Source organism: Ylistrum balloti, unplaced genomic scaffold (assembly GCF_031769215.1).
Source record: "Ylistrum balloti isolate Yb309-2 unplaced genomic scaffold, AGI_CSIRO_Ybal_v1 Utg370882, whole genome shotgun sequence".
Taxonomy (NCBI): domain Eukaryota; kingdom Metazoa; phylum Mollusca; class Bivalvia; order Pectinida; family Pectinidae; genus Ylistrum; species Ylistrum balloti.
Genome location: NW_026782502.1, coordinates 788,723 through 860,811, shown reverse-complemented (window position 1 = coordinate 860,811; position 72,089 = coordinate 788,723). Strand labels below are relative to the sequence as shown.

Below are 72,089 nucleotides of genomic sequence, written 5' to 3'. Positions count from 1 at the left end.
ATCCTGTATTATAGATACTACAGACCGGTAGTGATCCTGTATTATAGATACCACAGACCGGTAGTGATCCTGTATTATAGATACTACAGACCGGTAGTGATCCTGTATTATAGATACTACAGACCGGTAGTGATCCCGTATTATAGATACCTGTATTATAGATACTACAGACCAGTAGTGATCCTGTATTATACATACTACAGACCGGTAGTGATCCTGCATTATAGTGATCCTGTATTATATATACTACAGACCGGTAGTGATCCTGTATTATAGATACTACAGACCAGAAGTGATCCTGTATTATAGTTACTACAGACCAGAAGTAATCCTGTATTATAGATACTACAGACCGGTAGTGATCCTGTATTATAGATACTACAAACCGGTAGTGATCCTGTATTATAGATACTACAGACCGGTAGTGATCCTGTATTATAGATACTACAGACCAGTAGTGATCCTGTATCATATATACTACAGACCAGTAGTGATCCTGTATTATACATACTACAGACCTAAAAATGGCAACAAGATAGTGATCCTGTATTATAGATACCATAGACCGGTACTGATCCTGTATTATAGATACCACAGACCGGTAGTGATCCTGTATCATACATACTACAGACCAGTAGTGATCCTGTATCATAGATACCACAGACCAGTAGTGATCCTGTATCATACATACTACAGACCGGTAGTGATCCTGTATTATACATACTACAGACCAGTAGTGATCCTGTATCATACATACTACAGACCAGTAGTGATCCTGTATTATAGATACTACAGACCAGTAGTGATCCTGTATTATAGATACCACATACCAGTAGTGATCCTGTATCATAGATACCACAGACCAGTAGTGATCCTGTATCATACATACTACAGACCGGTAGTGATCCTGTATTATACATACTACAGACCAGTAGTGATCCTGTATCATACATACTACAGACCAGTAGTGATCCTGTATTATAGATACTACAGACCGGTAGTGATCCTGTATCATAGATACTACAGACCAGTAGTGATCCTGTATTATAGATACTACAGACCAGTAGTGATCCTGTATTATAGATACCACAGACCAGTAGTGATCCTGTATTATAGATATACAGACCAGTACTGATCCTGTATTATAGATACTACAGACCAGTAGTGATCCTGTATCATAGATACTACAGACCAGTAGTGATCCTGTATTATAGATACTACAGACAAGTAGTGATCCTGTATTATAGATACTACATACCAGTAGTGATCCTGTATCATAGATACCACAGACCAGTAGTGATCCTGTATCATACATACTACAGACCGGTAGTGATCCTGTATTATACATACTACAGACCAGTAGTGATCCTGTATCATACATACTACAGACCAGTAGTGATCCTGTATTATAGATACTACAGACCGGTAGTGATCCTGTATCATAGATACTACAGACAAGTAGTGATCCTGTATTATAGATACTACAGACAAGTAGTGATCCTGTATTATAGATACCACATACCAGTAGTGATCCTGTATTATAGATACTACAGACCGGTACTAATCCTGTATTATAGATACTACAGACCAGTAGTGATCCTGTATCATAGATACTACAGACCAGTAGTGATCCTGTATTATAGATACTACAGACAAGTAGTGATCCTGTATTATAGATACTACATACCAGTAGTGATCCTGTATCATAGATACCACAGACCAGTAGTGATCCTGTATTATAGATACCACAGACCAGTAGTGATCCTGTATTATAGATACCACATACCAGTAGTGATCCTGTATTATAGATACTACAGACCGGTAGTGATCCTGTATTATAGATACTACAGACCGGTAGTGATCCTGTATTATAGATACTACACACCGGTAGTGATCCTGTATTATAGATACTACAGACCGGTAGTGATCCTGTATTATAGATACTACAGACCAGTAGTGATCCTATATTATACATACTACAGACCGGTAGTGATCCTGTATCATACATACTACAGACCAGCAGTGATCCTGTATCATAGATACTACAGACCGGTAGTGATCCTGTATTATACATACTACAGACCAGTAGTGATCCTGTATTATAGATACTACAGACCAGTAGTGATCCTGTATTATAGATACTACAGACCAGTAGTGATCCTGTATTATAGATACCACAGACCGGTAGTGATCCTGTATTATACATACTACAGACCGGTAGTGATCCTGTATTATAGATACTACAGACCGGAAGTGATCCTGTATTATAGATACTACAGACCAGTAGTGATCCTGTATTATAGATACTACAGACCAGTAGTGATCCTGTATTATAGATACCACAGACCAGTAGTGATCCTGTATTATAGATACTACAGACCAGTAGTGATGCTGTATTATAGATACCACAGACCAGTAGTGATCCTGTATTATAGATACTACAGACCGGTAGTGATCCTGTATTATAGATACTACAGACCAGAAGTGATCCTGTATTATAGATACTACAGACCAGAAGTAATCCTGTATTATAGATACTACAGACCGGTAGTGATCCTGTATTATAGATACTACAAACCGGTAGTGATCCTGTATCATACATACTACAGACCGGTAGTGATCCTGTGTTATACATACCACAGACCGGTAGTGATCCTGTATTATAGATACCACAGACCGGTAGTGATCCTGTATTATAGATACTACAGACCGGTAGTGATCCTGTATTATAGATACTACAGACCGGTAGTGATCCCGTATTATAGATACTACAGACCGGTAGTGATCCTGTATTATAGATACTACAGACCAGTACTAATCCTGTATTATACATACTACAGACCGGTAGTGATCCTGCATTATAGATACTACAGACCAGTAGTGATCCTGTATTATATATACTACAGACCGGTAGTGATCCTGTATTATAGATACTACAGACCAGAAGTGATCCTGTATTATAGATACTACAGACCAGAAGTAATCCTGTATTATAGATACTACAGACCGGTAGTGATCCTGTATTATAGATACTACAAACCGGTAGTGATCCTGTATTATAGATACTACAGACCGGTAGTGATCCTGTATTATAGATACTACAGACCAGTAGTGATCCTGTATCATATATACTACAGACCAGTAGTGATCCTGTATCATACATACTACAGACCGGTAGTGATCCTGTATTATAGATACCATAGACCGGTACTGATCCTGTATTATAGATACCACAGACCGGTAGTGATCCTGTATCATACATACTACAGACCAGTAGTGATCCTGTTTTATAGATACTACAGACCGGTAGTGATCCTGTATTATGGATACTACAGACCGGTAGTGATCCTGTATTATGGATACTACAGACCGGTAGTGATCCTGTATTATGGATACTACAGACCGGTAGTGATCCTGTATTATACATACTACAGACCAGTAGTGATCCTGTAATATAGGTACTACAGACCGGTAGTGATCCTGTATTATAGATACTACAGACCGGTAGTGATCCTGTTTTATAGATACTACAGACCGGTACTAATCCTGTATTATAGATACTACAGACCGGTAGTGATCCTGTATTATAGATACTACAGACCGGTAGTGATCCTGTATTATAGATACTACAGACCGGTAGTGATCCTGTTTTATCGATACTACAGACCGGTAGTGATCCTGTATTATAGATACTACAGACCGGTAGTGATCCTGTATTATAGATACTACAGACCGGTAGTGATCCGGTATTATAGATACTACAGACCGGTAGTGATCCTGTATTATAGATACTACAGCCCGGTAGTGATCCTGCATTATAGATACTACAGACCAGTAGTGATCCTGTATTATAGATACTACAGACCGGTAGTGATCCTGCATTATAGATACTACAGACCGGTAGTGATCCTGTATTATAGATACTACAGACCGGTAGTGATCCGGTATTATAGATACTACAGACCGGTAGTGATCCGGTATTATAGATACTACAGCCCGGTAGTGATCCTGTATTATAGAGACTACAGACCAGTACTAATCCTGTATTATAGATACTACAGACCGGTAGTGATCCTGTATTATAGATACCACAGACCGGTAGTGATCCTGTATCATAGATACTACATACCAGTAGTGATCCTGTATCATACATACTACAGACCAGTAGTGATCCTGTATTATACATACTACAGACCGGTAGTGATCCTGTATCATAGATACTACATACCAGTAGCGATCCTGTATTATAGATACTACAGACCAGTAGTGATCCTGTATTAGATTATAGTTCACACATGGTTATTAAACCTGTGGTTTTGTCGCTCTTAGTGACCACGTGATCATTCTTTGGGTGTATCCTTGGTTGCCTATATTTATTCACGTATTTATTCAGCTTTAGGAGATGCCTGACACAGACTGCTATTCATATTTGACAAAAGCGAACTCTCCATAATAGTTCAATTATTCACATAATATTGAAGTAGGCGAACCAACGTACACAAATACTAGCTCGGCGTAGACTATGTTTTACAAACCTTCAAGTGATACTGTTTGGTATTGATTTTTTTCTGTGCTAATGTTTCTTCAATGGATGAAGGTCTTTACTTCTTTGTCCTGACATTATAGGTGGTAGACCTTGTTGGTGACGACCGAGGTTTGTCGTTATCAACATGACACGTTTTAATTCATTCTGTTAGTGACACGGTTCTTGTAATGTCCTAAAAAAACGCATGCCATGATTTTTTCGCTCCATTTTATTTTTTTTCCGTCCATTGTATAATTATTATACCAATTCGCCTCAAGTTCATTTCACCCTATGGGAATTAAACAAAACGGTTGTATAAGAATAACCAATTACCGCTCTATCTTAAATTCGCTTTCCTTGATAATTGAAGAAAAAAATGAAAATATCCCGTATACAATAAATGACATGACAACATTAATGGAACTATGGGGCTAGTACACCATCCCATTTAGGTATTGACATCTCTTTCGACCAGTTCTAGCTTTGAATATTGTTTATCTGATTTTTCGAATAAGTACAGAAATGAGTAATTAATCTAGTGTCTTTCGTCAGGATATTCTCATTCATCTCACGGTCATCCTCTACATCCGGATATTCTCATCTGGATGATATTTAACCTCTACATCCGGATATTCTCATCTGAATGATATTTAACCTCTACATCCGGATATTCTCATCCGGATGATATTTAACCTCTACATCCGGATATTCTCATCCGGATGATATTTAACCTCTACATCCGGATATTCTCATCCGGATGATATTTAACCTCTACATCCGGATATTCTCATCCGGATGATATTTAACCTCTACATCCGGGTATTCTCATCCGGATGATATTTAACCTCTACATCCGGATATTCTCATCCGGATGATAATTAACCTCTACATCCGGATATTCTCATCCGGATGATATTTAACCTCTATATCCGGATATTCTCATCCGGATGATATTTAACCTCTATATCCGAATATTGTTATTCAGATATTTTGAATCAATTTCGATGTATTATTTTCATTTTTGTTTAAAATTCTTTATATTAATTTAACCTTGTTATTAATGAGATATAAAATCAGGATTGAACATGTAAACATGATTTTGAGAAAATCATTGTAGATCATTATTTGTAACATTTAATATAAAATTCTCTCTGGTGTTATAAACTCACTTATAGGGTTAATTGATAGTTCAAAAACACACTGTCACTAACTAACCCGTTCATACACTTATTATTTATATGGACCTAAATATATACACACACTACAGATTAATCTATCATTTCAAAAACATTTCATTGAAATAGAGACACGATCCTCTTCTCATATTGTACTGTTTTTTATATACATAGTTCATTGAAATATACATTCATATCTTTAACGGAATTCTATTATTCTACATAGGAACAAGTTAAAGAATATCTTTCAAAGGTAACATGATATCTTGTTAAAGGGAGAGAACTTCCCCTCGCCTATAGATTCTGTCATGTTTGTGACGTGCCTTGAACGCCGACATACTTCACCTCCTTCGGCGTTCCCAACACGTGACTTTACTTACTTGGGTTTACCAAGATCTACATGGCAGGTGTCGTCGATGAAGCAGAAGTCACTTCCGAATTCCCTGATTTTATTCTCCCGGTACCTCTTAACGAGGCTTCATGTAAATCTTTCTTTAATTCATATATTGTCCTAGTTTTATTGAATTTGAATTTGGATAAAGATTATGTCAATATGTTGGTATTTTCATGATGTTTGTTGTTTAATAATTTCGTTGATGAAGCAGAAGGTGCTTGCCCTTTCGGAACACTTGGTCTTTTCGCATTGTAATTTTTAGGGATTTCTTTGTAAGTCTCATTTTCTGATTCTATCCCGTTTTTATTGACAAACTGCTGCTTCATAATTATTAACTATTGTCATTGGTATTTAATTTAAGTGAACTTTAATGCCTAGTTTAAAGTTAAATGTTTTTTCTTATTGTTGAAAAATACATACTTTAACACCAACGTCAGGTACTGAGTTGTTTTCTATCTCGAAATCAAGAATTTGAATGACGAGTTTATGCCAACAGTACTAAAATTGGGCTGGGACTGGGGAGGGGGATATTCTGAACGATTAAGGTATTTTTGCTTCCTCAACGGCATCCGCCATCTTAATCTAAATTAATACAAGTAATATGACGTTCTAAAAATAAGGACCTGGTTACAAATGATAAAAACATTACATCTGTATCGATCATTAGCCCCTTCTATTGTCATAGTGAGTATAATAAAAGAGTCAACTCCGGGCAATCCGGAACGCTTCGATCCTCTTTCCAGTAAGATTCGTCTGCGGTGTTCCAAACGGATCTATGTGCATATGTTTAAACAGGAATTACTGACTGAAATTTGATATCACATTTTTCTTTCCATTACCATCTCAATCAGAACCAAATGCAGCTAGAATAACCACTCATACCGATGAGATATGTTGCTTTAAGGCGAATTTGTGTTATACAGTCTTGTTTGAAATATAAGAATATTTGTAAAAATCAATGTAACAAATACCATGCAGTAAGATGTATTGATAACTATTGATTTTTTGTCGTTTCCATTGCCTTTCTGATCAGAGCGCAACATTGATGACTAAACAAATACGCATCCGTTTCTTAACGCGAAAGTCCTTTTGTCATTTAACTGATATGTGACGATATGGGCCTGGAGCTTCATTGTAAACAGATCTAATGACATTGCTAGGCAAGTAATGTGCATCAGTTTGACCTGTTGATGTGTTTCTATATATAGCAGAGTATAATAACACAATGAAGCCACATTACCCAGAGAGACCATACAGTTTATAACACTGTCCAGCACTATATCATCGATTTGGAGCCAGGTTACGGTGGTTTAATCAGTACGACAGGTGGGTTAGTTCACAAAGATAGAGTATTACAGTACCTCTATAAACAATACAATAAGATAATGAAATACCGGTTATACCGACCGGGTATGGATTCCACATGGTCACAGATTGCCAGGAACAATATTGCGATTTCTGAAATGTTAAAAATAATTTTACTTACCAAAATTAAAAAGAACTAAATAAGAGCTCGCAATATGTAACGGTTACGTGATGTTTTTGAAAGGGACAATACTAATGAAAATATATGTTTTAGTTAATCCATAGGTAATGATTAAATACCACGTAACAAATGTCCATTATGATCAGTGTAAAACTTGTGAAAGTCAAAAAATACAGTAGCTGACAGCCCACGCCTAAAATACAGTAGCTGACAGCCCGCGTCTAAAATACAGTAGCTGAAAGCCTTCGCCTAAAATACAGTAGCTGAAAGCCCGCGTCAAAAATGCAGTGGATTGAAGCCCAGTTCTATTTGTTGGATAAGAAATCGTTCAAAACCATGAAGCATATAATTTTAACATTATTGTTGAACTGTTTATTCCTCAAATTTTCTTCTTGCGTGAGAATCGTTTTCATCGCTGTGCTGATTTTTTTAGTTCCCTTGACCTGAAAGAATTTTTTTAATAATCAGGGGAACCTGAAGCATTCATCCAAACACTCGCCTACAAGTAAATAGATTACTTGTACACCCCGACTATACACACTGAATTAACTATTTCTATGTGTTCATTGTGTTGTTGTCATTCCCAATGATGGTATCTAAGTACCATATTGGACGTTTAATAATTTGATTATAAACTTTCTCAAGGTACATAAATACTGATCATTTGAATTAAAAAGAATGAACAGCTTGCCTATATTGGAAATATTTAATCACTACATCACATAGTGTGATATTTTGTAATTATAAAATTCATGTTTTTCAATATTTGAGGAGGAATTAGTTGAATAAACATCATTTCCAGTAGGACAGTGGGTCTATGCCTAAACTTGTCATTAATGATACAAAAAGTATAAGCATGTCTTGAATATATTATTAACAACTGACTAAACGTATCAACTCCCTTTACTGTAAGAGCGAGTCAGAAATTAACACTGAACAATTGATGTTATAACCTGGCAAAAAAACAATTAAAAAAAAACAAAACAATGCTACAATAACAACAAAAAACTTACATTCATTGATAAAATGGCGAAATAGGAGCCAAAGACAGATTTATACAGGGACACTTGAAAAAAGTACAAGAAGAATAATACCAGGTGTTTCGGAAAAGTAAGCGTCTTGTGCTTTATCGACGACATCCGCCGTATAAATCTATCGTGGTAAGTAATGTAACTTTCCCAAAATAAAAAAAAAAAAGTTTACAATTAAAGGGACCGACAGTCATACTAACGAGCATCAAATACAGCTAGCATCATGATGGAAAAAGTACAACTTAAACCTCATCAGCTGTCTCTCAACATTACGTCATACGTTACAATACTATAACACAGCTGAAATGTAAATAACATTACATTGTCAGCAATACTCGTCATTTATAATTAATAAAGTTGATTAAAATTGACGAGCTATATTCTTTTTACAATATACAGCTGTAAAGGAGAGCTTACCTGACACGGAAAAATTATCTTATTTTCTTTGCCTTTTCCAAAGACATCATAGTACGTATTTTAACCCAGATTTCTGGATTTAGAGTAAACAAGTCTTTCCCTTTAAATAATACGTTACTGTCTGGACATGCTTTTGGAAATTAATTTCCCATTTTCAATAAAAGGTTATAGAATGATTCTTGGATAAGAAGAAAACAGTAATGTGAAACTTTATAACATTCCTTTGACTTAAATAGCTAAAGGAATACATACTCAAAGAAAATCTCGAACAAGGGTTTCAATCGTTTATTTTACCATTGTCTATTCAACATTTGATTTATGATTTATTTTTCACAATTTTCGCCCAAATAATTATTTTTTCCAGAATCAACAAAAACGTTGAAATATTTTTTTTCGGTTTTTAATTCAAGAACATTTAGAAAATACGGATACGTGATCATCACCATTATCCTTACTTCAATTGACCAAGCTTCACATTATTGTTGATGAAGCAGAAAATGTTTACTATTAAGAAACACCTGGTATTTTTGCTTGTACTTTTTCAATACTCTCCGTGTGCATGTTTCTTTTGATGAAATATTGCCCTAGTTGTACTGTATTTCTTGGTTTTATTTTGTAGAACCAAGGAAAGGATCAAAAGCGTCACCAATATCCATCTTTTTTTTTTGTAACTTTTATTTTTTCCAATTTTCAAACAATGCATAAATATAATATACAACAGATATTACCATGTATAACTTGCATACTATACCACTCATTCATCAAACTTAGCGTTAGCATGTATACATTTTGTAATTTCATTTAAGGGGGGGGGGGGAAACTAGTGCATTGTTTATTATCAGAAAGAGAAGAAAGAAGAAAACAACAAGAAAATGGAGGAGAAAGAGAGAAAAAGAGAGCAAGAAAAGAATGTGGAAATAAATTACCAGAAGCATGGAGATGGTTTAAGCTATTAACATACAATAAAAGATTTCTAAAACAAAGATAAAGGTGATACAATGTAACTTTTTTCCTGACAAGACGAAAATGTCAAGGTTATGTAGATGTAAGTAGTCTGTCCCATTTTTTCCACTCATTATTAAGTTTATGTACAAAAGTGTCTCCCTTCCCTATCGCTGAATATCTCTGAGAAAAGTAAGTATCTTTAATTAGATTTTTCATTGCTGTTACAGAAAGTGTTGTTTGCAAACATCTTGATCTATATATATATAGTATTTCATTAACAGAATGATAGTATTATCTACTTTGCTACTACAACTATTTTGATTAAAAAGCCCAAAAATGAAGGTTTCATTATTAAATGCAAATGGGATGAACAGTGCATCTAGTAGAAATTCAAAGTTTTGTAAGAAGTTTTGGATTTCAGTACAATCCCATAATGTATGAACTATTGTTTCTCTTTCAGTTTTACAGAAGTGGCAAGAAGGGTTGTCAACAAGGCCTAATTTAAATAGATGTGAATTTGTGGTCAATATGTTATGATTAATTCTGTATTGCAGCCATAGTAATTTTGTGTCTGTAGTAGCTTGAAAAGGACTTATGTATATTGATTTCCAGGTTTCATCATTTAATTCAAAAAGTTCATTCCACTTGTTTCTCCCTGTGGCTGTAGAGCTATTTTTACAGAGTATGTTATAAAAATCTTTCATACCCCTTTTATGCTTAAAAAAAATTTTCTAAGATTTTCGGTATATATGGGTAATTTATCACTACATTCCGGATGTCACGTGGCATATATTTTTTATAACAGACACAACACCTTGTTATGTTATGAAATCTGTATTAATTTGGAATTTTTGCAAAAATTCATTATAGGAGTAAAGAGTGTTAGAATCATGTTCTTTTATTAAGTCATTAATAATTACAACACCTTTACAAAACCAATCTCTATAAAAAAAAAATAGTCTTGTTACCTATCTTAAGATGTTCGTTGTACCAAATAGGTGTTTTTAGCATATCAACCGTTTCATTTAACATACATTGCTTACTAATTAAAGTTCTCCAAGACTGAAATACGTCTTTCCAGAATAAATTTTTACACCTCTGTTGTACAGTTGCTAAATATTCCAAACCACAGTTTATCAGGACATTCCTATCTACATAAGTGTTAAACAATATTTGCCATTTGCCTTCTGAAGTGAAAAGTCTACGAACCCATGTGAGTTTCAATGAAGTTATAAAAGACTTTAGATGAACCATTTTGAGACCCCCCTCAATATAGTTTTTAATTACAATATCTCTTTTTATTTTGTCCACTTTACTTTTCCAGAGGAAGCTGTATAATTCTGAGTTCAATTTTGAGATAAAACTATCATCAGGATTTGGTAATGAAATAAACAAGTGGTTTAACTGGGATATCAGTAAAGACTTGATGACATGTATTCTCCCAATTGGTGTTAAAATTATTCTACTCCAGTTCTGTAATATTGCCTTCAGCTTCACTAACTTTTTGTCATAGTTTAATTTGGGTATCAAATGTAAATCAACATGAAAATCTAGACCTAATAGAACAAATTTACATCTTCCCCACTGCAAGTTCATTTCAGGAAAAAATCTCTCCTCACTATATTTATTGTCCCCTATCCATATCACTTGTGTCTTACTTTTATTTATTTTCAGGCCTGAAATTTTGCAAATTTTTCTAGTTCAACTAAAGATTCTTTTAAAGATTTTTTGGTTCCATCTAAGATAAGTGTAGTATCATCAGCATATTGTGATAGCAAAAGTGGAGAGCTATCTACCTTTATACCTTTGTTATTTCTAAATTTGATTGCCAGTATCTCAGCACGTAGTATGAAAATATATTGGGTTCCCTTGACGACAGCCCCTCTTAATTTCGAAGAAAGATGAAAGATTGCCCCCTTGATTAACTGCAGACATAGACTCGTTATGAAATATTTTGACCCAACTTCTAATATCATGACCAAAGTTAAAATAAATCAGAACTTTATCAATAAAACTCCAACTAACAGAATCAAATGCCTTTTCAAAATCAATAATTAGAAGCATCCCTGGTATATTACTTTCTTCTGCATATTGCATGATATCATATATTAATCATGAATTTTCACCTATAAATCTGCCCGAAATAAATCCTGTCTGGTCTGTATTGATTAATTTTTCTAAAACTGTTTTAACTCTATTAGCAATGGTACCCGATGCAATTTTGTAAATAATATTTAAAAGACAAATGGGTCTCCAATTTTTCAAAAACTGCCTTGGTTTATCCCCTTTTTGTAGACATGTAATTATCCCCTGTCTTTGAGTAACAGATAATATCCCATGTGTATATGCATAATTCATAGACCTAACAACAAAGTTCCCTAATTGTTTCCAGAAAAACTTAAAAAATTCAACTGTATATCCATCAGATCCTGGACTTTTATTATTTTGCATTTGTTTAAAAGTGTCTGATGCTTCAAAGTATGAAATACTTCCCTCTAAAGATAATGATTCAACATCTGTTAACTTTGGAACATTATAGTTTAGCAAAAGGTTATTTAGATCTACATCTTCAATATTACAGTTACTAGAATAAAGTTGCTCATAAAATAATTTTATCTCATGTAAAATGTCTTCTTGCTTCCTTATAACCTCTCCATTTTCTTTTTCAACCATTGGAATGATCTTAGACGTAAAATTTCGGTTTTCAAGATTCAAAAAATATTTAGTTGGTTTCTCACCTTCAATCCATTTTGACTTTGACCTTAAAATCTTTCCTTTCATCTTGGACTGTCTGATCTTTTCTAGTTCTTTCTTTTTCCTGTCTAGTTCATTAAAATCAATGTTTTGGTAATTTTCTAGTGTTTGTATATTCTCAATAAGTATGGATTCTTTCTTATTCTGACACTTCTTTTTGTAGGAAGAATATGAAATAGTTTTGCCTCTTATTTCGAAAAGTAATGTCTCTAGAAATAATTGGTCATTTATCTGAAGTTCAATTTCTTTATTTGGAATAGTATCAATAGAGTTTGGATCATACACTAGAACGGCATATTGTTTTTTAATATCTAAAATAAGATTCTTTATAACTTCGACATAGTCTGCATCATGTAGTAACGAGTTATTAAATTTCCAGAGGCCTCTACCCCTTTTAAATTCAGTAAATGTTATTGTAATAGTCGGAGCAGAATGATCTGACCTATAACTAGATCCTATATCAGATTTCTGAACATTACCTAACATATTTTCGGAAACAAGAAAGAAGTCTAAACGGGCTTGTTTAATAGGATTACATCTTCTCCAGGTATATCTCTTACAGTGTTGTTCTCTATATATATCTACTAAATTCAATTCATCTATTATTTCTATAACTCTATCCCTCGCCTTAGGGTTATTTATTTGCTTATATGATTTATCATAGTCAAAATCTGGGTTTAATACTAAATTAAAATCACCACATACTATACAAAACTCATTGTCAAATTCTGCTACTACATCTACTACTTGCTGATAGAAACCAGGTGTGTCTAAGTTTGGACCATAAAGTGTTATTAAAGTTACTTTTTTATCATCTAACAATATATCTAAAGCAATGAAATTACCTTCATTATCTTTCCTTTCACGTAGAATTTTAATCTCAAAATTATTGTTTATTAAAATTGCAACACCTCTACAGTTTGACCTAACAGAGCTACAATAACATTTAAATCCCCATTCGGACCTTACAATATTTTCTATATCTTCAGTGAAATGAGTGTCTTGAAGACAACATACATTATTTTTCTGACTTCTAAAATATGAAAAAACGTCTTTTCGCTTAACTTTATCTCGGAGACCTTGACAGTTCGCCGATATTATCTTAATGGGTTCTATGATAGTATTAAATTATAATCAACAAAATAGCTTTTGACCATCTCCATGCACCGACTACAAAATTTTGCAGAAGAAAAGAATCTGGTGGTAAGTTTAAAGGTAAAGTAGAGAAGTAAGGAGTCCAGAAACAGATGAGAAAGAAACGAAGCCGAGGTGTAGGATCTGCTAGCGAGGAAGCTGAGTAGGGGAGAGATAGACAGAGAGAAGAGCACATACCATACACATAGGGACATATTTGAATATTAATATAGAAATACTGGCACACTATCACCTATACACAACTATCAAACTATTCAAGGACCTGCACTATAAGCAACGTACGTCAATCAGTTCACACACACGTGTGCGATGCCTGCCTTTCAGACATTAATTAGCGGAAGCGGGAGTCAACTTCAAGCATCCTGAACATCCAGAAAAAAAAACTAAGGAAAACGAAATCGGAATTCACAAAGCAACCCAAATACCGTTCTCAGAACATAGATAATTATTAAAAGCACTGCTAAAATTTAACTTACTTTTATTTACCTTTTAATCAGCTGTCAGTTTGTGAATTGTGAATTAGCAAGTGATAAAATGATCTCTATCAATATAATGCTTGAAATTTTCCTAACTTCCTGTTAAGTGTCTGAAAGACCAAGATGACAACACTAATGTAAACAAATAATGGTCGGCGATGGACGGGTTCATCAACAATAATTTCATTTTGTGTTACATACCGTTTCCAGGGGAAAAGAAAGTCAATCAATATCCGATCCATCAAAATGCACAAAAAAATTTTAGTATTTTTCCGTATAGTCATAAAGGTCCACTGTTTTTGTACATATAAGAGTCACAGATTTCACAGATATGATTCATTTGCGTGAGAAATTTTCGTCATTCATTAAGAAATCATCAGACAGAATGCAGTCTGGGAAAAGTGGTTTACCTCTCTGGAAAGCTCCTAATCTATGGGCAATGTCAATATTTCCTTTACAGATTCCAACTTTCAATTTGTCTTTCACAAAATTCACAATTTTTCCCACACAGTCTTCAGCGCTTTCATTTTTATCCACGTCTTCAAGATCCCTATTTTCTCTAATAATTTCCTCTCGAAGGCCTTTCATCTGTAGACCAATATCCTCCTTCAATGTGGAGAGAATGGTAAATATGTTGTCCAGCTTTTCATCTGTAGACATTTTTCCTGATCTGTTTATAATATCACTCAATCGTCCAGACTGGAATCCTTTGGATTTGTCTTTGTTAGAACTGGTACTGGAACTTCTGGTGGAGGCCATCTTATATTAATGTACATACAAGTAAAGTCCAATCCAAACAAAGAAAAACAGCTATACAGCACAGTCTATAGAAGTATAAGCAGGAGCGCACACTGGTGTATACACAGGTAAAATTACCTATGTCACTGAGCAGAGTACAGGTGATAGTGGCCACTAGAGTGTTCACCGAACCATGATGAGTTCTGGTCTAGCTTCAAAAGTTTGTCTTCTTCAAAAGTCACCAAAGACAGAAAATTGTGTTCCAAAAGTCCACCTTTGCAGTCTAAGGTGCCTTAAGCATCATCTGTGCAAATATCATTCTGTTTGAATCAGTATTTACGCTATGAAAACACTTTCAAGAGGGACCACAAAAACACCTCTGGTCAGTTCTCTGTCTTGACCTTCACCCCCACCAATATCCATCTTGTTAGGGTTAGGTACAAGTGTGGGAAAAGTTAATCAATTCATATAGTGTATATTGGATAAGTAATTCCATCACATTTATATCATGTAGATTAGACAATGACAAGCCGGTGAATAGCGTCTTTTCATAGATACAGTCTAGACAAACAGTAAATAAAACTGCATTATACAGATATTTTGTCCTTCAAGTACTCATCAGTGATGCTGCGGGCCTGATGTTGAAACTTGGAAAGCAACTGAGGAAAGTCCACACTAATCTAAGACATGTTGAAATTTATACAAAATAGCCCCAAAATATGATAAAGGTGAAGAATATAGATTGACCTTTCTTTTGTGTTAAATGTTTTCAGCAAAAGGGTGTGAGGTGTCTCGAACACAATGTACGTTATGTTCCAGTCAGCATTAGAATTATAAATACGAAAGTAAGCATGACATACTTCCAAGAAAAGTATCAAATCTCGCCTCACATAGTTTATCACTGAATCTAACACTAGCATAAAGGGGTAGATCTATTGATATTTAAAGAGGAATTAAGGTCTTTCAACACTGTTAACATATACTTGATATGGGTGACTTCTGTGATCGGGGTTCAATTCCTTGTTTCACAATTGTTTTGAAATAAATAAAAGTTCATGAATACTTGACATTACATTTCATTAGATTAGATTCGACACAAAATGTCAAAGCAAAAACACGTTTAAAATGCAGACTTTTAAAAAAAATAAAATTGATAAAGACTCTCGAAAGTAATTAATTACACCCACAGAAAGCCTCAAATCAAACATCAGCATTAGGAGTTCACTGATGCTAAACATGAAACATCAATTTTACTGTTAGTGTTATAGTGATCTCATTTTCAGATGTTTTCTCTTTTCTGCGATATAGAAATGGACGTAGGTTCCGTAGTTGTATACCCTGTTCTCATTCGAGAACGTCACATTATTTACTTCGATTGACCAAGATTTACAAAACGTATGTCGTCGTTGAAGTAAAAATGCTTACTCTTGCGGAGTGCCTGGTCTTATTCTCCTTGTACCTTTTCAAACCTCTTCAGTAAATATTTCGTTTGTTCATACTTTGCCATAGTTTTATCGAATTTGAGAGTTTACTATGATAAAAGAGGTTTTTGTCAAGCCTCTCAATGCTTTCATCTAAAACGTGGTGACAGCACACACTCCCCTCTCTTCGAGAGACGAGATAAGAAATTAAATTAATTGACAAAAGCAATAATTGAAAATGCTAGCTTTTAAAAAAGTTCATTATAACAGTTTTATTCACACGATTGTTTGTTTTTATGACCTTGACCTACAATGTCATTGGTCAAAATCTAGAAATAAAAATAATAATAAACGTTCTGTCTGTAGGCGGGTATATCGAATCTCTGTAGATGTGTTGATTACATAACTACTTTCAGTATTTTTACAGATATCACAGATATGCCAGTACAGCTATTCTAGTTAAAAATACACTTACTCACTCATTGCTTTATTTAACTGAGATCTATTTCGACTGCAGTTCACATAAGCTTTTCAATTAAAAACATAAATTCGACAGAATGTTCTTATTTCTTTTTCCAATTGATAACATAGTTAACCAAAGGAAGAAAAACACCCCTAACTGGAAGATTTCATTACTCTTTAATATTTGTCAAATCGAACTCGACCAATTAACAATCGGTCCACATTGTTTCTGTATTTAATTCCAAATACGGATGAATCTTTTCCCCTACACACTGGTCGTTCCAAAGTTTGAAAAGAAGATCAGGTGATACACGGTGTGCCGTTCTGAAGTTTAAACTTTTGAATAATTTACTATTGATAGGAGACACCATCCCACTATTAAATCCTTCTATCAAATGAAGACTTTTACCAATCCTTTCAACACATAATGAAACAAACACATCTTCCAGGAAGAAAAATGGTATATGTTTTGATACCTTGAAGACCTCTTTTACCATGTTCATACTTGTAACATAACCCGTTCCTGCACAGTAGCCAGGGTAATACTCTCTCCCATAATATTCGTAGGTAACACACCATTTCGAACTCTTATCTCTCACAGGGCGTTCTATTTGCATACACTTGCCTCCTATGGCCGTTTTAAGCTGTTCAGAATTATCATTGAGAGCCTTTCTGACACCAGGTATATTGACATACATGTCGTCATCTGTTTTCATGAAAAATTGAGCATGAGGGCAATGCGTAGACGCCCATTTAAATGCCATAATAGTTTTTAGAGTAAGATTTACATACGATTCTTGAAAATCCTCTTGGATGATATCATTGTAGATTTTACTCTCCTCTAACAATGCCGCATTTGCTTCAGTATCATTAATGTTACCAAATATGAAGGCATATCTGAATTCCGACGTATTGTTTTTGGAATGTGTCAGCCAAGTTTTCCGATACATGTCTCTTTTCGCTCGGTTTCTATGGATACTGGTTATAAGTACCAACACATGAATCACAGGAGAACCAGATTTTAATGCACAAACTTTATCACTGTTGATGAGAAGCGGGAAGTCATGACGGTTACAGTTGTAACATTTCTCGGGACGATGTCGCAAGGCCTCAACGATGCTGCACATTACCTTGGTATTTCCACGTGCTGATCGGTTCAGAATGTGAATAAAGAATAACATAAAGCTTAATATACAAATTAGAACAAACAGCTGTCGGGGTCTTGCCTTCCTTTGTATCTGTGAAAAGATCACCATCCCTCCACTCTTTACAATAGCCTTGATGTCGGCCATGTTGGATTGTCTTTCTTAACCTTGAGCTTTCAGTGTTTTTACCAATGTCTGAGACTGCTTCCAACACAGAGTAGATAGTTCTCTGGTTATGGCCTTGAGACGTTCTTTTTAAGTCGGAGTGGAATGGCACCCATTAACGTTTCAGATAATCATGACGTACCTGAAGAATACAAAGAAACAGCGTTCAAAAAGTTCCATAATTACATAATTGTATAATTAGTTGAGTGTTGGAGACACGGAGGTAATATATCGTGTGTAAATCAACCAGGTTGATCTTCAATCATCAGATATGATCTACATTCATTTCTGGACTGGTCAAATCGTTAAATATGAACTGATACAAAAACACACATCAGTAATATCATTTTTCATTCACAGTGGTATACTGACATTTAAAACTAGATATACACACAGAAATATATATATAGAGATAGTGTGTTAATCATTATTTCATTCTTTATAATATCATTTGTCAATCACAATGATATATTGACATGTAAAACTAGATATACACACAGAAATTTATAAAGAAATAAAAAAGTGTGTTTATCAGTATTTCATTCCCTACTATATTATTTTCTTTTTTCAAAAGATATTATGAATTTTCCCTTATTCCACGTGTTGTAATTCTTATATCATACCCAAGCTACCATTAACATCAATATATACATTTTCTCTTCAGTAAAACTATGCTAAATATTGTTTAAAAGCATACAGCTATTTTATCATTCTTGGACTCCTAAATGATAACAGTGACTTTATGTGTAAATATATAGATGAAGATCAAGTAGATACCATACCGACTACAACTAATGATAAAACAGATGTGAGCTATATCCTTTTGCTTTCCTAAACTATTACCATTAATCGATATAAAAATGACTACACGACCACAGCGTATTGACCATGCTGATTTAAATCAAGTACCAAGCTATCTAAATACATTACGAACAACACATACTGTACGGGATTGGCTGTATCCAGGATCACAAACATGTCCCTGGAACTTTGTTTTAACAGTGATTATAGTCTATATCATTAATGTTAGTTCGCTTTACATGTGTTTTACCTGTTTTTCTCACCTGTACATGTATAAGAAATCAGTCAAAAAAAGGAAATAAAATAAAATAATTAAAGACATGATATAATAAAAAAAGTATATGGTGACATAATGTACATGCAATTATTATGCCGTGTATGGTGACATAATGTACATGTAATTATTATGCCGTGTATGGTGACATAATGTACATGTAATTATTATGCCGTGTATGGTGACATAATGTACATGTAATTATTATGCCGTGTATGGTGACATAATGTACATGTAATTATTATGCCGTGTATGGTGACATAATGTACATGTAATTATTATGCCGTGTATGGTGACATAATGTACATGTAATTATTGTGCCGTGTATGGTGACATAATGTACATGTAATTATTGTGCCGTGTATGGTGACATAATGTACATGTAATTATTATGCCGTGTATGGTGACATAATGTACATGTAATTATTATGCCGTGTATGGTGACATAATGTACATGTAATTATTATGCCGTGTATGGTGACATAATGTACATGTAATTATTATGCCGTGTATGGTGACATAATGTACATGTAATTATTGTGCCGTGTATGGTGACATAATGTACATGTAATTATTATGCCGTGTATGGTGACATAATGTACATGTAATTATTATGCCGTGTATGGTGACATAATGTACATGTAATTATTATGCCGTGTATGGTGACATAATGTACATGTAATTATTATGCCATGTTTAATGATGTTATATTATTTTTGTTGTATATTCCAAAATAATATAAACTATTGTGATATCATTTCCAATATATGTTATTTAATTACAATATTCTTGGGTTCAGATGATATTTTTCCAGTGAAATTAGGGACCGCTTCTTACAGATTGATGATGGTTGCCAATGTAGGATCCTCGTCTTTGCTACATCAGAGAACTTCGCTGGCACCGCTGCAGCCGAAAAGATATACTGCGATGGAACCTTCTATACCTGCCCCAGCCTCTTCCTTCAGATATACATCACCCACATCGAGTTAGACGGATCCGTGTACCCAGTTGTATACGCCCTTCTACCCGGGAAAAGCCAACACATCTACACCAGAGTCTTCACACTTCTACAGACGTTTATGACAGACAACAACACACATATGATGTCATCAACTGTATTCGTCAACTTTGAAACAGCTGTCCACAACGCCGTACGCACCGTCTTCCCTGGAACCAGCATCAAAGGATTTTTTTTTCATTTACACAAGGAATATGGCGAAAGGCACAGGTGACTGTTCAGGAAACACCCCACGGTATTAATTTCACAATTGTTTGTATAACTATGTCAACATTTCGATCAAACTTCGTGTAAAATCACCGTGTTCTTACACAGCCGTTAATGTGCTTGCACAAGTCACTGCTACAGCGTCATTGGTTAAACAAACATTCAATGGTACAATATTTGCGTGTCCAAAGCAAACTTAACTACAAAGAAAGAGATGTTTTATGGTTATCTGAACTTATGTGCAAACCGATCCGTGTATAAAAAAAACTGGTACGGTATTTTTCACTGGTATGTAATGTTAATTGAGATGATATAATTAAATACAGACGACTGAACCTTCTGTTCTCATACCACAAAAACAGACAACAATAAAAACACACAACAACAAAAATTCAAGCTACCGGAATTACCGGTGCATATCGTCCATTGGTATATCTCTTTTATATCTAATGCAGCGATGTCTAGTGTTCCGTGGTATACATACTACATCTACAATATTGCGTTAGTATGTGTTGGCATTGTAATACTGTGTGTCTGTTGACGCTGTGACGTGTCATATTGGTATGTGTTGGCATTGTAGTATTGTGTGTCTCTTTGTTAACGCTTTGACGTGTCATATTAGTATGTGTTGGCATTGTAATACTGTGTGTCTGTGTCTGTTTGTTAACGCTGTGACGTGTCATATTGGTATGTGTTGGCATTGTAATACTGTGTGTCTGTTGACACTGTGACGTGTCATATTGGTATGTGTTGGCATTGTAGTATTGTGTGTCTGTTTGTTAAGACCGTGATATGTCATATTAGTATGTGTTGGCATTGCAGTATTGTGTGTTTGTTGACGCTGTGACGTGTCATATTAGTATGTGTTGACATTGCAGTATTTTGTGTTTGTTGACACCGTGACGTGTCATATTGGTATGTGTTGGCATTGTAATACTGTGTGTCTGTTGACGCTGTGACGTGTCATATTGGTATGTGATGGTATTGTAATACTGTGTGTCTGTTTGTTAAGACCGTGATATGTCATATTTGTATGTGTTGGCATTGTAATACTGTGTCTCTGTGTCTGTTTGTTAACGCTGTGACGTGTCATATTGGTATGTGTTGGCATTGTAGAATTGTGTGTCTCTTTGTTGACGGTGTGACGTGTCATATTGGGATATGTTGGCATTGCAGTATTTTGTATTTGTTGACACCGTGACGTGTCATATTCTTATGTGTTGGCATTGTAATACTGTGTGTCTGTGTCTGTTTGTTGACGCTGTGACGTGTCATATCGGTATGTGTTGGCATTGTAATACTGTGTGTTTGTTGACGCTGTGACGTGTCATATTGGTATGTGTTGGCATTGTAGTATTGTGTGTTTGTAAATTTGCGCTTATGTGCTGACTCTATTGTAAATTTAACAGATATATACGCCAACACACTCAAAGTTATATTGAAGCCTCCAAATACGCAAGATCATACAAGTGAACCTTGTGTGATTTTTTGTTCAAACGAGGGTACACATATACATGTTGGTAGCGTATTTTTACGTTAGAAATTTATACCTGACTGCCATGTCATGTTCTTACCACCAATACTTACATGATTAAAGAGACGTTACTATCAAGTTATATAATTTTTAAACACAGTTGGGTCATGGTAAAAACGCCAAAGTAATTGGTTTCTAAGCATTCTATGATAATTTACTTAGAGATTGTGGATGTACGTGGGTCATTTTGATAAAGAAAACAATCCACGTGTATTCAACTAATTAATGTTAAAACAAGAAGCTAATTACACTTTCCAACACAAAATAAGAATAAGATACAGCAGAGCCACATAATGAATTACACTGAATCATATATTAGATGCGTCCTACTAGGACTCGTCAGTGATGCTAAGTGCCTAGATTTGTATTCTAAGGATACAGTTGATCGAAATGAATTTCAAAATCTAGATAGTGCACCAGCCATATTGTTAAGTAAATATATTACTGAAAGCTGGTGTAGAGTTTGCCTGTGATACCGAAATGATCATTGAAAATAATCTTTAAAAAGCATCGCTTTCTGAACTCTGACCTGCTCTAATTCAGTCTCAGTAGGACGTCGGTCTTTGTACATGTGACCTCAGTTAAAAGCTGAGGTGTGTGGTTGGATGTTCTGTGCTGTGGTGATTGTTCTTTGGCAAGGTGTTTTTACTCGGACTGGATTAAGTTAGGCCTTCTATATGTCAATAAGCGTAACGATCTGTATCCATCAGCTTCCAAAAATAAACTATAGCTGAAATGATTAGTTGCTGTTCATACGGCCAAAAAAAATCAAACTTTTCAAAAATTTTTGAAAAGATTTTTCAAACCATTTCAGTAAAAATTTATTTTTCTTTATTTGATGGTTTTTTGCTTCCGAAATTAAGTCGATATTTGAAACAAGCATTAATTGATTATCATATCGACTTACCGTAGCATTTCAATACATACACATGGGTGTACACATAACATTTACTGGTTATCAAAATGATTGCCTGACAACGCTCACGTGTCTACTTCATCTGTTCAGGTTGTTGCAAGTCTATGATACTTGTATGAAGTTGTATCAAAATCAGTTTAAGTCAACAATGAAGTTGTGGAGTGCCTGTCACGATTTCTATTCAAAACGAAGTCACACTATGCAAATTCGAAAATTAAAAACACAAACACTTCAGTTGTGAAGTTTTGGTCATAAGATCCAAAATTGTGTAACAGATGCCATTGTATATTTCCATGCCTCCGCTAGGATTCGAACACGGGACTTCAGACGTATTAGTCTGACGCTCTACGTATTGAGCTCAAAAGAGGTTCTTTCTAACCGGGTGGTATATTGCGGCTAATATTTACCATGGTTACAGAGATAAAGAGGAGTTCTCTCTAGCCGAGTGGTATATTGTGGCTAGTATTTACCATGGTTACAGAGCTACAGAGATGTTCTGTCTAGCCGAGTGGTATATTGTGGCTAGTATTTACCATGGTTGCAGAGCTACAGAGATGTTCTGTCTAGCCGAGTGGTATATTATGGCCGATATTTACCATGGTTACAGAGCTAAAGCGAAGTTCTCTCTAGCCGAGTGGTATATTATGGCCAATATTTACCATGGTTACAGAGCTAAAGCGAAGTTCTCTCTAGCCGAGTGGTATATTGTTGCTAATATTTACCAAGGTTAAACTTATATTTTCCTTCTCATATTCCACATATAAAACAATCTTCATTATTAAAAATAATTTTTTTTTAACTTTTGAATTAAAATCCTATATATAATCTTATTACTTTATATTTATTAAGCAATTTTTACATTACATTTTATTTATCTATAATTCATTACTTATTTATTGTAGAGTGGACACAATTTTCTTCGACTTGCTGACGGGAAATTTATACAAAGATCAATATATCATTATCAGAACCTAAGTATTGATACAGCGGAAAGCGCAAGTTTATAACAAAATCAATGCTGTTAACGCCAGCAAGAGGAAAACCTGTCGAAACAAGCATCGTGTTCTAAAAACCTTCATACTCTCCACAAAACTACATGTACATTTTATATCTTCACAAAAAAAAAACAAAACAAAAAATTCTCCCACCCCATTCCCGACCCACTCCTCTCTCTCTCTCTCTCTCTCTCTCTCTCTCTCTCTCTCTCTCTCTCTCTCTCTCTCTCTCTCTCTCTCTCTCTCTCTCTCTCTCACACACACATTCACCATCACACACTATCCAACACACACCCTCACAAACAGTCTCCCCTTCCTTCCGTCCGTCTCTGTCGCTTTCCCTCCCAACCTTAGACTTCCGACTGTCTTTCTCCCCCTTCGATGCCGACTCAATCTCTCACTCCTTTTGACATATGAGTGGGTGTGTCAGTGAGCGCGTCATATTGTACTTATAATATTTTTTGTAAGAAAATCTCCCGTAACCTCCAGAGTGTTAACCTCTCGTTAAAGAATCGCTTTATATAGGTCAACTTGTTTTACGACAGATGAAAGACGATATCTTAATGACTGAGACTCAAAGCCTGTCCAGGGACGTTCAGAAGTCATTCTCGGTATCCTATAGCTAGCCCTAAACCCTTTTGATTACATACATAACATCGGCTATATTTAAATCATATTGTTAATAGTTTTATCAGAAAAGTGACAATGTTCGTACATGTATTATCCGAAAGATCCAAACACTCTATAGACCTATAGAAATAATCAGTTTTTGAAACATTGAAATGACGATGTAGCGGTGGTTTAATCCTGTTTGTCCCAAAAACAACATGTACCCAAATAGGGCAGCGTGTTGTTTTAACATTTAAGGTACCTGTGTGTGTTGTTTTAACATTTACAGAACTGGTCCAAAATTTTATACATGTAAACTTACACTGGTAAACCGTAAAGCTATTTGAAACATTTTGAAAAAAATCAAATATAAATAGTATTATAACGTGAACTAATATATATGCATGTATGAATAATTAATATGAACTAAATAAAATAATTTAAATAGGATATTAGAAACAAATGATTTTGTTAAAAATATATCTTTAAAATAGTTTATATAATTTCATTTTGTATTATATATATATTTGAAAAAATCAAATTTAAAATATCTAATATCAAATTTTAAAAAATTGTGAAAAGTTCAAATGGTTGCCTAGAACAGGTATGTGGAAGAAAAGGAAATAGTAAACATCCAAGCCCTATGTAAAAATTGAACACCCAAGCTAGATATGCTTAACTGTAGTGGAACAGAAGTAACCAATCCAATGTATATCACATCCTTCCAAGTTAAATTTTGTTGTAAGTATAATTGTATAATTATATAAAATGTACATTATATTATAGTGGTATGTAGTGCTAAATTTACCTGTATTTTAAATAAAACTAAGATTAATTGCTGGTTTGTTTTCTTAGCCATTACAGACTTATACATACAAAATCCTGTTGGTCCCAAAAAATATTTTACCTGATTTTTCAGTTTTGGGACAAACAGGATGACGCTGTAGCGGTCAAGTGGGTAAAACGCCACGGCGACCTAGAGAGTTGTTCTGTCTGTGTTACAGTATTGTAAACACAGCTGTTAAGTCCAGGAAAGACCCATTCATTACAGACATTATATCAGAAACAAAGTATTGTATATCGTGTCACTTTATTATGACGGAGTTTGACATATATATATATATTTATTTCAAAATCACTTTTTTCCATAAAAGATAGGTAAATATTATAACCATGAAAGTGTTTACATGTGTGTCTGTAATGTGTGTGTTACGGTTTAACCCTTACACATAGTACACATAGTACGTAATAAACACTACCAGAATACCACACATCCATCGATATTTTCTCAGTTTAACGACAAAATGATAACTTACCTCCAACTTTCTTTATAATTGTAAATTTCCTTAATTATCTGTTTAATTCCGTTTAACTGCGGGCTGTGTACTGGAACTTTCCTGACGATACTCGACTGGTCTACCCGTGAAGCGGATTACCAGGTCACCGAGCATACTAAACACTGTCTTCATTGTCCTACGCGGACTAAAATACCGTGTATACTAATGGATAGTACCAGTGGAGTTGAGTAAATCGGTCGATAAACCAATAGGAGAGTGTTGTTTTCATTGCCTTTTACTCAGTACGGCTCTTAAATCAGTACCGCTGAAATAACAAAAAAATGTCCTCTTGTCTCTTTTTTTTTCTATGCAACGGGATTCGGCACATTTGACACAATTTATACAAAAACCTTTCCCAAAAATATACATATGACACAGGAATGAAACAAAACCCATTTTGTCGTCCTAACTAATTATTTATTTGGAATAAGACACAGATAAGGCCATGTAAAAATAACTCTTTATAAATTTGGCCCCGCCAACTAACCAACCTGTCAGTAATGAAATTATCTTCCAAAGCTGTACATGACTTGGTGAAAGCTGTATAATGTCAGCACTCGATGTTCCCAGAGGATACGACAGAGCAGGGGCGAGATACCTCCCAAAAAGTCGCGAATTCGATCAGTATAGTGGGTACCCGGGTACCCGTCAAAACAGGACAAATTCTATCCGCCGTCTGTGTTTACATTTTACTCTCGGCCGCATTTCGTTTTGGGAACAGTCAAACACGTGTATACACGGCAATTGTGTACTGTAATTTACCATGTTACCATGGATAACACGCGAGGATTCCCGAATTTCTCATTTGCATTAAAAACATCTAATTCGTTTATTTTAGTGTGTTTTGAGTCCGGGTTGCAATTGTTTTTTTTTTAAACATAAATTTCAGGAACGACAACTCTAACTAGAGATAAACTCAAATGATTGTTGATAAATATAGATAAATAAATAGATATTGACATGTTATCACAATTTGAATTCAGACTCGAAATTGATGAAACGAGGACATGTGACGAACCAGAAAAATATTTCTACCGAGGTCCGGTATAGTCTATTTAATCCTAGATGCCGCGCAGTGGCTCCTGTGATAAGTCTAGCGGTCCGCCCTCTTCACCCGGGGAAGGTATTGTACAAGCTATCAAGTTACTACCATGTACAAAATGATGTTCTTCAGAATTTGTGCCTTATCCGATTTACGTTTGTATGATAGGGCCTATTCATTTTGATTTGTAAACATATATATAGTTCTAAGTAGTAGATGTCGTTGTGACAGGCAGTGTTTCAAGTAGTGATGAAAGGGGTTTTTGAAGTCCTATCATTAAGCATTTGGGCAGCTATACTCTGGGATGGTCATTCGCCTGATGTAAGGAGTAGTTTTTATTTTGCTGTAACATGCTGTTGTACACCGACATATTTGTAGTGTGATTGATTACAGTTACGTTTTGTGTTTGACAGTAGTTTCATTTTGGTCACAAAACAAGCAACTAGCCTATAAATTGTACAATACATAGTGATCCTGGGTATATTAGTGACGAATACAGAACATGTAGACAGAAGACATGAAAATTTGTTTTGTCATTTTTTAGTTGAAACTTACACATGAATCTCATTCATAGTCTTATCAAATTATTAACAAACGATTGTTTTGACAACTTTTGTGAGAAATAAAAGTAATGTTACGAACAAATCTCCAAATGTATGCCTCTGTCTATCAAGAAACGTAACACATCCATATAACTTTGACACACTCTGGTTAAAAACTTAGTTCTGTCCTTTGTTAGGTGAAAATCACAAATTATTTCAGTTCTCGAAAAATTTTAAGTCCTGTCGCTGTACAGGTAAACATGGCATCAATGTACGTGTATCGATGAGTCATTAAGACGGACTGCTGTTTATATATACTTAATAGTTATACTGTTTCCTGATTACAGTACATTTGAAATAAAGGATTTCATACGTAATTAAGGAAATGTATAATAAGATCTAAACGACATTTCCACACACCGGCAAAGCTATAACCAAAACATGGTTCACGGTATGTAAATATCAACAATCACTGGACCTAATTTAAATGTCTCGTTTTTTTTTCATTTATTTATCTATAAGCTTATCACTATTTACATTCCGTTCGTATATATATAATGCAATTTCAAAGACATATGTACAGTTTACGACAGACATTTGTGACCATTGGTGTGAATATATACTCACCGATTCACTTACAGTAAATAAAACAATAATGACAATTATGTGAGCATTGTTGAAGAAGTGTACCATGTATATACTATGTTGACGTTGATACTTACATGTACAAGCATTATTGAAGACTGTACCATGTATATACTATGTTGACGTTGATACTTACATGTACAAGCATTATTGTCATTGAAGAAGTGTACAATGTGTATATACTATGTTGATACTTACATGTACAAGCGTTATTGAAGAAGTGTACAATGTATATACCATGTTGACGTTGGCACTTACATGTACAATCATTTAACGAGTCTACGATACAGACATGAATATAACAAAGACATTCATTCTTGATTTCATTTTATCTGGGTTCAGAATGTTTTCATATACTCTCGGGAATTTTAAAGAGGCAGGACGGGACGTCCATATCATACAATGATAGATATAACAGCTATTCGATTTTCAGGAAGTGTACGGACGTGATAACGTACAAGTCACGGCTAATGTTTTGTTGTCTGTTTGTTCTGTTTGTTTTTCAATTCTTTCTCAGTCAATATCCATGTTTCTATAACTAATTTGTATAACCAGTTCCGTGTCAATAACTATCGGACGACGTGATCCTTAGGTAATGGCCGTAATGACAATTGTTGTCTTTTGCAATGTTATACAGAACATCTGCTCATTCGAAACTTATTTCATATAGTCAAGTGTACACACGTTTGTACATGTATCTATTTGTATATGCAGGGAGATAGATACTGAGTAACTCCAGTAAAATCTTCTAAATTGACAATTCAGTATATACCATGGATATTTATATCGCATGGGGAACACATAGTAATTATTTTCTCACAATATTGCCATCACCTATGCACAGCTCATATCTGAGACGTTTGTCACCCCAAAATGACCCATATACCACTTGACTCGTCCTAATTAGTTTACCCGTGTCCTAGACATAGGTACTAATTGCTATATACGCCTCAGGGCAGTTGACTTTCACACCTCGGCGGCAAGCCTTTTTTCATCCCCCGCTCCCCGCCCGTCCTGTCAGAAAAGGCATGATATGAATGGCCAATTATTAATTTACTTCCAAAGGGGGTGTTATATGTGGTAATTATCATATATCAGGATTGCTACATTGTTTCATTCATACAAGTAAACGGCTGTATCCCGATTTGCACACTTTTTAAAATACCATGGGCAGAAGAATGTTGTGATAAAGATTATAGTCTATTTCTCATTTATTTACCTGTGTTTTTACCTGTATTTAACCTATGTTCACCTCTGCCATCTAGCCTATTAAATGATAGCTATTTTATTGAGTTTTTAAAAATATATAAAATAAAAAAAGCATTGCATTTTATTTCTTTATGTTGATATATATGTCACTGAAAATTTTAACAAATTAAAGACTTTTTTTCTTAAATATATAAATTTCAATTTACTAGAGAAGGTTAAATTTCACTAAAATATTACATTATATCAGAATTAAAGAACGGATCTACTGGAGATGCGTTGTTCCCCAATGCCCAGCCACATTGTCCACGCTCAACGACATTCCAGTTAGAAATGGTCAACATCAGCATACCTATCCTTCAGACCACGCCAAGATCATGGCTGCTCAGATTATGAACAACATTGAAGACAGATGTAGAACAGATATAACACCTATACCGTCCATATACAACGAAGAAGTGACCAAGCTCCGGACCGATGCATGAGATGCCAACAGCGAAAGGATTGTTCTGTTTGATGATGGTGACGACTCCCGTATCATCGTTTTCGCTACTACGGACAACCTTTTTTGCCTTGGCCAACGCTTACATCCTCTACTGTGATGAAACTTTCTTCACCTGCCCTAAGCTTTTCTACCACATGTATCCTCTTGTTTACACACTCCTACCCGGTAAGACACAGCAGCTGTATACCCGTTTCCTGACGCTACTGAAGACAACCATGACTGACTTCAACCTCCCTCTACGTCCTACAACAGCCTTTGTTGACTTCGAGACAGCAGTTCACAACGCCCTACGCCAAGTGTTCCCAGGAGTGACTATCAAAGGATGTTTTTTTCCGTTTTACCCAGTGCATTTGGAGGAAAGCCCAGTAAACCGGACTTCAGTAACTTTTCAGAGAGAACGACGTCATCAAAAGACTAGTTCGTCTGACTGCCGTGCTGCCTTTGGTACCACTGGAAAGAGTTGAGGATGTTTGGTTCAACGCGCTGAAAGAACTGGAAGATGTTGACTTACCCGTGGACACTACGCCATTTACAGATTATGTCGTTACACAGTAGATTGAGGGAGACCGTCGTATCTGGAACCACTTCACCACAGAGGGACCTTTATATGTATGCAATGTGTAATGACAAACTTTCTACTTTTTGTATGTTTAATTGTATTTATATGCATAAGAAATGATAAATTTTCTGCTTTGCATGTTTAATGAAAAGTACATAGTGTAGACTACAGGTAGAATCTCTGGTAATAGCTCACACAGGTAAAATCACAGGTAAATCAACTCAGGTGAAATCTATAGTTAAATCTATAGTTAATCTGTAACTGACTATAATTGGTTTTCTATTGTCTTCCTAAAACAAAGCCTTTCTTTGTTTAAAAAAGTGGGCAAGTAAACCACGAATGATCGAGTGGTACCTTTTCCTTCCTAATCCGGTCAACATGATCAAATTGACATTTAGGTCTCCGATTCAAAATTATAAAACAGGCATTTTGCCCTGGAACATGTCACAGTGGGTAGTGGATGCTTTTCTGGTGTTGACTTTTATGTCTACTTATTGAGCCGTGGAAACCTTCGATTTGTTGGTTACCTGCGCCCCATTCACTACAAAATTCCTTTTATTCCTTCATTTATTTTTTCCGTGAGCCTTCCGACTCATAAATACAAAATAGGGTGATATTTCAGTTGTGAAAAGCGCAAACACGTTTTTTATTAAAAAAACATAAAGCAAACAGAAAGTATTTGTCACAAAATCCAGCAAGATCAATTCGGAAATCGGGATTTCTACTATACTGTCTGTGTAGAAAAGATTGATGAGGAACTTTTGGAGAAAAATTGTATATAAACACAGCAACGCTAATTAAATCTAACTGATACAGTATTTTGATTCCATAATACAATCATCGTACAGAAAATATCAATTTATAGGTTATATTTACCATGTTTCGAGACAATCATAATAATCAGATATCAAAATAGGTACAAACTTGCATTTCCAGCATTTGAAACAACTAGGAAAAGCTAGGACGCGGTCTCAAATCCCTCTATTATACGTTTCTGAATTGACCTGACATAGCTGACATTCAAGACTTGTTTAAAGAAGATTTAACTCTGTTGGCGTGCTGGTATCGCATTTAGTACATTGTATATCATTACATTGGACTTGCCAAAAAAACCGGGACTTGTTGTTTGATGTTGTCACAACCAAGCAGATAGATTATAAAAAAGAATTGACTTATTGACTGCTATTTATAAATGTAAGTAATAAATTTTGAGAGAAATAAAATGAACGAGTTCATTGAATTCGAGATGGCCACAGTAGAGAAAAAAGTCTTTTTAAAATTGCTTTGGTTAATCAATTTCTAATCATTGTTCTTTTCCTTAGTGTAATGAGTTACTTTAAGATATAGTTAATAGTAGATGTTGCAGATCCCGTCCGATCCGAATCCTTAATCAAGCGTTTTCAGTTGTTAAATCTTCAAATTTTAATCACTACAGTAATAATCAATTGTTCTTTTCAAATGTATTTTCAAATTCTAAATATTAAAGTTTTATTTATTTTAAAACAAATCCATGGGTGTCTTTATCATACGCCCCTGAACAAGTCGGATGATTTCTCCGTATATTGACTGTGCACAGTAATGTGTGAAATCATATAGGACATAGAGTCAGACTTAGAGAAACTGGCTCGTGAAAGTGATTGTTCAGACCTGTCCTGTAAACCACAGGGGGTCTTAGTTGGGGGATTACTGACGCGTCCTTAGAAATAACTGACTATATGCACTCATATGATTAAATGCTGTTTTTATTTAAACGATACCTACTCAGTTGATAAAATCACTCATCCATGACTGGTCGCATTCTACCTGTGGGCTCTTCTATCTACGACTCGATAAGCAGTAAGGGACGTAACCCATGGTATCCCGTAGAAATAGCTTCATATGACCAGAGACATAAATAACACATATATACGACTCTGATATGACACACTAACGTAACGCTACCAAAAATGATGCTAATATTAAATGGTTAACCTTCATATTTCGTCTGCCGCGGATCAATTCCCAATTTTGTTTTTATTTATTTGACAAAGGGTGATCAGGAACTTCCCCTCCGTGCGTAGGTTACATGTATCTATCAATAGTACGGTAAATATGATATGTCGTCACTTCCGGTATCAAACGTGGTGCTTGTACCCAAGTTGAAGAAAATGGGATACAACAGACACCACAGCACATTATTCTGTCGAAAGTCACGATTTTCAAGAACAAATAAGACATCAGTATATATGTTTAACCATATCATATTGATTACTTCATAATTTTAGTCTAAATACTGAAATTAAGATAGGCGCTGTCGTGTACAGTAATAGCTGTACACCAATCGAAGATACGTCACATATACACATGTACAACAAAACATCCTTGTGTTTTCTAATTATCTGAAATACAGAGTATGTCCTCATATTTAGTGCGAATGTGGCATTGACATGGTCTGTGTTCTTTGAAAATCCATAAAAATACAATTGAAAGCAACTTGAAAGCATTTATCAGCATTTTGTTTATAACTCGTTCATAAGTAAATAATAGATATGTTGTAAATATCAATTTGCCAGTCTCAGATAGGAAGGCTGAGTAACCAGAAACCTCTACACCAAAGTAACTAGAAACTGATGTTATACCTCTACACCAAAGTAACCAGAAACTGATGTTATACCTCTACACCAAAGTAACCAGAAACTGATGTTGTACCTCTACACCAAAGTAACCAGAAACTGATGTTATACCTCTACACCAAAGTAACTAGAAACTGATGTTGTACCTCTACACCAAAGTAACCAGAAACTGATGTTATACCTCTACACCAAAATAACCAGAAACTGATGTTATACCTCTATACCAAAGTAACCAGAAACTGATGGTGTACTTATACACCAAAATAACCAGAAATTGATGTTGTATCTCTACACCAAAGTAACCAGAAACTGATGGTGTACCTCTACACCAAAGTAACCAGAAACTGATGTTGTACCTCTACACCAAAGTAACCAGAAACTGATGTTGTACCTCTACACCAAAGTAACCAGAAACTGATGTTGTACCTCTACACCAAAATAACCAGACACTGATGTTGTACCTCTACACCAAAATAACCAGAAACTGATGTTGTACCTCTACACCAAAGTAACCAGAAACTGATGTTATTCCTCCACACCAAAGTAACCAGAAACTGATGTTGTACCTCTAAACTGATGTTATTCCTCTCCACCAAAGTAACCAGAAACTGATGTTGTACCTCTACACCAAAGTAACCAGAAACTGATGTTAAACCTCTACACCAAAGTAACCAGAAACTGATGCTGTACCTCTACACCAAAGTAACCAGAAACTGATGTTGTACCTCTACACCAAAGTAACCAGAAACTGATGTTGTACCTCTACACCAAAGTAACTAGAAACTGATGCTGTACCTCTACACCAAAGTAACCAGAAACTGATGTTGTACCTCTACACCAAAGTAACCAGAAACTGATGTTATTCCTCCACACCAAAGTAACCAGAAACTGATGTTGTACCTCTAAACTGATGTTATTCCTCTCCACCAAAGTAACCAGAAACTGATGTTGTACCTCTACACCAAAGTAACCAGAAACTGATGTTGTACCTCTACACCAAAGTAACCAGAAACTGATGTTACACCTCTACACCAAAGTAACCAGAAACTGATGTTATACCTCTACACCAAAGTAACCAGAAACTGATGTTGTACCTCTACACCAAAGTAACCAGAAACTGATGTTGTACCTCTACACCAAAGTAACTAGAAACTGATGTTGTACCTCTACACCAAAGTAACCAGAAACTGATGTTGTACCTCTACACCAAAGTAACCAGAAACTGATGTTATACCTCTACACCAAAGTAACTAGAAACTGATGTTGTACCTCTACACCAAAGTAACCAGAAACTGATGTTGTACCTCTACACCAAAGTAACCAGAAACTGATGTTGTACCTCTACACCAAAGTAACCAGAAACTGATGTTGTACCTCTACACCAAAGTAACCAGAAACTGATGTTGTACCTCTACACCAAAGTAACTAGAAACTGATGTTGTACCTCTACACCAAAGTAACCAGAAACTGATGTTGTACCTCTACACCAAAGTAACTAGAAACTGATGTTGTACCTCTACACCAAAGTAACCAGAAACTGATGTTGTACCTCTACACCAAAGTAACCAGAAACTGATGTTGTACCTCTACACCAAAGTAACTAGAAACTGATGTTGTGCCTCTACACCAACGTAACCAGAAACTGATGTTGTACCTCTACACCAAAGTAACAAGAAAGTGATGTTGTATGTCTACACCAAAGTAACCAGAAACTGATGTTGTACCTCTACACCAAAGTAACCAGAAACTGATGTTATACCTCTACACCAAAGTAACCAGAAACTGATGTTGTACCTCTACACCAAAGTAACCAGAAACTGATGTTGTACCTCTACACCAAAGTAACCAGAACCTGATACTGTACCTCTACACCAAAGTAACCAGAAACTGATGTTATTCCTCCAGACCAAAGTAACCAGAAACTGATGTTGTACCTCTACACCAAAGTAACCAGAAACTGATGTTATTCCTCCACACCAAAGTAACCAGAAACTGATGTTGTACCTCTAAACTGATGTTATTCCTCTCCACCAAAGTAACCAGAAACTGATGTTGTACCTCTACACCAAAGTAACCAGAAACTGATGTTGTACCTCTACACCAAAGTAACCAGAAACTGATGTTGTACCTCTACACCAAAGTAACCAGAAACTGATGTTGTACCTCTACACCAAAGTAACCAGAAACTGATGATGTACCTCTACACCAAAGTAACCAGAAACTGATGTTCAACCTCTACACCAAAGTAACCAGAAACTGATGTTATTCCTCCACACTAAAGTAACCAGAAACTGACACTGTACCTCTACACCAAAGTAACCAGAAACTGATGTTATACCTCTACACCAAAGTAACCAGAAACTGATGTTATACCTCTACACCAAAGTAACCAGAAACTGATGTTGTACCTCTACACCAAAGTAACCAGAAACTGATGTTGTACCTCTACACCAAAGTAACCAGAAACTGATGTTGTACCTCTACACCAAAGTAACTAGAAACTGTTGATGTTCAACCTCTACACCAGAGTAACCAGAAACTGATGTTAAACCTCTACACCAAAGTAACCAGGTACTGATGTTATACCTCTACACCAAAGTAACCAGAAACTGATGTTATATCTCTACACAAAAGTAACCAGTAACTGATGCTGTACCTTTACACTAAAGTAACCAGAAACTGATGTTGTACCTCTACACCAAAATGACAAGAAACTGATGTTATACCTCTACACCAAAGTAACCAGAAACTGATGTTATTCCTCCACACCAAAGTAACCAGAAACTGATGTTGTACCTCTACACCAAAGTATCCAGAAACTGATGTTGTACCTCTACACCAAAGTAACCAGAAACTGATGTTATTCCTCTACACCAAAGTAACCAGAAACTGATGTTGTACCTCTACACCAAAGTAGTCAGAAACTGATGTTGTACCTCTACATCAAAATAACTAGAAACTGATGTTGTACCTCTACACCAAAATAACTAGAAACTGATGTTATACCTCTACACCAAAGTAACTAGAAACTGATGTTGTACATCTACACCAAAGTAACCAGAAACTGATGTTGTACCTCTACACCAGAGTAACCAGAAACTGATGTTGTACCTCTACACCAAAGTAACCAGGTACTGATGTTATACCTCTACACCAAAGTAACCAGGTACTGATGTTATACCTCTACACCAAAGTAACCAGAAACTGATGGTGTACCTCTACACCAAAATAACTAGAAACTGATGTTGTACCTCTACACCAAAGTAACCAGAAACTGATGTTGTACCTCTACACCAAAGTAAGCAGAAACTGATGTTATACCTCTACACCAAAGTAACTAGAAACTGATGTTGTACCTCTACACCAAAGTAACCAGAAACTGATGTTATACCTCTACACCAAAGTAACCAGAAACTGATAATGTACCTCTACACCAAAGTAACCAGAAACTGATGTTGTAGCTCTACACCAAAGTAACCAGAAACTGATGTTGTACCTCTACACCACAGTAACCAGAAACTGATGTTGTACCTCTACACCAAAGTAACCAGAAACTGATGTTGTACCTCTACACCAAAGTAACCAGAAACTGATGTTAAACCTCTACACCAAAGTAACCAGGAACTGATGTTATTCCTCCTCACAAAAGTAACCAGAAACTAATGCTGTACCTCTACACCAAAGTAACCAAAAACTGATGTTATACCTCTACACCAAAGTAACCAGGTACTGATGTTATACCTCTACACCAAAGTAACCAGAAACTGATGTTGTACCTCTACACCAAAGTAACCAGAAACTGATGTTGTACCTCTACACCAAAGTAACCAGAAACTGATGCTGTACCTCTACACCAAAGTAACCAGAAACTGATGCTGTACCTCTACACCAAAGTAACCAGAAACTAATGTTATACCTCTACACCAAAGTAACCAGAAACTGATGCTGTACCTCAACACCAAAGTAACCAGAAACTGATGTTATTCCTCCACACCAAAGTAACCAGAAACTGATGTTATACCTCTATACCAAAGTAACCAGAAACTGATGTTGTACCTCTACACCAAAGTAACCAGAAACTGATGTTGTACCTCTACACCAAAGTAACCAGAAACTGATGTTATACCTCTACACCAAAGTAACCAGAAATTGATGTTGTACCTCTACACCAAAATAACTAGAAACTGATGTTATACCTCTACACCAGAGTTGTACCTCTACACCAAAGTAACCAGAAACTGTTATTCCTCCACACCAAAGTAACCAGAAACTGATGTTGTACCTCTACACCAAAGTAACCAGAAACTGATACTGTACCTCTACACCAAAGTAACCAGAAACTGATGTTGTACCTCTACACCAAAGTAACCAGAAACTGATGATGTACCTCTACACCAAAGTAACCAGAAACTGATGTTATACCTCTATACCAAACTAACCAGAAACTGATGTTGTACCTCTACACCAAAGTAACCAGAAACTGATGTTATACCTCTACACCAAAGTAACCAGAAACTGATGTTGTACCTCTACACCAAAGTAACCAGAAACTGATGTTATTCCTCTACACCAAAGTAACCAGAAACTGATGTTATTCCTCCACACCAAAGTAACCAGAAACTGATGTTGTACCTCTACACCAAAGTAACCAGAAACTGATGTTATACCTCTACACCAAAGTAACTAGAAACTGATGTTATATCTATACACCAAAGTAACCAGAAACTGATGTTGTACATCTACACCAAAGTAACCAGAAACTGATGTAGCTCTACACCAGAGTAACCAGAAACTGATGTTGTACCTCTACACCAAAGTAACCAGAAATTGATGTTGTACCTCTACACCAAAGTAACCAGAAACTGATGTTGTACCTCTACACCAAAGTAACCAGAAACTGATGTTATACCTCTACACCAAAGTAACCAGAAACTGATGTTATACCTCTACACCAAAGTAACGAGAAACAAACTGATGATGTACCTCTACACCAAAGTAACCAGAAACTGATGTTATTCCTCCACACCAAAGTAACCAGAAACTGATGTTGTACCTCTAAACTGATGTTATTCCTCTCCACCAAAGTAACCAGAAACTGATGTTGTACCTCTACACCAAAGTAACCAGAAACTGATGTTAAACCTCTACGCCAAAGTAACCAGAAACTGATATTGTACCTCTACACCAAAGTAACCAGAAACTGATGCTGTACCTCTACACCAAAGTAACCAGAAACTGATGTTGTACCTCTACACCAAATTAACCAGAAACTGATGTTATACCTCTACACCAAAGTAACCAGAAACTGATGGTGTACCTCTACACCAAAGTAACCAGAAACTGATGTTATACCTCTACACCAAAGTAACCAGAAACTGATGTTGTACCTCTACACCAAAGTAACCAGAAACTGATGTTGTACCTCTACACCAAAGTAACCAGAAACTGATGTTGTACCTCTACACCACAGTAACCAGAAACTGATGTTGTACCTCTACACCAAAGTAACCAGGTACTGATGTTATACCTCTACACCAAAGTAACCAGGTACTGATGTTAATCTCTCCGACAAAGTAACCAGAAACTGATGTTGTACCTCTAAACTGATGTTATACCTCTACACCAAAGTAACCAGAAACTGATGGTGTACCTCTACACCAAAGTAACCAGAAATTGATGTTGTACATCTACACCAAAGTAACCAGGTACTGATGTTATACCTCTACACCAAAGTAACCAGAAACTGATGTTGTACCTCTACACCAAAGTAACCAGAAACTGATGTTACCTCTAAAAAGTAACCAGAAACTGATGTTGTACCTCTACACCAAAGTAACCAGAAACTGATGTTGTACCTCTACACCAAAGTAACCAGAAACTGATGTTGTACCTCTACACCAAAGTAACCAGAAACTGATGTTGTACCTCTACACCAAAGTAATCAGAAACTGATGTTAAACCTCTACACCAAAGTGCGAGAAACTGATGATGTACCTCTACACCAAAGTAACCAGAAACTGATGTTATACCTCTATACCAAACTAACCAGAAACTGATGTTGTACCTCTACACCAAAGTAACCAGAAACTGATGTTGTACTCTACACCAAAGTAACCAGAAACTGATGTTGTACCTCTACACCAAAGTAGTCAGAAACTGATGTTGTACCTCTACATCAAAATAACTAGAAACTGATGTTGTACCTCTACACCAAAGTAACCAGAAACTGATGTTGTACCTCTACACCAAAGTAACCAGAAACTGATGTTGTACCTCTACACCAAAGTAACCAGAAACTGATGTTGTACCTCTACACCAAAGTAACCAGAAACTGATGTTATTCCTCCAGACCAAAGTAACCAGAAACTGATGTTACCTCTACACCAAAGTAACTTGAAACTGATGTTGTACCTCTACACCAAAGTAACCAGAAACTGATGTTGTACCTCTACACCAAAGTAACTTGAAATTGATGTTGTACCTCTACACCAAAGTAACCAGAAACTGATGTTGTACCTCTACACCAAAGTAACCAGAAACTGATGCTATATCTCTACACCAAAGTAACCAGAAACTGATGATGTACCTCTACACCAAAGTAACCAGAAACTGATGTTGAACCTCTACACCAAAGTAACCAGAAACTGATGTTATTCCTCCACACCAAAGTAACCAGAAACTGATGTTATACCTCTATACCAAACTAACCAGAAACTGATGTTGTACCTCTACACCAAAGTAACCAGAAACTGATGTTATTCCTCCACACCAAAGTAACCAGAAACTGATGTTGTACCTCTACACCAACGTAACCAGAAACTGATGATGTACCTCTACACCAAAGTAACCAGAAACTGATGATGTACCTCTACAAAAAAGTAACCAGAAACTGATGCTATTCCTCTACACCAAAGTAACCAGAAACTGATGTTATTCATCCACACCAAAGCAACCAGAAACTGATGTTGTACCTCTACACCAAAGTAACCAGAAACTGATGTCATACCTCTATACCAAAGTAACCAGAAACTGATGTTGTACCTCTACACCAAAGTAACTAGAAACTGATGCTGTACCTCTACACCAAAGTAACCAGAAACTGATGCTGTATCTCTACACCAAAGTAACCAGAAACTGTACATGCGCTTTCTACACCAAAGTAACCAAGAAACTGACGCGTTTGAAATGACAAGCCGAGCGTACAAAAAACGTGAAAAATGTGTAAAAAAAGGATGATAGTGATGTTATATAAAGAGTTGTCAAGGCTAAAGACCAAGTACAGGCGTTCATTAAAGACAGAAAGCGTTGAAACACTGATAACTATACACATGTGTGACAAAGAGCTTGAAGCACATTTAGAAACATTACAAACTAGAAGACATAATCACAAAGATTCTTCAATGTACCTTCTGCCAGGACTAACAATTATAAAAACAGTTTTTTCCCTTCCACTATGAATAGTTGGAACTCTCTTGATGATACTATTAGAAATTCTTTTTCAATCCCTAGCTTCAAATCAAAACTAAAAACTGTTTTCCCGTTTATAGTTTCTGATATTTTCTTAAACTGTGTCCCTAGAAATCTAAATATTATTCTTTGTCAGTTACGAAACAGTGCTAGTGATCTAAATTTTGATAAATTTATGGATCAATTGATTGATGATGGTTCTTGTGCATGTGGTGCTGCTACAGAGAACTGGTAGACTGACATTACTATGAGAGTGAGTCTTCCAATGTCCCCTTCATTTAAATTTCAGAGCATCACAGAGTGAGTTAGAATGTGTTTTATTTTCATATTTATTTTATTATAGTGAGTGAGAATGTGTTTTATTTTCATATTTATTTTATCAAGTTTGTATTTTATGGTGTTTTCATATTTATTTTATGAGAGTGTGTGTTTTATGAGTGAAATGTGTTTTATTTTCTATTTATTTTATCAGAGTGAGTGAGAATGTGTTTTATTTTCTATTTATTTTATGAGAGAATGTGTTTTACTGAGAGTGATGTGTTTTATTTTCTTATCAGAGTGAGTGAGAATGTGTTTTAAAAAATAAATTTTATCGAGTTGTAAATTTTTTATTTTCATTTATTAAAATATTATTGAGAGTGAGTGAGAATGTGTTTTATTTTCGTATTTATTTTATCAGAGTGAGTGAGAATGTGTTTTATTTTCGTATTTATTTTATGAGAGTTGAGAATGTGTTTTACATATTTATTTGATGAGAGTGAGTGAGAATGTGTTTTATTTTCATGTATGAGAGTGAGTGTGAATGTGTTTTATTTTCATATTTGTTTTATCAGAGTGAGTGAGAATGTGTTTTATTTTTATATTTATTTTATGAGAGTGAGTGAGAATGTGTTTTATTTTCGTATTTATTTTATGAGAGTGAGTGAGAATGTGTTTTATTTTCGTATTTATTTTATGAGAGTGAGTGAGAATGTGTTTTATTTTCGTATTTATTTTATCAGAGTGAGTGAGAATGTGTTTTATTTTCGTATTTATTTTATGAGAGTGAGTGAGAATGTGTTTTATTTTCATATTTATTTTATCAGAGTGAGTGAGAATGTGTTTTATTTTCATATTTATTTTATGAGAGTGAGTGAGAATGTGTTTTATTTTCGTATTTATTTTATCAGAGTGAGTGAGAATGTGTTTTATTTTCGTATTTATTTTATGCTCATTATTCTTCTCAGCTTCCGTCCTTAATTTATATTATACTCTAAAATAAAATGAACAGTTCCAACTTGTAGGAAAAGACTTATATAGGCTATAAGCCTGTTGTCCAATCCCCTTCGTTAATACAGGTATACTGTACTTTCTTTTGTAAATCATTGTAATCTATATGTATTGACAATAAAATATATTGAAATTAAACATTTCAGAGCGTAAAATTATGTATATAAATAGTTCATCTATCCAAGTAACGAGATACTTTTTGAAAAGTTTTTTTTACCTTCCACGTCAATAGAATTAGGCTTGTTACCATAGAAACATAAGATTTTACATGGACGCATTCGTTGTTTTTTCAGGATTTTATTCGTCAGAATCCTACCTCTTACTGTTTTCAGTGCAATAGATGTATTGATACGAGTCAGTGTTTCAGCCGATACTACATCGAATGTCTTGCCTGACCAGAACAGCGGCCTCTTTAGCGCCATGACATATCCAGAGGAAATCGGAAACGGCCTAATTTATATAATATGTTTCTGAAATACTATCACACCTTTTATTAAAGTTGTTTGGATAAATGAAGTAGATAAATTCATTCAAATTAAAGCTTTATATAAAACTTTTATTTGTTTAAAATGAGACCATAATTTAGAAATATACTTTTAAAATTCTTCTATTCTACCAAAATACTTAGTTTTGACAAAACACAAATCAGAAAGTATCCTAATCTTATAATTGGAGGTTAGAATTAGCCACTAACTGGTACTACAAGTTTCAGAACAGGTAAAGCTCGATTTCCTGTAAAAAATTCCTTTCTATACAACAATTCTAAAAGTGTTGTTATAACTATTAAGTTCAGCACTGTGAACAACTGATAGTCACCTATATGTAGTTACTTGTTGACACTGGGTGTCTCAATAGGCTATAATTACATTAGGTATTACGTCAGATTTCTCGTAGCGCTAATTATGACATGTATATGTATTCATTTTATTTGCAACTGTAAAGCGTATTGTGATTTAAGGGAAAATTTAATTTTCGATAGGGCTAATGTTTTATGTGATAATTTAACAAAATCATTAAAATGGACCATATAGTTTTTTTTTTTTTTTTGTCAATTAATCTTATCATCCATGATTTTATTACACCTTCAAGGATCTTAAAAAAAACAAAATGCTTCGATATAAAACTATGATACATACTTGTAGTAGGAGTAGAGCTCACAATCAGCGCTTACCCGCATTCGCCCTTCACAATAACCGAACTGCTACAGTAGGCGTTCGTGTCTTCTTCAGTCATTACACACGAGTTCTGTATATGTTTAAGATGTTCACATTTACATCCATGCATGAGACCCAAAAGTCAATGATAGTATCAGATATCCAGCCATAAGTCAGCAACTCCACAGTTTCCCTTCAGTTCTCTGAATGTAGTGTCTATAAAAAAACTGACTTGTTTTTCGGAAGTTTCCCAGTCACCTGCACCGAGTTTCATGACGATGACATATTTGTGACGTAATTGTGACGTCATATGATCGTGTCTTAATTCATATGACGCCATCAAAAGAAAAAAAATCAACTTCTTGCTGCACATTTGCGAAAAGACTACACAAAAAAAACTCAGAATGCTTTTTTGTGGGTTAAACTCAACGAAGACAAGAAAGTTTTATTTTTAATCTTTTTTTATAATTCTTTGATAATTATAAAGTACTAATCTTTAAAATGTTGTTACAATAAATTTCTTTTGGTTTTTAACTGTCACGTGAGTTCCATAAACACACTTGTAAACTGTCAGATAGAAAACATTATGTAAACAAAGTAAAATGACCTGAACTACATTCTATATGCAATGCCAATGTAAAATAGGTATGATATTTACTGATATATTATGTTCAGCGTGTCAATTAAGTTTTAATTATCAGAAATTATGGTCAGAAACGTCATTATAAAAAATCTAACACATTTTCGGAATGCAAATGTGGCTGACGAATTTATTTTAAATGGTAACAAGTATAAGTATCGTTAATATAACATTTACATCCTCATGTATTAAACTGCCTTGATAAAAGTAAGTTGTGGCTACAGAGTCATATGTCAAGAAAAATCTATTTGTCCTCTCTTTCACGTCTAGGATTTTTCCCGCCTCTCAAACGATGACGTCACAAATATATTGACGTCATTGTCTGCTGAATGTTAATAGTAGGGGGATGGGCTGATATGGTGCAACAGCACCTCAGGAGTTTTACCCGATAAAACAAGATAAAAGGATCCGAAGACATTCAGTCAGCCTGGATAGATGTTAGATGTTAAAAAGCAGACTGGAGGTGAGGAAACATTCATTTACTCAACGAATTAACAGCAACTGGGACCTTTAATATGAGAATGTGGTTCAAGCACCAAATTTACTAACTTTTCACTTTTAAAAACCGCATCGATTGATGTTTAGGATAAAAGGACACAAGAACGCTGATGTGACGTCATAATATAAACACTGGTTTGGATACAAACGCAGCCATGTAGCATACAGAATGAAATTGAACAACGATTAAATAACTATATATATATATATATATATATATATATATATATATAGATATAAATAATGAAATTATTCTTATGCTAATGACTGTAGCCACGATAAAACTACTGATCTGAGTTTATCTTGACTAAATTAGATGATCTGACCTTATGGAAACATTGCACAAGTTTAATTTGATGAATACAGGCTATTCAAAGAATGCACAAAACACACACAAAAGAATAGTACATTTCATAATAAATTTTAATTCAATCTTTCTGGAGTTACCTCCCTTTAACCTTTAACAAACATTAAGCAAACCGTTTCATTTATATTCTTGTAGATGATGAATTGAAAAATATCGAAATGAATTACCACAAAAATACCTAAACACACGGAAACTATTGACTTAGCAATAAAATGACCCGAAGTAAAATGTATCTAATCAATATTCATAAATGACAATTCCAGAATATTTTTAGAAATAGTACAAAATTTAATTGACATCAATTACAATACAGAATCATTTTATTTAGAACTTGAACTTCTGCGAAGCGTATAGGTGTTATACCACGTGATATGTTAAACAACAATTGCAATGTTTAATCGATGACTTGTAAATTGTATAACATACAGAACAACTTCTATGAATCTTACTTCGCTGATTCGATTTTCGCGAGGTATCAAAGTTTTTTTCACGGACCGTTAGCTAAGATAACATAGTCATTTACACCTCATGATGCGAACCAAACATTTCCGCCCCGCGACAAAATTTCCACACATTTCAACAAAGAGTGCTATCCGACATTACGATAGCCCGCTATCACTGGCTCTGTGTAGTGTATGTAACTTTTGGTAGAGACATTGTACACAGTAAAATTTACCTCCTCCCCGTGAAGATATTTGAAGCCGGGGCCTTGGAATGCACAATTTTTCATCCATATCTACAATGTAAGTGTTGATAAGAAGATTTTAAAATGTTTAATTTTCCCCCAACTGGTCCTCCTGTGGGTGTCAGCCAGGATCAACATAGGCTTACCATCAATCCTAAGCTAATAGTTCTCATTAAGGTTGAATTAAACCGAAGTAAACTTTACCCACTACTCAGCGGGAAATGTGAGATCATTGTGCCAAACAATTCACAGTTTTGCTAATTAAAAGGACCTTGTTACTCTTCCATCAATGAAAAGTATTTGATTGAACTGTGTATATGTGTTGAGAAGATTAAAAGAGTTTTGATTTTTTGTCCATTTGAGCACTTTTGGCCTCGCTCCTCCAGACCCTGGTGACTAGGGGCAACATATGTCATAATTTGGGTTCATCTTTGTCCATGAAATGTTTCTACAAAATTTTATCGAAATTGAAACATGGGTTCTAGAGTAGACAATTTGACAAAAGACCTATTGACTTATACTAATAAGCATTGCATAGACGGATTAAATTGACATCAGGTCAATCGTTTGATAAAGATGTATCTATGGTGAGGTCGAACTCATTTTTATTCACAAACTGCATTCCTGTCGATTTTACCAGGTTTGTTCCGTGCGGAATATATTTATTTGAAATAAATCCAAAACGTTGACAACAAGAAAGTACCATTGCCCACAAATATTTCTTCCATAAAACTTTCGATTCAAAATAAAATTTTAAACCCATAAATAGTTTTAATGAGCCAAACGGTAAACTAAAAAATCATATCAAACTAGAAAAATCCCGCAATACCATTACCTCCATCCAACTCGTAGAAGTTTCAAAAGTTATAGACAAGAAACTAGGTCATGAAATGATATTATACTTAAGCTTTAGAAAATCAGTTTAAACACCATCTGTGAGAGACTTCATTCAGATGTGCAGTGTCTAATCATCATGTTTATGGTCTAAGGGGAAGTAACTCCATAAATACTGAGGTAGTATACTAGATATACTAGATCTACGGAACCTCTCTGCTTTTATGTGCTTATATACACATTCGGAACCTCCATGTTGCCACAGCAGTGTTTATAATCTCGAGAGGTAGCGATCAGAATAACTTAAACATTACACTTGAATCACGTGATTCAGTAATGAGGATGTAAATAATACAATTAAAATATGACATTTGGAACCTCTCGTGATATATATCATGTTAACAATTATAATATCATTTATAAACAGTGGCGTAGCCAGGATCTAAAGTTGGGGGGTGGGGGTGGGTGGGAGGGGGGAGGGGCAAAAATCTGGCAACGCCGGCGAAGCGAGGCGAGGGGTTTGGGGGCCCTCCCCCAGAAAATTTTGAAAATTTGGGCTCCATTTCCTGCATTTTGAGCGTATACTGAAGAAAAATAACGCTGGGATCAGTCGATATAATGTATTGAAATAAATCAAAGTGGGGAAAGATACAAATGGAAACAAAATAATGTCGGACTACATGTACATAACACCCTCCCCCCCATAAAAATATGACTGATTTTAAATGATTTCGTGACGTCACTAATCGATTGATACAGTATAAGGTACGTAAATGAATTCAACGCAAAAAAATATGACTGATTTAAAATGATTTCATGACGTAACTAATCGATTGATACAGTATGAGTTACGTAAATGAATGCAACACAAAAAAAATATGACTGATTTTAAATGATTTCGTGACGTCACTACTCGAATAAAACAGTATAAGTTACGTAAATGAATTCAACGCAAAAAAATATGACTGATTTTAAATGATTTCGTGACGTCACTAATCGATTGATACAGTATAAGTTACGTAAATGAATTCAACGCAAAAAAATATGACTGATTTTAAATGATTTCGTGACGTCACTAATCGATTGATACAATCGATTGATACAGTATAAGTTACGTAAATGAATTCAACACAAAAAAATATGACTGATTTTAAATGATTTCGTGACGTCACTAATCGATTGATAAAGTATAAGTTACGTAAATGAATTCAACGCAAAAAAAATATGACTGATTTTAAATGATTTCGTGACGTCACTAATCGATTGATACAGTATGAGTTACGTAAATGAATTCAACGCAAAAAAATATGACTGATTTTAAATGATTTCGTGACGTCACTAATCGATTGATACAGTATGAGTTACGTAAATGAATTCAACGCAAAAAAATATGACTGATTTTAAATTATTTCATGACGTCACTACTTGATTGATAAAGTATGAGTTACGTAAATGAATTCGATGCAAAAAAAATATGGCTGATTTTAAATGATTTCGTGACGTCACTTTCGATTGATACAGTATAAGTTACGTAAATGAATTCAACGCAAAAAAAAATATGACTGATTTTAAATGATTTCCTGACGTCACTACTTGATTGATAAAGTATAAGTTACGTAAATGAATTCAACGCAAAAAAATATGACTGATTTTAAATGATTTCGTGACGTCACTAATCGATTGATACAGTATAAGTTACGTAAATGAATTCAACGCAAGAAAAATATGACTGATTACAAATTATTTCATGACGTCACTACTTGATTGATAAAGTATGAGTTACGTAAATGAATTCGATGCAAAAAAAATATGGCTGATTTTAAATGATTTCGTGACGTCACTAATCGATTGATACAGTATAAGTTATGTAAATGAATTCAACGCAAAAAAAATATCACTGATTTTAAATGATTTCCTGACGTCACTACTTGATTGATAAAGTATAAGTTACGTAAATGAATTCAACGCAAAAAAAATATGACTGATTTTAAATGATTTCGTGACGTCACTAATCGATTGATACAGTATAAGTTACGTAAATTAATTCAACGCAAAACAAATATGACTGATTTTAAATGATTTCGTGACGTCACTACTCAAATGATACAGTATAAGTTACGTAAATGAATTCAACGCAAAAAAAAATATGACTGATTTTAAATGATTTCAGGACGTCACTAATCGATTGATACAGTATGAGTTACGTAAATGAATTCAACGCAAAAAAAATATGACTGATTATAAATTATTAGATGACGTCACTACTTGATTGATAAAGTATAAGTTACGTAAATGAATTCAACGCAAAAAAAATATGACTGATTTTAAATGATTTCGTGACGTCACTTTCGATTGATACAGTATAAGTTACGTAACTGAATTCAACGCAAAAACATATGACTGATTTTAAATGATTTCGTGACGTCACTTCTCGAATGATACAATATAAGTTACGTAAATGAATTCAACGCAAAAAAAAATATGACTGATTTTAAATGATTTCGTAACGTCACTACTCGAATGATACAGTATAAGTTACGTAACTGAATTCAACGCAAAAAAAAATATGACTGATTTTAAATGATTTCAGGACGTCACTAATCGATTGATACAGTATGAGTTACGTAAATGAATTCAACGCAAAAAAAATATGACTGATTACAAATTATTTCATGACGTCACTACTTGATTGATAAAGTATAAGTTACGTAAATGAATTCAACGCAAAAAAAATATGACTGATTTTAAATGATTTCGTGACGTCTCTACTCGAATGATACAGTATAAGTTACGTAAATGAATTCAACGCCAAAAAAAATATGACTGATTTTAAATGATTTCAGGACGTCACTACTTGATTGATAAAGTATAAGTTACGTAACTGAATTCAACGCAAAAAAAATATGACTGATTTTAAATGATTTCCTGACGTCACTACTTGATTGATAAAGTATAAGTTACGTAACTGAATTCAACGCAAAAAAAATATGACTGATTTTTAATGATTTCCTGACGTCACTACTTGATTGATAAAGTATAAGTTACGTAACTGAATTCAACGCAAAAAAAAATATGACTGATTTTAAATGATTTCCTGAATAATTAATCATTTTTTTCAAATAAGAGTATTAGTTACCTGAACAAATGCTTGTGGTAATTCTTTGGTACTTAAGGCAGTATGGGGGACTTTCCCCATGATATGAGTTACATAATATAACTGTAGATCGCCAATCGAAATCGAGAATGTCGGGTCACGAAATGTTTTGAATTACATCACGGTGGTTTTGCAAAGTTTAAGATACATTCTGATAAAAAGTAAGACAGATATCAGCAGTTTCCAAACGAGTTCGAGGAGACAGCGTAGACTCTGTCAGTGTTCACAGAGACACCTGGTCTTAAATACACCATCAACAAAGTCTTTTCACTTTTCATCATATTATTGGCTTTGGCGAATTCAGTCGCAGACGAGTTCTGATGGGGACTGGAGAATCCTACGATCTGTCCTGGTATATGTTTGACTAAGTTACGAACGATCGCTTTAGCAATGTCTTTATCATCAGCGTAAAGCGGAGCGATCTGATTGCACGAATCTTGTGACCGAAGTACACCATAACCACATACTTTGTTATTCCGCACGGCAACATAGGCCTTTGACTGGTCATGATGAATCCAATTCCTTATATATACCTCGCGTGGAACTTTGTGGATTTCTGCATCGTAAGATAAAAGGTCGGACATATCGATATCCGAAACAGATAGAACTTGGAAATTTTCCTCAGTACAAGGTTTTAAAGTGTCGGGGTTGATGAGTCCGTAATTATACCAGGTGCTGTATGATTTTTGGACGCTAATACCATAGCGTTCCTTAATCTTATCAACATAATGAGACCAGATAAAGGTACCGATGTTTGTACCTATAGGAAATCTGGTACAGAGTTCTCCAAACAACTGATGACCTACCTGATCATCCTGGTAACTTTTGTCCACTACCCACAATCCCATGTTGGTCATGGACGGACCATGTGCAAGAAAACCATGGCAACCTTGAAATATGAAAATTTATTTGTTAACATTGTCCCCAATGAAGCTGAATGTATTTAATTTTACAACATTATGCCGTTCTCGAAAGAATTAATATATATAATTTCTTTCCAAATTCTTTTTTGACAACTTGCCTAGGTACGCTCGACCTGCTCATTCGAACTCTTCCACATGGTTTCATTACCCACTGACCTTTGACCCCTATTTTTCAATCATTGTCATTAGTCCAGACAAGTCCCCGTGGCTTGTTATATGCAACAATATAATTATCTAAGAATTTAGTAGGAGTTGTCTCCCTTGTAACAACGATTTCTTATAGCATCGATGCTGAACTTTGAAATGATTTATTTAAATTATACAATATCAGGTGTATAAAAATTGACGTGTTCATCATCATCATCATCATCATCATCATCATTATGATCATCATCAACAACATCATCATCATCACTGTTTACCGATGAGTTTTTTTGACGGTGTTTCTGCCACTACGAATCCCCGGGGGTCAGTCTTGATTGCGCAGTCTAGATACGCCTTTTCCATGTTCCAGTCCAGCACAGTCAGTAACTCGTGAACCTTCGGCAGATCTTCTTTCCTCATATCTCTCACACAGAAGTTAGCACCAGACCTAGCAGACAGCCTGCCATTACAAAAAAAATGATTTTCTTTAAATTCACCACATTGAAAATCGAAAATTGAACTTTCTTTGTTAGGTATGTTTTCATATTGACAATCATGACTACCTGATAACACGTTATACCACTGTGAAAGGGTGCCGTATATAACACACCTGATAACATGTTATACCACTTTGAAAGGGCGCCATATATAACACACATGATAACACGTTATACCACTTTGAAAGGGCGCCATATATAACACACCTGATAACATGTTATACCACTTTGAAAGGGCGCCATATATAACACACCTGATAACACGTTATACCACTTTGAAAGGGCGCCATATATAACACACATGATAACACGTTATAACACTTTGAAAGGGCGCCATATATAACACAAAAGAAACCAATTTCATGACTGTTACAACAACAAAAAAATCACATATTCACTTTGATATGCCACGATACACGTTTTACTGCCTTGTTAATTGTAATTTAAAGCTAATGAAATTTATTTGTTTATTTTTCAAAGAAAAAATAAATACATGAAGCTATATAATGATGAAGTAATTAAGTATGACAATTGAATAACATAATGTAAGATCTCGTTCTTTATATGTTTGTATAAACCATGCTGTAAAACTTTTTCCTCGTTTTATTGACCGATGGACCGTAAGGCTTGTAAAGACGAAAATTGAAAAGCGTTTTTGTCTACAGGGTTGGGTGTTGTCTACTTGGTTGGTTGTTGTCTACAGGGTTGGTTGTTGTCTACAGGGTTGGTTGTTGTAGTATATATCATGACCAATTGTGGTCCAAGTTGTGGAAATCGGCAGTAAGAGGACGGATGCTCAATGTTATCAAATCTATATACGAGAGTGTTAAGGCATGTGTAAAGCTTCATGGTAAATTATCACCTATGTATGATTTAAAGGTCGGATTGTTACAAGGGAAATCTTTATCCCCAATAATGTTTTCTTTAGTTGTCAATGACCTGGAATCTGAATTGATTAATACAAATTGTCAAAGTTATTATTTGCAGCTAATTAATTTGTTTTTAATTATGTACGCCGATGACACGGTATTGTTTTCTGAGGACGTAGTTGACCTCCAAAATATGTTGGATTTCTTAAACACTTATTCTCGACTTTGGAAATTAGATGTAAATGTAGACAAAACAAAAATAATTGTATCCAAACGAGAAGTGGTGGTTTGATGGCCAAGTTATAGAAGTGGTAGACGCCATATTGACAGAGAAGAATGACTATTTGGTTGGTTATGCTTACTGGTTTGGTTGGTTGTGTAGTGGGTTGGTTTTTCCGCACAGAGGTTATGTCGGTTTTACATCATGGGTTTTTGCCTCCAGTATCCAAAACAACCTTTTGTTACCTTAAAAGTTCTACATAACCCGATTGTTGAAATTCGTTGTTAAATAGAGGTTACTATTCGTTTCATAGAACGATCGGCATAAGGTGATATTTCTGATACTGAATTCTACGGATTCTATATAATCTGACGGTTTCTAGTTGAACGCTCTGCAAGGCGTTTGACAGTCTGCCGAAAACTCTGACTAACAAACAACGTTTATATTGAATCAAGTGTATCCTTACTAACTTAATATTTCATTTTTCCGGTTAATTCACACCAAATTCGTATGTAATTCATTTGAACGTAATAATATCAATACCTTGTTAAAAATCTTAAAGCAAGACTTGCTCCCAAAATTCTTACAAGAAAGAAGTTTACTGGTTTTGAGCTCCGTGATATATGAAAAGTCATGTTTCGGCATATCAAGTTGTTTATAATATTCAATAATCAATGACCCGTGACATTTCGTGATAAAAAAAAACTAAAAACTTGAAGATGCGACTTAGCTCGCTTAAAAAATACTTACAGAAATTAACATCTATTTGCTCAATGTAAATATAGAAAACATCGTTCTACACAACCATTATACTGCGAGAAAAAGAAATTGCTAAAAAAGGAATACTTTAAAATATGAAGCCGACGCCGCTTCTGTCATCGATGGCGAGGTGGCTTTATTAAATGTATCAACTCTCCCATCTCTCCTCCACTTTCCTTCGAACAGGCGAGCTTAAATTACAATACAAGTACATGTGTGTCTGGGCTTCAATCTATTATAGCATTCAAAACACAAATACATAAGTACACACACACTCACCTATAAGCATGCAGGCAAAAATATGTACGTACTTAAGGACAGACAGATACAGACAGAAAAATAACATCAGAATAATTTGTAATCACTCTATAGATTATCCTGATACATATCAACATACCTTGCGATGGGAAATCTTACGCTGTGCCAGTGTCGTGCCTTCAATAAAATCCTCATAACTGTTTCTTTATCTCTCTGCGTGTAGGTTTGTAGTTATGTTCGCCTGAAAGTGTACACCTAAATTTATATAGCACGAGGGATGAACTGCGTATTTGATTGGTTATTTACAAGACGAGTATATGATTCACTGACCTAGCCCTGTGTTATTTCACCACTGGAAATTCCTTAATTGAGTCTAATATATATTTATATTATCTGTCACATATCATAATTACGATGTTCATAGAAGTACAGGGGGCCAATGCACTCCACCTAATAGATTTTGGCACTTATTTCTGTTAATTAAGATTTGCTTCTGTCGCCTCAAAAATTTCAAAATTTAGTCCAGAAGTATCACATGCCTTGAGTGATAAATATACCCTAACTTGTGTTCTAGCTTAAAACGGTTTGAAAACAGTGAAAAATTCCCTTTTTATTACTTAGTAGAGTTTAACCTCACCTAACGACCACCTCAAAATTACGACCAAATTTTTCAGTCACGTTTTTTTCACTATATATCTTTGTATTGGTCGTTTCAGTATTACGACCACCCCTCTATTACGGGCACTTTTTCAGTCACGTTTTTTTCACTATATATCTTTGTATTGGTCGTTTCAGTATTACGACCACCCCTCTATTACGGGCACTTATTTTAGTCACGTTTTTTTCACTATATATCTTTGTATTGGTCGTTTCAGTATTACGACCACCCCTCTATTACGGGCACTTTTTTTAGTCACGTTTTTTTCACTATATATCTTTGTATTGGTCGTTTCAGTATTACGAACACCCCTCTATTACGGGCACTTTTTTTAATCACGTTTTTTTCACTATATATCTTTGTATTGGTCGTTTCAGTATTACGAACACCCCGCTATTCCGTATATGGTTTGTTGAGTGGTGCTTTAGCAACTCATGTGCCTTTCATCGAGACGTCCAATGTTTGATTTGCTGTACGGACTTATAAAGGTATGGAATCCCCTGCCTGATAATACCTCCCTCAGAAAACTCACGATAGAATTTTAGTGAGTGAACCTGAACTGAGCTTCATGCGTTTCCATCAGGGAAACAAGAGTGATTATTATAAGATAGAATAGTTTGTTTAGTTGTACAATAGATAATGTTCTGTTATATATATATATACATCTTAATGATTTTGTACATCGTATTGTGTACAATAGTGTTCAACATTCAGCTGAATTAACATATCTTAATAAAGTAACATACAGATAATGATTAAGGTACTGATATAAAATGTGTTAGCCTTTTTCACTGATAATGATTGATCGACACCAGTTGTTCAATGATCTATAATTACAACATAATTCTATACTTCTTTTAACAATTAATGACAGTTAAACTTTAAACTGATAACGATAAATCCAGATTTATGATATTTAGTAAAAGGTAAGATGATATGAAAATAAACCATTTATTTCATGTCATAACAATGTATTATTATTCCCATTAAAGTATCTACAACAGTGTCCATATTGTACACAGTGGAGCAACATAAGGCCATTTAGTGTTCGATAAAACAGATTAACATAATTACAGTTGTATGTTTTTTTCCTGAATCCTCTTTCTGACAGATGTTTTATGTATAATTGAATGATTGAATAAAATATTGTTAAGTCCAAATATTTGAATGTGTCGGAGTGGAACACTCGCGCGACACACTTCAAAACAGCTTGTAAACGTATATATGCTGACGTAAAGCTGAAAAAGAAAACATTTCGTTGTCTGTCTGTCGATCTAGCTTTCTATTTGTCGATCTGTCTGTCTGTCTGTCTGTCTTGTATATGTATATATATAAATATATAGTGATATAAAACATGCTGTCTCAATAGAGTTTGTACTCTCACATTTCGACTTTTGTTGTTATATAAGTATATATATGTATGTCTGTAATTCGGTAAAAGTTGACGGTTGACATGTCCTAATTGCTAATACATTTTGATATTCCATTCGCATTTAAAGTTTAAAAACATAGGCCCTTAGCACCACTACCGAGCGCTGGAAAGATGAAACAGCTGGTGATGTAGTGTAACTTATCCTAAATATGTATTTAACAGTGTTTTGTGTTTTTTGTCTTTATTATAACGTTCGTAAAATCACGTTCAACAAAGTGGATATTCTCTTAAAATTTAGGTCATTTGAAAACGTCTGTCGTAATATCGAAGTTGGGGTCACTTGTAATTATAGGATGTTGAAGCTCTTACGGTTTTCCTATCTATTTTAGAAGTGCGTCTATCCCCTCTCTATAAATAGCTTGACGTAGCATCCATAATGTACATATCTTGCTGTCTTTACGTGATTCCAGTGTGAAATATTCCTGTATTTGTTCATTTAGGAGAGGACTAAAGGAGTTTGTATAGCTGATGACCAATACTTTTGTTCATAAGCAATAAAATACGTTTAAAACAAAATAGGGAAACTCCCTCTCTATAAATAGTCTGACCTAGCATAGCGGTGGTGTGATGTGTTTCAAGCGTGAATTCAAATACGATAGAAATTTCCATGCGAACCGGCTTGAGTCATCAGTTTGAAATGGCGCGATATTCTGTCGCATCAACACAAATGTGAGAGTTTATCCTTCATCGGTAGATAATATTAGCACTATTTTTACATGTACATTAAGATATCCCCGTTATCATACCAATTCTCTACTGACATATCTGTCTATTTTCTTTATTAGTACTTTTCTTACTGAATAGGCGTCCGTTGAGTATACGGCTCCTTGAATAGTCAGGGTCATTTTGATACGGGGTTTCCAAGATGTGTATATTACATTGTATAAGAAATATTGTATTTCAGTAAAGGTACTTGCTGTCATTTAACGGTCCATTCTGTCATAAAAATCACGGCTTTTCAATTTCAATATTGAACTTTAACCTGTACAATGTTATCTTCAGAATATTGATATATATTTTTAGTTCCGGAATTTGCGGTTTCTTTTTTCTGTCAGATTTCCTATTCTATAAATAGCATGATCTAGGGCACTGATAGTGTGGTGTGCTTACTGACGTGAATTTCTTTGGCATGGGGTCAATAATTAGGACTTCACAAGAATCACACTAAATTAATCCCCACAAATAAAATCACGCACAGAACATCGTTATAGCATAATGTATGGTATTTATGAAACGGATTTACTGCCAGCTGGCGATGTCGGCGACGGCCAAAGTTGGTAATCAGTAATAGACGGATATACGTTAGATCAGACAGGAAACGACAATACAGAAATCTTCGTAACATTTAGTACAGGTTTCGGTACAAAAAAACGCGAGAAAAAATGGCCCTATTCTTTTATCTTGTACTATAACAGTTAAGAGAAAGGCGACTCATAATTGTAAGCGACGGGAATGTGAACAGAAATGGCGCGAAAAAAATGTAGAAGAAAGCATGCACAGTAAACAGTACGGGGAATCCGACTTACATGAGCGGCGAAGATGGCGCGAAAAAAAAACCTGAGAAAATTCGGACTATTGGACCTTCGGACTATCGGGCCTTCGGACTATTGGGCCTTCGGAATATAAGGCGGTCATCCAGTGGTACCGTTCTCGCCTTTCACTTATCCGTTCGGAGTCAGAAGTCTGTGCTATACATCCGTATGTGTATTACAATGTATGTATTGAATTTTATACAGAGTAATTGTTTATTCAGAATACTACGTGTGTGTATTTGTATGTGTGATGTAGGGTTTTATACCGTAGTACATTGACAAATCCACATCGAAGCGATTCCAAGAACACACAGTACAAATCTCACAATGCAGTTCGAGTTGCCTCCCCTGAATACAATCTGACTGCTTGATTCAAATTAAAATTCGACGATATGAACTAAAAGACGGAAAAGAAACCAGATGTTTTCGAGTATGTTTTGACAAACTAACAACTCTATTCTTAACTTTCTGTTTTCAATCCTTGATTTACATATAAAGACAAAACAATGTGTCGCCAATAGGTATGTAATTAGACAACCAAGCATCATAAAATTCTGAATTACTTAGATCCTGCTTCATCGGAAACATAAAATTCATCTTATACTAATCTCCACAAGTATATTACAACGTGATTCTAATAGGCCATTATCAATATTCTTTAATTCAAGAAAGTATTTTATAACAGCAATCCTACGACCATTTGATAAAGGAAAATGACCCAGCTCAGAGTAGACCATGAAGGCATTTTTTAACACCAAGCACATCTTTAAAGAATAATAAATACCCCTCCTAAAACCTCATACGTATAATTAAGTAAAAATGCAATAAAATACCAAACAGTGACAATTGATTATCGCAAATCAACATGTATCTTTTTATTTTTATGATAGCAGAAAATACAGTGTTTCTACCTTGAGCAGCAAATGTATCTAAAGCAAGAATAGATTTATCATTGTAGTACTAAACCAAGGTAAGAAAATCAATCTACTAATTCAACGGGAATGCCATCAAAACTTCTAAGTTCGATTGGTTAAACAAAACAATAGGAGACTAGTCAGTACCGGCTGGATCCTGGCTATTTACCTCGTAATAACAAACTGACAGAAAATTGAGAATTTTACAAAAGTAATAAAAATAGAATTTAGTTTCTGACGGAATTAAAATTTTTTCGATTCATTGCCGAGACAAAAAAGAGACTTCCATTTAATAATTCCTTATAGAATGTAAACGTAATGAGTGACTGTACACTGGTCACGTGTGGCACTTCGTAAACAAACCCCTCTTAATCACGATTGTAAATAACGGTTAAGTATGTACCTGACAGACACGTGTCTGACCGAATTGATAAGACAGAATCGATCAGGAAGGTTCTATAGTATCACATAACGATTCGGTATGTACCTGACAGACACGTGTCTGACCGAATTGATAAGACAGAATCGATCAGGAAGGTTCTATAGTATCACATAACGCTTCAGTATGTACCTGACAGACACGTGTCTGACCGAATTGATAAGACAGAATCGATCAGGAAGGTTCTATAGTATCACATAACGATTCGGTATGTACCTGACAGACACGTGTCTGACCGAATTAATCAGACAGAATCGATCAGGAAGGTTCTATAGTATCACATAACGGTTCAGTATGCACCTGACAGACACGTGTCTGACCGAATTGATCAGACAGAATCGATCAGGAAGGTTCTATAGTATCACATAACGATTCGGTATGTACCTGACAGACACGTGTCTGACCGAATTGATCAGACAGAATCGATCAGGAAGGTTCTATAGTATCACATAACGCTTCAGTATGTACCCGACAGACACGTGTCTGACCGAATTGATAAGACAGAATCGATCAGGAAGGTTCTATAGTATCACATAACGCTTCAGTATGTACCTGACAGACACGTGTCTGACCGAATTGATAAGACAGAATCGATCAGGAAGGTTCTATAGTATCACATAACGATTCGGTATGTACCTGACAGACACGTGTCTGACCGAATTAATCAGACAGAATCGATCAGGAAGGTTCTATAGTATCACATAACGGTTCAGTATGCACCTGACAGACACGTGTCTGACCGAATTGATCAGACAGAATCGATCAGGAAGGTTCTATAGTATCACATAACGATTCGGTATGTACCTGACAGACACCTGTCTGACCGAATTGATCAGACAGAATCGATCAGGAAGGTTCCATAGTATCACTTAACGATTCGGTATGTACCTGACAGACACGTGTCTGACCGAATTGATCAGACAGAATCGATCAGGAAGGTTCTATAGTATCACATAGCGATCCAGTATGTACCTGACAGACACGTGTCTTACCGAATTGATCAGACAGAATCGATCAGGAAGGTTCTATAGTATCACATAACGATTCGGTATGTACCTGACAGACACGTGTCTGACCGGATTGATAAGACAGAATCGATCAGGAAGGTTCTACAGTATTACGTAACGATTCGGTATGTACCTGACAGACACGTGTCTGACCGAATTGATAAGAAGACAGAATCGATCAGGAAGGTTCTACAGTATCACATAGCGATCCAGTATGTACCTGACAGACACGTGTCTTACCGAATTGATAAGACAGAATCGATCAGGAAGGTTCTAAAGTATCACATAACGATTCGGTATGTACCTGACAGACACGTGTCTGACCGAATTGATAAGAAGACAGAATCGATCAGGAAGGTTCTACAGTATTACATAACGATCCAGTATGTACCTGACAGACACGTGTCTGACCGAATTGATAAGACAGAATCGATCAGGAAGGTTCTATAGTATCACATAACGATTGAAAATACGAAACGTGAAACTATTTCAACATAATCATTTTTTTGAAAGTCATCGCCATTTCATATCCAAGATATTGTAAGAGCACACTTTTTGTCATTTCAGTCTCTGTGACTTACTGTTTGTTATTTAGATGTGTTCGCAGAAGATGTTCAAGTCTAAACTAGGACATGTATCTATTGTATCAATAGTTATGTATGAGAAACATACAGTGAGATACGAGATTGCGGTAAACGTCTAACCAATGTAATTTAATAGACTACAATAACTCACAACATAATTATCAATAGATAAACAGAGTAACATAGAGCTATTTTACACTTGAAGCTTTAAATAGACCAAAACGTAGTTAATGCATGCATGTTCCTTCTCCTAAGCGAGTAAAGTTTGTCTCGAAACATAATCCAAAAGTTATTACAAAGGTAATTGTCGGCTACGTGTAATAGAACTAGTGTATATATTTATTTCCTGGGTTTAGCCATCCTGTAATATCTTGTGTACACAACACTGAACAAGAGAAGGAAGTTCCGTCGGACGTTATCCAAAACCATAGAGTTAAGATATCTTACTAAAGGAGATATTCAAGATGTCACAGACCGGTCCCTTTCTCAGCTTTCTGAGAAACAGGAACAGTGAATGTCAAGCCACGCCCCCTCCGATCTTCACTTGAAGGTTCCTTATGTTGAAAATCAACTGAGCATAAACCAACAACAAATCGTATACTTCGGGACAAGTAATGGATTCAGTTACGACTCTAAGTGTCCTTTTTTATTCTGTTGCCTTTTATAGAATTAAAACAATGGACTTTGGTACAAAGAGTTTTACGATATTTGTTATTCATAACGTGTACTGTATGCAGTGAGCCAGTGTAGGTATGTATTGTATATAGGTGTTTATATCTAACTAGGTCTTTTAAACTGATCACCTGACATCCAGACGTTACATTAACGTAATAAATTATAACCATTAAGGAAGTTAATTCATACAGACAGGAAAACTTCTACCTCACAAAAGCTACATCTTTTAAAGGTAAATTCGTATGAAAAAAAAGACGTTTTGTCAACTACAGTGTGTAGTTTTATTGTAAATGAATAGTAATTGGGGTTTATTCCATTTGCTACCTGTACAGTATCAATATCAACAGAATGAAATGTTTCTTTGTGAAGAATAGAATCTAAATTCTTACATTTTTTGTTTAAGATTTCTATTCTTTTTGTCACTATTTGAACACGATGGTCTTTATATTTCCAGGACCTAGAATGCAGACATAGCTGTGTAAAATATGGGACAGATAGCACCGGTCATTGGTAAGTACAGTGTAAAATATGGGACAGTTAGCACCGGTCATTGGTTAGTACAGTGTAAAACATGGGACAGTTAGCACCGGTCATTGGTGAGTACAGTGTAAAATATTGGACAGTTAGCACCGGTCATTGGTTAGTACAGTGTAAAATATGGGACAGATAGCACCGGTCATTGGTGAGTACAGTGTAAAATATTGGACAGTTAGCACCGGTCATTGGTTAGTACAGTGTAAAATATGGGACAGATAGCACCGGTCATTGGTGAGTACAGTGTAAAATATTGGACAGATAGCACCGGTCATTGGCAAGTACAGTGTAAAATATGGGACAGATAGTACCGGTCATTGGTAAGTACAGTGTAAAATATGGGACAGATAGCACCGGTCATTGGTTAGTACAGTGTAAAATATTGGACAGTTAGCACCGGTCATTGGTAAGTACAGTGTAAAATATTGGACAGTTAGCACCGGTCATTGGTTAGTACAGTGTAAAATATTGGACAGTTAGCACCGGTCATTGGTTAGTACAGTGTAAAATATGGGACAGTTAGCACCGGTCATTGGTAAGTACAGTGTAAAATATGGGACAGATAGCACCGGTCATTGGTTAGTACAGTGTAAAATATGGAACAGTTAGCACCGGTCATTGGTTAGTACAGTGTAAAATATGGTTACTTAGGTAACTAGCATGTTACATTATTAACGTTAGCATAACTATTGATTATTTCAAAGAAAAAAAGAACAAGTATAGTTGTTGATGATATTTGCCGGACATGACATTGTGATTGTAATATAGGCTACCTTACAAATCTTGAGTTAATATTGAGAACAAATATTCAACATGTTCTATCAAAGTTATTCACCACTAAAGGTACACAAACTAGAAATTGTCAATTACAGCCATATAGCCTCTGGTCATCCACCCATTAAATTTGGGTCGCTCACTTCTGAAAACAAAAACAAAAACAAAATAAAAAATAGAAAAATCTACATGTGAAAAGAGATTAATATAAATTCAAATTGTATGACATCAGAACAAAATAAAAATAGGAAAGTATTACACGGAATAAGACCTGGTACTATAGAATTTATTCTAGTAACTATACAATAATGCCAATCCACGATATAACGCGTCTCCGATTCATTTGCACAGTAAAGCAACTACACTGTACATCAACTAAGCAAACAGATGAGTTGTTTATGGTAGTATGAATGCCACTGCTCATGATCGCCTTGATGACAGTATTGCGGGCGTTGAAACGTAGAGAGTTCACCCACCGTCAAAATATCGATTCCACGAGACAGGTTGCACTGAATGATATGTTTCTGTATGAATCGTGTTGTTAATTCCATTTAGCAGCAACACAGGGAACGCATATAAAAGAACATTATATAGTTAAACCATAACAACTCAGTAAACATTTTTGCCAGTGAAATATACTGAAATGTTTCATTTACGGTAAAAAATAACATTTTTGGGGGGTTATTTTTTCAAGAGTGAAAAAAACATTTTTTCCAGACTCACGTCAATGAAAAAGAGAGAACATAAATCATCTGATAAAAGTGATCTGTAGAATATTAATAATCTAAAATGACCTCACATCATCTGTAGAATATTAATAATCTAAAATGACCTCACATCATCTGTAGAATATTAATAATCTAAAATGACCTCACATCATCTGTAGAATATTAATAATCTAAAATGACCTCACATCATCTGTAGAATATTAATAATCTAAAATGACCTCACATCATCTGAAGAATATTAATAATCTAAAATGACCTCACATCATCTGTAGAATATTAATAATCTAAAATGACCTCACATCATCTGTAGAATATTAATAATCTAAAATGACCTCACATCATCTGTAGAATATTAATAATCTAAAATGACCTCACATCATCTGTAGAATATTAATAATCTAAAATGACCTCACATTATCTGTAGAATATTAATAATCTAAAATGACCTCACATCATCTGTAGAATATTAATAATCTAAAATGACCTCACATCATCTGTAGAATATTAATAATCTAAAATGACCTCACATCATTTGTAGAATATTAATAATCTAAAATGACCTCACATTATCTGTAGAATATTAATAATCTAAAATGACCTCACATCATCTGTAGAATATTAATAATCTAAAATGACCTCTAAAATGACCTCACATCATCTGAGAATATTAATAATCTAAAATGACCTCACATCATCTGTAGAATATTAATAATCTAAAATGACCTCACATCATCTGTAGAATATTAATAATCTAAAATGACCTCACATTATCTGTAGAATATTAATAATCTAAAATGACCTCACATTATCTGTAGAATATTAATAATCTAAAATGACCTCACATCATCTGTAGAATATTAATAATCTAAAATGACCTCACATCATCTGTAGAATATTAATAATCTAAAATGACCTCACATAATCTGTAGAATATTAATAATCTAAAATGACCTCACATCATCTGTAGAATATTAATAATCTAAAATGACCTCACATTATCTGTAGAATATTAATAATCTTAAATGACCTCTCATCATCTGTAGAATATTAATAATCTAAAATGACCTCACATCATCTGTAGAATATTAATAATCTAAAATGACCTCACATTATCTGTAGAATATTAATAATCTAAAATGACCTCACATCATATGTAGAATATTAATAATCTAAAATGACCTCACATTATCTGTAGAATATTAATAATCTAAAATGACCTCACATTATCTGTAGAATATTAATAATCTAAAATGACCTCACATCATCTGTAGAATATTAATAATCTAAAATGACCTCACATTATCTGTAGAATATTAATAATCTAAAATGACCTCACATCATCTGTAGAATATTAATAATCTAAAATGACCTCTAAAATGACCTCACATCATCTGTAGAATATTAATAATCTAAAATGACCTCACATCATCTGTAGAATATTAATAATCTAAAATGACCTCACATCATCTGTAGAATATTAATAATCTAAAATGACCTCACATCATCTGTAGAATATTAATAATCTAAAATGACCTCACATCATCTGTAGAATATTAATAATCTAAAATGACCTCACATCATCTGTAGAATATTAATAATCTAAAATGACCTCACATCATCTGTAGAATATTAATAATCTAAAATGACCTCACATCATCTGTAGAATATTAATAATCTAAAATGACCTCACATCATCTGTAGAATATTAATAATCTAAAATGACCTCACATCATCTGTAGAATATTAATAATCTAAAATGACCTCACATCATCTGTAGAATATTAATAATCTAAAATGACCTCACATCATCTGTAGAATATTAATAATCTAAAATGACCTCACATCATCTGTAGAATATTAATAATCTAAAATGACCTCACATCATCTGTAGAATATTAATAATCTAAAATGACCTCACATCATCTGTAGAATATTAATAATCTAAAATGACCTCACATCATCTGTAGAATATTAATAATCTAAAATGAACTCACCTCATCTGTAGAATATTAATAATCTAAAATGACCTCACATCATCTGTAGAATATTAATAATCTAAAATGACCTCACATTATCTGTAGAATATTAATAATCTAAAATGACCTCACATCATCTGTAGAATATTAATAATCTAAAATGACCTCACATCATCTGTAGAATATTAATAATCTAAAATGACCTCACATCATCTTATTCCAGGGACTATCTTTTTTATCTGGTGGTTAAACACACTTGGCGTTCATGGTGAAGACACCAACATGGATGGATCGGATATTCCACGTGATTTTACCATGGCCAATCAGCTTCAACGTCTCAGCAATTTCACAAACCTATCTACCAACTGTTCATCAGAGAACATGTGTCGTTGTTATGTTGACAGTGACCACAATTATGTGGCCGACTGTTCCTATCAGAATATCGAATTTGTTCCACGATTTCATCATAGCGTGTCGGTAGTATACTTACAAGGAAACATAATTAGAAACCTTTCCGGAGAAGGACTCCCAAAATCTGCTACATATTTAGACTTATCAGGAAACAAGTTAGGCTCATTCATCAGTCCATTCCCTTTTAAGGATATGAAAAAATTGAAATATTTATATTTAAATGATAATTTCCTACCGTATACCAAATCTGTGTTTTCCGACTCGGTTTTTCAGGGAATGACAAGTTTGGTATGTCTGAATATCAAACAAAATAACATGAAATATACACCAAGAAACTTAAGATTTCCAATCAGCATTGCTAAATTGAGAAACTTGGAAACGTTGCTCTTAGATGGAGTAGATTTGTTAGGTTTCGATGAAAGCTTTAAATTATTGACCAAGTTGAAAATATTGGATTTATCTGGAGAAGCAGGGATCTGCAACATCAGAACATTTAGATCCGATTTCTTTAAAAATGTTCCTAATATCGTGTATTTGGATATTTCCGAATGCAATATTCACACAATTGAACTAGCAACATTTCGTGGTTTGAAATCACTTCACACTCTCAATATCTCGTCTAACGAATGCTTAACATTCCGAGTACTTGCGAATATCACAAATGATATGCAATACACATCTATTCGCGTCCTAGACATAAGTCGCTTGCATTGCACCTTTGGGCCTAGCACTGTTATCCATACAGGTGACATGGACCACCTCCATAACACAAATCTCACACATCTGTACGTGGAAAGCAATAGGATAGCTATTTTGGAAACCGGAGTTGCAAGGAAATTCCCAAAAAGTCTTAAATTCTTATCCGTATCAGATAATAACTTATCTTTCGGGATTTACTATATAGAACTTATGTCTGAAATACCTAATATAGAAGTTGTTCACGCCGATCATCAAGGAAGTCCGCATAACTTAGAGACCGGAAGTAGTGATTGTAACGATTGGCGCGCCCCGCCGCCACCTCAAGACGCCATAACATTCGCTTTATCTACTGAATTACTTAGCTGTAACAGAAATCCTCTACGGAATTTAAAACACAATACTGAAATTATAACAAAATTTTCTTTTCCTTTATCCTTAAGAAAACTTTATTACAGTAACAATGCAATGAATTTCGAAATTGGTTTAATTGATTTTGAAAAAAATAATTTAGAGATTTTAGATCTAAGTAATAATTTATTTCATTCGTGGAGAGGACCATTGAACAATTTAAAGCATATCAAATATTTAGATTTGTCTCATAATTATTGTAGTTACATGTCAGATTATTTTTTTCCATTCGATAACAATGTCAAGACTTTATTCATTCAAAACAATTTATTAGGAGATGTGCTAAGTACAGATCATGATGGAAGAATATTCAAGAATTTTACAAATTTAGAAATTCTAGATTTATCTACAAATCATATCTATTCTTTACCAAGTCGTCTGTTACGGCATCAATACACACTTCAGATATTAAACCTTAGTAATAATGCGTTAAGTGAGTTCAGTTTAGATTTGTCAGAAATGAGATATCTGACATATATTGACTTGAGACACAACAAACTACGAACAATCAAAGAGAGCCAGCAGGACCAGATAGGACGCTTAAAGGTCAACAATGTGACGGTTAATTTGGTAGGAAACACAATGGACTGTTCCTGTATGGAATTAGAGTTCCTGAAATGGATAGCCGAAAACAAAGCCCTTTTTGTAAATTTCCATGGATACGATTGTGTATTTACTAATGGAACACAGGCGTCATTTACTGACTTAGACGGAATCCTGATTGAACTGAGTAAGTCATGTGACAGTTATATCGCTATCATAGCAGTGTTTGCTTCCATGGTTTTGTTGTGTTTATCACTGACTATTTCTGGTATTATATATCGGTACAGATGGAAACTCCGTTACCTGTTTTACATGGCAAAGACACGATATAAAGGCTATTCAACAGTCGCCCATGCAGAGGACGACGACAATTACGTATTTGACGCGTTTATCTCATATTGTTCGGACGATTTCTGTTTTGTAAGAGGTGAGGTGGTACCCAACCTGGAAGAAAAACAAGGCTTGCAACTTTGTCTTCATCAACGTGATTTTATACCCGGGCAGGAAATAGCCCAAAACATCACCAACGCTATTCACCAAAGTCGGAAAACCGTGGTCTTACTGTCTCAAGCATATCTTAAGTCATACTGGTGCATGTACGAATTCAACATGGCGCGAATGGAGAGTATTTATTCCAGGGGAGGTGACTCTGTTCTGTTATTGGTGTTTTATGGAGAAATTCCAACCAAAGAATTGCCGTTCATGTTGCTGGATTTGATAGACAGTGACTGTTACATCGAATATCCCGAAGACGACGAACATGGCAAGGTTGTTTTCTGGGATAAACTAACAACAGCCATTTCTCCACATTTAACGACTACATTATGATAATGCCTAATATGCTCAATAGATAAGCTACACATACATTATTCTTGGGAGTAACATTAAAATAATTGTCCTTGCCATCCGATTTTGGGTCAGGATAAATACAATGTACTAAGCATAAATGTAAGCCAAGCACTTGAGGGCAAGTTTCATTCGTGGGATTTATTCTACCTTGTATATTAAATCAAATTTACTCTCTGCTATTTGTTTGTCTATGTCTTCACGTTCATCGCCAAAGTCAGTGTCACACAATATGAGATGGGAATGCTTAAGGGCACCTCAATATCAGAAAACTCAATAGGTGTTCAATATTAAAACCATAATAGGATAATGAACCGGTCAGTTTCTGTTTTAGAAGTTTACATAGTTTTTCTTTTGTTGTTTTCAAGATGTAAATTGTTTCACTTTTTTCAATGAATGATTAAAATCGGTAATAGATAAGAAGTAAAAATAGTTGATAAAAGTATAGCATTCATGTACAACGCAAAACCGGCTAGCAAGATTGCACTTCAAATGATAGTCATTTTACAAAGTGCAATCTCCGTGATGTAACTATATCAGCCAGATTGAACGTTCTCTCACAGTACACCTTTACAGATCAGGGACGGTAATTAGTGTAATTATCACACCGATAGTTATATGTAAGGGCCGTCGAGTGAAATGGAGGATAACCTGCTGTATACTCAAAATATTTTCAGATATTCAAAGAGATTACATCAACTCAAAATATTAACCATCAGTTGGGATATACGACAGAACATTAGATTTCGTACCTGAAGCAGTAAATAGTCATAAACTTAGTTAATGTTAAGAGCAGGCCGATAGAGAGAGATAGAGAGAGAGAGAGAGAGAGAGAGGGGGGGGGGGGGAGAGAGAAAGAGAGAGAGAGGGAGAGAGAGAGAGAGGGGGGGGGAGAGAGAAAGAGAGAGAGAGAGAGGGAGAGAAAGAGTCACAGACAGACAGACAGAGAGTCACACACACAGAGAGAGAGAGAGAGAGAAGGGGGGAGGAAGGGGGGGAGGGGGGTAGAGAGAGAAGGAGACACACAGGAGAAAGAGACACAACCGGAGAAGCAGAACGAGAGTCTCTATCGTTAATCACATCGTTCGGATGCAAGCTTTACCAATAGTGAAACAATAAGGTGACAAGGACTTTGGACTGTGATACTTCGGTAAGATTTTATTTATCTAGAGGGCAGAAATGCTTATGGTGTAGGGACAATTGCGATTTGTGGTGACATCACAATGCATTCATGGAAGGACCACTTTGGTGAGAATGGAAGCCAGCTTGACCAGTTTGTGCTATCCTGGCTAAATTATTTTGAAGCCGGACAACGCACATCCTCATACTTCTGGTGTTGTTGGGTCTACATCAACAGATCGTTAACGTGGTATATTGGTATCCTGACTTGCCTCCAATCGACTACATTGTCAGCTACATTGCTGATACACTGACCACTGAGGCAAATACATTGCTGATACACTGAACACTGCGTCAAATACATTACTGATACACTGACCACTGTGTCAGCTACATTGTTGATACACTGACCACTGCGTCAGCTACATTGCTGATACACTGACCACTGTGTCAGATACATTGCTGACAACCTAAACACTGTGTCAGCTACATTGCTGATACACTGACCACTGCGTCAGCTACATTGCTGATACACTGACCACTGTGTCAGATACATTGCTGACAATCTAAACACTATGTCAGCTTCATTGCTGATACACTGAACACTGAGTCAGCTACATTGCTACTAACCACTGCGTCAGCTACATTGCTGATACACCGACCACTGCGTCAGATACATTGCTGATACACTGACCACTGCATCAGATACATTGCTACTAACCACTGAGTCAGCTACATTCCTGATATACTAACCACTGCGTCAGCTGAAATGCTGATACACTGAACACTGTCAGCTACATTGCTGATACACTGACCAATGAGTCAGCTACATTGCTGATACACTGACCAATGAGTCAGCTACATTGCTGATACACTGACCACTGAGGCAAATACATTACTGATACACTGACCACTGTGTCAGCTACATTGCTGATACACTGACCACTGCGTCAGCTACATTGCTGATACACTGACCACTGTGTCAGATACATTGCTGACAATCTAAACACTATGTCAGCTTCATTGCTGATACACTGAACACTGAGGCAAATACATTACTGATACACTGACCACTGTATCAGGTGTATTGCTGATACACTGAACACTGCGTCAGATACATTGCTGATACACTAACCACTGTGTCAGATACATTGCTGATACACTGACCACTGCGTCAACTACATTGCTGATACACTAACCACTGCGTCAGCTACATTGCTGATACACTGACCACTGCGTCAGCTACATTGCTGATACACTGACCACTGCGTCAGCTACATTGCTGATACACTGAACACTGCGTCAGATACATTGCTGATACACTAACCACTGCGTCAGATACATTGCTGATACACTGACCACTGCGTCAACTACATTGCTGATACACTGAACACTGTCACCTACATTGCTGATACACTGACCACTGAGGCAAATACATTACTGATACACTGACCACTGTATCAGGTGTATTGCTGATACACTGAACACTTCGTCAGATACATTGCTGATACACTAACCACTGTGTCAGATACATTGCTGATACACTGACCACTGCGTCAACTACATTGCTGATACACTGACCACTGCGTCAGCTACATTGATGTTACACTGACCACTGCGTCAGCTACATTGCTGATACACTGAACACTGCGTCAGATACATTGCTGATACACTAACCACTGCGTCAGATACATTGCTGATACACTGACCACTGCGTCAACTACATTGCTGATACACTGACCACTGCGTCAGCTACATTGCTGATACACTGACCACTGCGTCAGCTACATTGCTGATACACTGAACACTGCGTCAGCTACATTGCTGATACACTGAACACTGCGTCAAATACATTACTGATACACTGACCACTGTGTCAGTTACATTGCTGATACACTGACCACTGCGTCAGCCACATTGCTGATACACTGACCACTGTGACAGATACATTGCTGACAACCTAAACACTATGTCAGCTTCATTGCTAATACACTGAACACTGAGTCAGCTACATTGCTACTAACCACTGCGTCAGCTACATTGCTGATACAATAACCACTGCGTCAGATACATTGCTGATACACTGATCACTGCGTCAGCTACATTGCTTTTACACTGACCACTGCGTCAGCTACATGGCTGATACACTGACCACTGCGTCAGCTACTTTACTGATACACTAACCACTGCGTCAGATATATTGCTGATACACTGAACACTGTCAGTTACATTGCTGATACACTGACCACTGCGTCAGCTACATTGCTACTAACCACTGAGTCAGCTACATTGCTGATACACTGACCACTGCGTCAGATACATTGCTGATACACTGACCACTGCATCAGATACATTGCTGATACACTGAACACTGCGTCAGATATATTGCTGATACACTGAACACTGTCAGTTACATTGCTGATACACTGACCACTGCATCAGATACATTGCTACTAACCACTGAGTCAGCTACATTCCTGATATACTAACCACTGCGTCAGCTGAAATGCTGATACACTGAACACTGTCAGATACATTGCTGATACACTGACCAATGAGTCAGCTACATTGCTGATACACTGACCAATGAGTCAGCTACATTGCTTTTACACTGACCACTGAGTCAGCTACATTGCTACTAACCACTGCGTCAGATACATTGCTGATACACTGAACACTGTCAGCTACATTGCTGAAACACTGATCACTGCGTCAAATACATTGCTGATACACTAACCACTGAGTCAGCTACATTGCTGATACACTGAACACTGCGTCAAATACATTACTGATACACTGACCACTGTGTCAGCTACATTGCTGATACACTGACCACTGCGTCAACTACATTGCTGATACACTGACCAGTGCGTCAGCTACATTGCTGATACACTGACCACTGTGTCAGATACATTGCTGACAACCTAAACAATGTGTCAGCTACATTGCTGATACATTGCTGATACACTGACCACTGTGTCAGATACATTGCTGACAATCTAAACACTGTGTCAGCTTCATTGCTGATACACTGAACACTGAGTCAGCTACATTGCTACTAACCACTGCGTCAGATACATTGCTGATACACTGAACACTGTCACCTACATTGCTGATACACTGGCCACTGCGTCAGCAACATTGCTGATACACTGATTACTGCGTCAGCTACATTGCTTTTACACTGACCACTGCGTCAGATACATGGCTGATACACTGACCACTGCATCAGCTACTTTACTGATACACTAACCACTGCGTCAGATATATTGCTGATACACTGAACACTGTCAGTTACATTGCTGATACACTGATCACTGCGTCAGCTACATTGCTGATACACTAACCACTGCGTCAGCTACATTGCTTTTACACTGACCACTGCGTCAGCAACATTGCTGATACACTGATCAATGCGTCAGCTACATTGCTGATACACTAACCACTGCGTCAGCTACATTGCTTTTACACTGACCACTGCGTCAGCTACATTGCCGATTCACTGAAAATCGTACATGGCTGAATGTAACCGTTGAAACTACATATAAGTTGACATTATATATGATATATATAACAAGTTCAAGTACAGAAACGTGTCTTTTGTACAGTCTGTGAAATTGATGGTAAACACTACTGGTGGACTTTAATTCCCCAAACTTTGGCGGAACCTATATACCGTATAAATTAATTCGAATCGTGGCATGCTTCAGAATATACCATGTACTTGACACTGTAATAAAATTTTAGATCTATGTACTAATTTTATTTAATTATGGAACTTCTGCACCTCACCGTCTGGATTTTGTTTTTTCTTTTTTTCACTTTGCAAGATTTTCTTCAACGCCTCCTAGGCTTAAATTTGTTAGGCCTTTAAGCATCACGGACTAAACCTAGTAGGACGGAAAAGCTTTTTGAATCAGTCTAATTTATTGTTTGGCTCTACTGTATCGAACAGAGTTATTAAAATTTTGTGTCTTTTGA

The 72,089-nt window shown here is 35.4% G+C and overlaps 3 protein-coding genes across 3 annotated transcripts; 1 reads left to right on the top strand and 2 right to left on the bottom strand.

The window, feature by feature from the left end:
- Positions 1 to 17,185: 17,185 nt before the first annotated feature.
- Positions 17,186 to 18,271, bottom strand: LOC132559278 (beta-1,3-galactosyltransferase 5-like). Its single transcript, XM_060223893.1, has one exon. It carries the CDS (start codon positions 18,269 to 18,271, stop codon positions 17,186 to 17,188), a length of 1,086 nt encoding a protein of 361 aa, XP_060079876.1.
- Positions 18,272 to 49,332: 31,061 nt separating this feature from the next.
- LOC132559277 (uncharacterized) lies at positions 49,333 to 50,646 on the bottom strand. Its single transcript, XM_060223891.1, has 2 exons — positions 50,505 to 50,646; positions 49,333 to 50,048 (listed from the first exon to the last, which is right to left on the bottom strand). The coding sequence occupies exons 1-2, from the start codon at positions 50,644 to 50,646 to the stop codon at positions 49,333 to 49,335; spliced, it is 858 nt and encodes a 285-aa protein (XP_060079874.1).
- Positions 50,647 to 64,364: 13,718 nt separating this feature from the next.
- LOC132559276 (toll-like receptor 4) lies at positions 64,365 to 66,971 on the top strand. Its single transcript, XM_060223890.1, has one exon. The coding sequence runs from the start codon at positions 64,365 to 64,367 to the stop codon at positions 66,969 to 66,971; it is 2,607 nt and encodes an 868-aa protein (XP_060079873.1).
- The last annotated feature ends 5,118 nt before the right edge of the window (positions 66,972 to 72,089 follow it).

Bases quoted from the DNA above. Each gene is read 5' to 3' on its own strand.
- LOC132559278 (XM_060223893.1), bottom strand. From the start codon at position 18,271: ATGGCCGACATCAAGGCTATTGTAAAGAGTGGAGGGATGGTGATCTTT.
- LOC132559277 (XM_060223891.1), bottom strand. From the start codon at position 50,646: ATGAGGAAAGAAGATCTGCCGAAGGTTCACGAGTTACTGACTGTGCTG. The intron at 50,049-50,504 runs GTAAACAGTGAT...TCATATTTCAAG, and splicing joins ACCGTCAAAAAAACTCATCG to GTTGCCATGGTTTTCTTGCA.
- LOC132559276 (XM_060223890.1), top strand. From the start codon at position 64,365: ATGGATGGATCGGATATTCCACGTGATTTTACCATGGCCAATCAGCTT.